The sequence below is a fragment of the Tauraco erythrolophus genome, chromosome Z (genome assembly GCF_009769465.1).
Source record: "Tauraco erythrolophus isolate bTauEry1 chromosome Z, bTauEry1.pri, whole genome shotgun sequence".
NCBI classification, from domain to species: domain Eukaryota; kingdom Metazoa; phylum Chordata; class Aves; order Musophagiformes; family Musophagidae; genus Tauraco; species Tauraco erythrolophus.
Genome location: NC_141496.1, coordinates 24,885,755 through 24,957,843, shown reverse-complemented (window position 1 = coordinate 24,957,843; position 72,089 = coordinate 24,885,755).

Here is a 72,089-nt window from a genome sequence, read left to right as displayed (position 1 = left end):
GCTGCTGGAGCGAGTCCAGAGGAGGGCCACAAAGATGATCCGAGGGCTGGAACACCTCTGCAATGAAGACAGTCTGAGAGAGTTGGGGCTGTTCAGCCTGGAGAAGAGAAGGCTCCCGGGTGATCTTATAGCAGCTTTTCAGTATCTAAAGGGGGCCTACAGGAAAGCTGGAGAGGGACTTTTTGCAAGGGCGTGTAGTGATAGGACAAGGGGCAATGAATTTAAACTGAAAGAGGGCAGATTTAGGTTAGATATAAGAAAGAAATTCTTTACATTGAGGGTGGTGAGGTACTGGAACAGGTTGCCCAGAGAAGTTGTGGATGCCCCATCCCTGGAAGTGTTCAAGGCCAGGTTGGATGAGGCTTTGGGCAACCTGGCGTAGTGGAGGATTTCCCTGCCCATGGCAGGGGGGTTGGAACTAGATGATCTTTGAGGTCCCTTCCAACCCTAACCATTCTATGATTCTATGATTCTATGATCTTAAAGAAGTGAAACCAAAGTACAGGGCAAATTTACCTTATACATAGAGAAAATCTTTAACAAAGGTAACAGCATTGTTTTTCATCAAGGACTGTTTCACATTTCGTGGTGAAATTATTCCTTTAGTCTGTATTGGTTTTGGGGTCAAAGAAACAGTATAACAGATGTGGTTTTATAAGGCCAGAAACCAGACACTGAAATTTTAAAAGCTTTTTACTGACTGATTTTTGATTCATACTATGTATACCAAGACTAAAAATTAAAAATATGCTGGAAATTAAAACAATGATTGACACACTATTTCATCAATTCGTTTATACTGATGGCATGAAGAAAGTCCTCACAACCTGCAGGCATCATTAGAAGCTTTATTAAATACTTCGCCTGATTCTTCAGGAGTTATTTGTCAATCAATACCATACTAATTAATGCTCATATAGATTTCTAGTAACCTTATCATTATTGCTCTTGTCACAGTAAGATTTAACCACTTTACAAAAGACATCATTCATTTCTTCAGAGAGAAAAGGGCCAGGGCAGTGACCATGTTATAGCTGACTTTTGGGAGACAAAACATTCATTGGGAAGTTTGAGGCTCAGCCAGATTTTAGAGGCGTTTTAACCATCAAGGGCTTTATCTGCTATTACTTTTGGAAACAACTAAGATGAAAAGGCATGACATCCAAAAGGGAAAAAAAAAAAAAAAAAAGGAAGAGGCTAGTGCAAGTAATAATAGTTCAGGCTGGTAGTGATGACCAACAGCGAAACACTTTGAAATGCTTCACTGTAGCTGCGGCTCGGTAGGGCTGTGGGACAGAGAGCTCTCAGGAGTTGCAGAGAGACTCTGGGTGACCATTGCAAAACTAAACTGTCTTTTCAAGACTTTTCTGGTCTGTCAGGGCAGGGAGTATCCCCTGGTCGGTGTAGTCCTCACTAGAAGGAGACATGGTAGCACTGTATTTCCCTGTTCAACTAGGTTTTTCTTCCAGGAAAAACCTGTGCACTTGAGCAGACAGCTACAGCATGCCAGGTGCGCTTTGGGGCATGTGATTCTCATAGTGAACACTCAGCTGGAGTGTGTCCCTTCCACACAGCAGATGTAAATCTTCCCTTCTTGGGGAAAAGACATCTCTTGTTACAATTATTTCCCAGCAGGAGGTTGAAAATACTTTCCCCACCACTGCTAACTTTTGCTGCTTGGTGTACGGAAACTTCTTGAGCAGCCTATGTAGAGCACAGAGCGATGATCACAAAACAGTATCCTTAAAACAAAGTGTATGTTGTTTTCCAGGACCCACTGCACACAATTAAAAAAATTAACATAAGAGAGGTCTATCTACATGGTGGTTTATCTCAGCCCGTCTGACTTGGCAATGGCAAATTCCAGGCTCCAGGATGCTCATGGTCAGCCTGCCTGCCCACCACCACTAGCACAACTCACTTCTCTATGCAAGGATTGTTTGTCTTCTTCCCTGTCTTGGCAAAGCAACCTTGTCAAAAGAATCAGGCTACAGGATGACATGTCCTGTCTGGAAGGATGCTGCTTTATCTGTACCACTGTTTTACCTTTCATATATCAATCCCTAAGCATTCAGGAGAGCTGATATCGCATGAACACGTGTAGGAACTTTTAATGTTTATATTTCTTAGATATCTATTTGGAGAAAGAGGAAAGGCTTTTGGCATTCATCAGTTTACCGTTGTTGATACTGAACTGATTCAGCCTCAGACTTGTGCAGAAAACCAAAACAAATCCCATAGTAATTTGTTGCTCCTTTATAAGAGGGCGTTAGTTAACACTGTTTCGTTACACTGGAGTTAATAGGAAATGCTGGTCATAGTGCAGTGTATTTGAATAGCATAACTACCTTGCAGTCACATCAAATGCATTCAAGCTGATTTTCATTTAAGGACTAAGTATTTATATTATGTCCTACTTTATTGTGAAAAGTGAAAATGTCATCGAACCTGCTTTTTAACTTCTCAGAGATGCAGACAAACTGGACTGGATTTTACCAGCCCCTGCCTCTCCCTCTAATCTCTGGCCTGAGGAAAGTATCGACTATACTTAGAACATCTCTGGCAGGGGTCAGTTCAGCCCTTTCTTAAAGACCTGCAGAGAAGGAGATTCATTATGAAAATAAGAGAAGCACTAAAGATTTTAAAATTAGAATAACTGACATCTGTTATTTGCCCTCTGATATAAAAGATTTTTACGTTGTCAAAGTAGAAAATTAGATTGGTTTGGTACTGTTCTAGAGAAAGCTGTCTTGGATGTTGCTTATCTTCCTATTAAATTTTAGTTCCCTGCAAATAAATAGCCTATTTGCTTCAGTATTTTTTCAGGAGCTGAGGCTAAGCCTGCAGTTCAATAACTCCCATGTCCTCCTTTTTTCTTTTCAAAGATAGGCCTGTACTCCATAAGCTCTCAAAGATAAGTATAAACAGGCCTGAGACTTCATTGATCAGTTCTTTAAGCATCTCAGTATTTCATCAAGCCCAGCCAATGTGTAAACATTTCTCTTCATTACTAGAGGGTGAGCTTTTCCCTCTTTTACTGGTTATCAGTGTCTACTGTGCTGCAGCTAACCTATTTACAAGGGACAGATGCAAAAAGTAATCAAACATTTAGCCTCCTCAGTGTTATCTTTCAAAAAGTTGCTCAATTTGCTGAACAGCCGAACAACTCTTTTCTGGCTTTTCCTTTTATTGGTAGCGCCCTTACAGATACTTTTTCCTACACATGACATTCCTTGCAAGTTTTTTCTTATTCTTCATCTCAACCTTCCTGATTTTGCCTCTACAGGCTCATCTTTATATTTTTAATCATCCAGCATAACCTGAATTACTTCCTATTGTAGAATTATCTTGGGTTTGAAGTCGATGAAGAGTGCAAGATTTAACCATGTCAACACCCCTTGCCCCCCTGCAGCTGGGCAGTCAGCACTCACGTCCTCCTCTCTATTCACTGGAGGAACTGCCAGTTCTCTTTTCCCCTCATCTATTTTCCCAGCAAATCTAGAAACTCTCTGTAACTTTGATTCTGGGAGATGCAATAATGTAAATTAATGGTTCAGAGCTGCCAAAGTAAGGAAAGACCATTTCTTCAGTTTTCATCTTTTTGCCTTTCTTCTGACCATAAGTCCTTCTTATGGATCTTGTGCCAGCTCTGGCACTCATTTTGCCCTGAAGTATTGAATAAGCCAGCAAGCAAATTGGGTAGTTTTCTGAGGTTTTACCGAGTTGAATTGACTTGTGAGAATTTTACATTTGCCAGAATGGGCAGATTGCGTAGCCAGGGCTGGAGGGAAGGGAGTGTGGGAAGGAAAGGAACAGGGAAGACAACACACATATGGGGAGGGGAAAATTGTGAGTTGACAGCCATTATACCATTAAACAATGATATGAGTTGACTTAAGTCATTTTTACATTGTTCCTAGTCTTCTTCCCTAAGGGCAACAAAGTAGAGGTTAAGCAGAAGTAGACTAATTTAATTTTTTGAATAAGCCAGGTGTTATAAGTTAACATAAGGCTTGTGTGGGTAATCCGCAGCTCTTTCCTATTTTTGCCTTGTCTGACTAACTAAAAGCGGTTGTACAATTTTTCATTTATTTAGATGAAATTACTCTTCTATGAACCTCAATTCTAACATATAAAATTGTTGCCTGCTCTTCTACAATAGGGTTCATTAATAAGACCAGTGTTACATTCTCCACTTTCCTCAGTAATAGCAAGTACTACTCATAACTGCTGAGAGGAAGCAATCATGAAGAAATGAGATAATCTTTTTATTGTTCCACCTGAAGAAAATTAATTACTGTAATCATTCCAGGGCAGTGGAAGTGACACCGTACAACATTATGTCTTCTTTTCTATCACAAAAAGATTGCAGAATGAAAATACTTAATTATTTGCAAAGATAGCTTTGAATGTGTTTGTACTAAAAGATAATTCTGATTGGGTCATACAAAAAAAAATCAACAAAATTAATCACTTTGAATGTCTGTCATGTTTCTAACAGAATTTATAACTATTGAACACTGTGAAAAATAGTTCAGCACACCACAAAAAATGTGTTCACTTTAAGGTAACCACATCACTGAAATATAAACAGACTCAAGAAAAGAAAGGTGATCCTTTCTTACTCAGAACAGAATGAACAATATAAAGATGAAATACTACTTGCTATCTAGGACAACCTTTATTAATTCAGAAGAACTTCTTATAAAAGCAGTGGTCACACTGTCCTCTGATGTGGTTTTGGGTAGATGCTTTGCATCCGTAGGAAATGTGACACATAACCTGTGTCACTGTTCTAAATTATTTTGAGCTCAGTCTTGTAAGTATACTTTTGAGTACAAACATACTTGACTATATCTTTCAAGGTAGTGAAATGGGGGAGGTTCTGTTTGTATATGAAAAGCAGTGGGAGAAGAACATCCTTTTCACTACCCAGGGACAGAATTTAGGCCTCCTCTGTGGTCATGAATAAAAACCCCACCCAAACAGGCCATCTCAAACTAACTCTAAGTGTAACACTAAGAACAATCCTTGCTTATAAAGGATCCTGTCAAGAATTACAACATTGTGGTGACCAAGATATTAATACATGGAGAGAGCAATCAGATTAAAACATCCTTTTAAGCAGTCTTATGCTTAACAGAAACTAGTTTGCCAGTGTACAACAGTATAATGAGCCCATACTTTGTTAGAAACTTAAAAAAAAAAAAAAAGGCTGGGATTCTTCTTAAACATATGACTAACATTAGAGAGTTGAATATTTTTATGTAAATACAATCCAAAGAAAAGCAATTGAAAAAAACAAACTCCAGACTCCAAACAAAATGTATATGCTAACCCAGTAATTCATGCCACAGTTTCCAAATGTAGATAACACTTGTGTCAATATGTAATATCTACAAAGTATAGCTAGTTTAAGTATTACATGAAAGCAACTGAAGATTCTCAATTTTTTTTTTTCTGTTTAAGGTCAAAAAATTGTTATAATATGGTTCTATCAGTGTTGTGGGTTAGGCTGAAACCCCTCCCCCCCCCCCCCCCACACACACAGCTGGTCACTCACCCTCCCCCACCCCCAGGAATGAGGAAGAGAATTAAAGGATAAACGGGAAACCTGTGGGTTGAGATAAGAACAATTTAATACAGATGATCTAATACACAGTGTAGATGCTCACCACCCCCTCGTATGCGAAGCCCGTCTCGTCCCGAAGCTGCAATCCTGGACGAACGTGAGGCCCTGAAATAGAGAGGGGCAGAGAGAGAGAGATAGTACTCTGAGAATGGGAGTACTGGGAGAGAGAGAAAAAGAAAAACAATAGAGCAAAAGCGCAGCAAGCACGAAAGAGCCAAAGCGCAAAAGCCCTTCTTCCCGGCTGACCCTCGCTTTTATACTGGGCATGACGCTGCATGATATGGAATACTAATTGGCCAGTTTGGCCCTCAATCTTAAGTTCCACCACAAATCACAAGAGGAATTGTGTCCTCCTTGTCCCAGCTATGCTCCCCCCCTTATCCCGCCGTGTTTCTACACTCCTGCACACTGAAAAGTCCTTGGAGTCTCAAACATCAACTTGCTATCAGCATTCTTCTCAGAGCGAGCCTCTGAGTAAAACCAAAACACAGAGCTCTTCTAGCTGCTAAAAAGAAGAGCTAACTCTGTCCCAGCTAAAACTAGGACAATTAGTCTTTCTCCACATACGGACATGGGATGTGTTAGGTGCCATGGAGTAAAATGAAGAAGGTGGTGCTCAGTGCGGCTCCTTAGGAGGCAGCAAAGCCTGGGAACCACCAGGATGCTCATGAAATGAGTAAACCTGAGGACCTGTAAGTGAGACAAAAAAGCCAACAGAGATCCATGCCTGGGATCTCTGCTCTGAGATGAGGCTGAAAGAGGCACTAATTTCTTGTAGATGGCACTTGGACTGGCTTGTTGGAGCCACATTTATCTGAACAACACAGCATTTCCTCTCATTTACAAACACCAAATTCAGACATTGTATCTGTAATATACAAGCAAAAGAAGACTTGAAATGACAAATAAACCCCTCCGATTTGACCTACTTTCACATTCAGAGTGACTTATCTTTAATTATGTCTGTATGTATTCTGCCAAGGTTAAGACATCCCATTCAGTACGAGCTAATTAACTTTGTCTCAGACTTCATAGGATTATTCTTTAAAATGAAGAAAATAATTAAAGCTTAGACAAGTAGGCAATCTATTAATAAAAACATCAAGAGACTTTGTAACAGATTAAATGTGGCAAGATGCAGCCCTGAAACTGTGTTGATAGTCTGTTTACAGTACAAGATAGAGAGTTGGAACGCACAAATTTCATAAAATACTTTCTTGGACCTCTCATTATGGATGTACTTTGCAATTCTGGTTTGTTTGTCATTATTGTACTTTAAAAACAAGATGTGCTTGAAGTGAAGCTTTAAACTTTGAAGTTCAAATAAAGTTTACATAAATGGGTAAGTGACTTTTGTGACAGAAGATACTCATCTGCTGAATCTGAGACGGCATATAAAAGAAAACAATTGGATGCAAACTTTTACTAGTGACTACTTAATCATATTTTGCATAGAAATTTAAACAGTGGTTTGTTTTTATTCTTGTTTTGATGGTAAAACAGTCTAGAGATAATAAAAATACCAAGCATAGTAAGGTTTTTTCCATTTAGTGATTTTTTGTAATAAGGAAAACAGCCAGAAGGATAAAGCCCCATAGCCCCAACAATTCCAGCTCTTTGAGAGAAACATGAAAGAATGATTAAAATGCAGCAAGTATTGCTGTCTAGTGAGAAATTAAGTACAACGTGTACTACATTGCTAACATATGCATCCCTACCACATCAATAAAATAATAAGACAAATAAGGAATATACTGTTCCCTTTGGTATCTTTTAGACTTTCTCTTATGACAGTGCTGCTGATACATATTTTATACACTCTGTCTACCTTAAAGGAGAATTCCATGAAGAATTCATCATTCACCAGTGAACCAAAAATGGTCATGTACTGTTTAAGGAAATAGGCTATTTGTCTCTATTTGTGTGTTAATTCTTCTCTTTACATTTCTTTTTTGCATCTTCAGATCACTGCACTCAATCTTTCTTGCTAACATCTTTTCAAACATAAGGAAGTTTGTAAAACTCAACAGCCTCATTTAGGGGGAAAAATTTCTTTTATTCACCCCATAGACCTAGCAAAAATACTTTTGACTTCTAAAATCTTAACGTATAAAGAATGCTTCATATGCTGTTTTTAGCAGGAATCATCCAGTAACAAAAAATGTCTTCAAGCCATGGCCAAGCAAAGCAATATTCCAAAGCTCAGGGAAAGTTGAGGGTATCGCAGGGCTGAGACAGTTGAATAGAAGAGTCACTGCTATTAGATCTTGAAATCTTGAACTCAAAAAAAACCCTGCAGTTTTGTATAGTTATCTTTTCATCTATGCTACCAAAGTAGATTCAGCTCTACCTAAGAGGAATTTACAGTCACACTATCAGGGCAGCATTGCACGACATGGTACCATGCACATGCACTAACTCTTTTTTATGGAGAGGCTGCAGCCCTTCAGCCCAAGAAGCTTACACCCACACTCAATGTGTTAGAGAACTTAGTATCCTAATTAAATCTGACAGCTGAATGTGATTGATTTCTTGAACACAGAGAAAAGAGGTGGAGCGTCAGAAAAGTAAGGTTACCTGATTGCTATCTTTCAGTCTGTAAACACATGTTGTTTGCACTTCAGGCAGGCTACTGCTAAAAACATTTATTGGGCACAAGCCCTGCAGAAAGGCCAGCTGTTGTGCCACAGCATATCTCAGCAGTTAGTCTAACCATGAAGTAAGTAAAGAAGTAACAGAAACTATTTTGAGGAGGTGGAAATGGTCTCAATTACTTATCAGATTCAATTTGCCATGCTGTTAAAGATGCTGCGTACAGTATGGAGGAGGACAACTCCAGCTATTTCAGGTCAGAATGTCACTTAGCGTTTTTTGTGCCATTTCTTTGTATAGATGTTTGACACCAACTTCAGACTGTCTCACAGGTGACCTGAATTTTGGTATTTGTTTGCCTGCATGTAATCTGACTTTAGATGTTATTCACAAATAATATATTATTCTTTATAATTTATAATATTATAGATTAAAATCTAACTTCATGTGACTCGTAGCCAAAAGAGGTTGATTCCAGAACTCAGAAGGCAGAAGCTGAAGCAAAGAGGAGGTGGTGTGCTCCTGTCTGAAGATCTACTGGAGTGCTCCATGATAGCACGTTTGTTGTGACACACTGGAATTGAGGTGCTTGTCCCAGGTCTTGAAAACTGCTGCCTTCATTTTCTTGAGTTGTGTGAGGTCTGACCTCATTTGTCATCTTGAATCCAGCAGCAGACATGAGGTTAGCAGTTTTATCTTGTCCGACAGGATCTCTCAGCATAGACTAACAAGCAGGCATGTTTCTTCAGGATAACAGGTTGCATCTTGCTGAATTTTATGGGAGGTTGGAAAAAAGTAGTTATCACTGCAGCAGAACAAGTAGCAGATAAAATAAATATCAGGCTCTGCAAGATGGTAGAGCAGAGCTTTCAAACCAGAAGTTTAGATGTGTCTCAGGATGTATTCTTTTTCGTTTCAAGATGTATTCTCTTGTACCTCAAGAGAATATAGAATCATAGAATCATAGAATCGTTAGGACTGGAAGGGACCTTCAAAGGTCATCAAGTCCAACCCCCCTGCAACAAACAGGGATATCTCCAACTAGATCAGGTTGCTCAGGGCCTCATCCAACCGGGCCTTGAACGTCTCCAGGGATGGAGCATCCACCACCTCTCTGGGCAACCTGTTCCAGTGTTCTACAACTCTCATGGTAAAAAATTTTTTCCTAATATCCAACCTGAATCTACCTCCCTCTATTTTAAAACCATTACCCCTTGTCCTATCACAACTGGCCCTCCTGAACAGCCTCTCCCCATCTTTCTTGTAGGCCCCCTTGAGGTACTGGAAGACCGCTATAAGGTCACCCTGGAGCCTCCTCTTCTCCAGGCTGAACAGCCCCAACTCTTTCAGCCTGTCCTCATAGGAAAGGTGCTCCATCCCTCTTATCATCTTCGTGGCCCTCCTCTGGACCCTCTCCAACTTCAGAGGAGAATTACTTTGAATATACTTCAAACAAGCGCATATATCGCTGTCAGCTCCAACACAATGCAAAACAGCATATCCAAAGCCTGCACATGGTCCCCAACTTAAGAAAAACCCCAGAGACATGAGGAGGACTGTTCACCTGGTATCCTTTATCCTCTGTCCTCTGCAGATCCTGGGCCTGGCATCTGGGCACTAGCCACTCAGTGCCTGGCTGTTGGTGGGACGGCTTGAACACCCCAGCCCAAGCACTTGGCAGCAGGGTCTGCTTCATGGACACACACCTCTGGTGCTGATGAACACAATGCCATGACTGACAGGTAGTGAAACCTGTTCTGTTTTAGATTTATTTTAGGTAAAATCACTTTTCCCTCTCGTAAGGTCTTGCACGGGCACTGCTATATGGTGGATATAGTGTTGCGACAGTATTTCCTACACATCCAGTGCCGACCTGGGTGGGAACAGGCTGACTGCTGCTTGTCCTGTAGTCTCATCTCTTGGCTGATTCTCAGATGAGATACAGAAATATTTGCCCTTTTACAAGTATATTCTCTTGAGATACAAAATAAAAGAAAATAGTTTCAAACCATCTTGCTTACCTCTCCCACTTAAACAAAACTGTACTCGGCACTAGTGAGGCCGCACCTGGAATATTGTGTCCAGTTTTGGGCCCCTCGCTTTAAGAGAGATATTGAGCTCCTGGAGCGAGTCCAAAGAAGGGCGACTAAACTGGTCAAGGGGCTGGAAAATAAAACTTACGGGGAGCAGCTAAGGGAGTTGGGGCTGTTTAGCCTGGAGAAGAGGAGGCTGAGGGGAGACCTGATTACAGCCTACAAATACTTGAGAAATGATGATGGGGAGGTAGGGGAAGGGCTCTTTCCATTAGTGATGGGTGATAGAACAAGAGGAAATAGGCATAAGCTTAGTCGGGGGAGATTCAGGTTGGATGTTAGGAAGTATTTCTTCTCTGAAAGGGTTGTCAGCCACTGGAATAGGCTGCCCAGGGAGGTGGTTGAGTCCCCATCCCTGGATGTGTTTAAGAATAGGGTGGATGATCTACTTAGGGATATGGTTTAATGGGGATTAGGGATGGTTGGACTCGATGATCTCTAAGGTCTTTTCCAACCTAGAAATCTATGAAATCTATGAAAACTGTATGAATTTGTGACAAGATGGCCAAATAGCCCCAGACTCATTGATTCAGAATAACCAGCTTTCTTTAGACTATAAACCAAGCTCTCCTTTCAGGGCAGCCAGTATTTCAGAGGAAGTACAAGCAAAAGTTAAAGAGCTCACTTGGGACACACATTGAGGTTTGGGAGAACAAAACAACAGCCACCAAATCCATGCTAGAGATCAGAACCAGGGTGTTTAAGTGGAGGTTGCCACACAAGCTTGTGGTAGTCTTCATTCACACAAGACAGTAACGCACCACTACCACTGCCAGGACCGCTCCATTATTTAGCACAGGAAAGCCTGCGAGGAACATGCAAGGATGTTTTTACCACGCTCTGTTTGACCGTTGCTATGCTATTACCTTGATAAATTACTTCAGTAAATGTAAAAGCAGCATTTACCTTGCAAGTAATTTTCCTGTTGTAATTACGTTCCTGCCTACCATTGTCAGTAGAGAAAGAAATAAGAAAATGTGTACTGCGGATTTAATTAATCTTTTTAAAATCTAAAGATCTGTAAAAGAAAGAAATATCATTCACAAAGGATCATCAGAGTACTGTCCTCAAGTCGATGGAGACACTGAAAGCTTCAAAAGAAAATTGAAACAGAGCTCACACACTAGGAAAGCTAAAAATGATTGTCCAGACTGAGGTAGCAGGAGAAACAAAAGACAGAGCTGTTATCACCTCCTTAAAAACCAAAGTGGTATTGTGGAAAATGAAAATGATCCAAGGAAAGTTAACAATTTTATTAATGTAAATGCATCATGTATTGACAAGAAGGATGACAGAAAGGAAGTTGCCAGAACCTATGGCGTAAATGAAAATGTTCAGTTTCATTACAGTTGATATAAAATTGATCCAAGTACTAAAATTAATTGAAAATAATAATAATTGTGAAATATGGAGTGGCATACCAGGTCAACTCCAACACAGTGGCAGTTCTAAGCAGTCTTTCAAATCTGAGGATCTCAGTGCATGACAGAAAGCAATCTTTCTGGGACAGTATCACAAGCAAAGGATATGCTGTCCCAAATTCACCAACACCCTTTTGATTTTACTCCGATCCATAAAGCTGCCTTCTTAACTTAGATCAGCACCTTCTGTAGTCACTGTAGTCACCTACCTCTTGTCTAGCTAGGAGGTAAAAAATCAGGTTCAAATCCACGTCCTGGTTCAGGCGGAAGAGATTTGATCTCACCCTGGAAGTCACCATCACCAAACAATAAGGCAAAGAACACATCTCTACAGCCGTTATAAATCAAAGGGAAATAAGTGATCAGCAGCCTGGAGACCTCAGGCTGACGTAATCATTGTAGCCATTTTGTTGGTGTAAATGCGTCAGCCTACAAAGCCTAGGAGAGGGAATCCTGAGGAAATAATTCCTTCAACCTGCCTGGGATTGTCTGCCACTTCTGAGAGAAATGCAACTGAGGGTCAAAGCCTATTAAGCCATTTGCCTCTAGCGGGTCTGTCAACAGCAACACTGGTTAATGCCATTTGTGATGATGGTTTTTGTGTGGAAGTTACAGATGAACCTTAAGTGATTAAAATGTTCATTTCAGTTTTAATGAATATCCAGAAGATTGGGTAGTTGTTGAGATTCAAGAGTCTGCAGACTTGGGTTTGGAATATCATGAAAATGATCTCAAAAAATAAAACACACCAAAACGTTTTGTTTTAATTGACAGTCTAGTGGAAAGCATCAGCAGGAACCTAGTTGTGACACTTCAGCATTTTGTCAGTCGGTGCCAGCCAGAGCCAGAAAGTCTAGCTGTGAATGGTAACAAACAGTAACAGAAACAACCAGCCTTTTTCAGATTTCGAAGTGGTCTGTATGACATCTTGGGTCAGATATTATTCTGCGCACCAGTGTTTACCGTCTTTACTTTTCTGTGCAGCTTAACAGTTTTAAAGCAAAAACCTTGAACATTGTATCTTGGCCTTGCTATTGTCCTAAATAAGCATAACTCATTAGATTTAAATGTTCTGCTTTAATTATCAGCAGAGATGCATGCAGCATCTCTCTGTCAGAGACAACTCTCTTCACAGACACCTGTGAAGGTTGTTCTCCTTCTCGTGTTCTCTGCACGGGAGCAGTGTGGCTTTGTAAGGAACTCAAAAGATTCTGTAACGTCATTTGAAATGTCTAATAATGCCAGAAACTATAAGTAATTTTTTTTGCATTTCTACAAGGTAGGTGCAGAACTCCACTTGTAGAGCAATGTATTAGTGTAATGAAAAAGGAATACATGTGTATTTTTAAAACATCATGTTTATTTTTCTTTCATTTGCCTGAGACATTTGGGGGTTTGGTTTCTTCGCTTTGTTTTTCTGATTTGACTGCCAAAAGGCTATACCACTATAGTATATGGTGTTCTCTTTGACCATCTTTCACTGAAGGGTGCAGGAGAATGGAGAGGAGCTCCAGCAGGAATTCTGCCACATTAGCTGATGACAGTACTTAAGTTTGGAGAGAGCCTACAGAAAACACGAGGAGTGCTGTAAGAGCTACACAGACAGAAGGGAAAAGCTAGAATAGTGGAAAGTAAATAAGCAACAAAACAAATAAAAGAGAATAGATATCATAATGGAACATATTTATAGAAAAACATTAGTAAGATCAAGACATCTGAGAAGCACACATGTCATAGCATCATAGTGAGATATATTTAGACGGTCTGTGAAAAAAAAAACAGAACAATTTATCAGGCTAGTTGTACTGTAATAATAACATATTTGTACTGTAATAATATATTTGTAATGAAGTAGAAATTACAGATTATAACTTACTCAAAAAATTTCTTCATGACAAAAAGCAGTTTAATGATTCTGACTCACTTTCCACCAAAAAAAAAAAAACAAACAACAAACCAACAACTACATTCAGGGTAGATGTGGGAAGAAAGATGCAAGGCCACCTCCCAGTTACCATAAGAAGCCCAGTGCAAAGGCAAATGCTTTGCCCATTTGCAGTTGGATTTTATATGCCAAAGACATCAAAGACATCTAAGGTACTTGGGGATCTGCTCATTGATATCCCTGAATTTATCTTAAGCTATTCAGACACCTGGAAAATTACTTTGCAGGCTGCAGGTAATGGACTATGGTGAGACAAAGAAGACACTATTAGAATCTCCCAAAACAGAAATCAAAACATATGTTGTATGACAGAGGCTCAAATGCACTCTGAGTTTTATGTCAGCTAACTTCCCAGCTGATATCTTAGGGCAGGGATAAAGTATTACTACCATAAAATATGGTCTCATGAAAATTCTATTAAACAAAATGGTTCTTTCCTTTCTTCCTCAAAAAGATTTAATTTTAATTATCTTCACATTTCAATTTCCTCCAAATTATTTTTTCGTTGCGCTTTTAAAGTTTAAAAACCAGTTCTGTCAAAGCCAACATGAGTTTTCAACTTTAGTAAACCCAGGATGTGGTCGATAACATTTTTACAAATTCATAACACAGTTCTTTAAAAGCTCACCCATGTAACTAAATGGGCATAATCTGTACATGTCATTGACATCTGGCTGCATCTTAATGGGCATCATTAAAATCAGAGAAGAGAAGCATGTCTTGCCTCACCCCCAGCCCCAACACAGCTTGTGGTGGGACCTGGCTCTGGTCAGGTTGCCGGCACTGGGTTGATCTCCATCTCTCTGTCCTGAGCTAAAAGGGAACAAAATAAGCCTGATAACCTGTTCCTGTTCTTCTAGGAGTAAAACAGACAGATATTTTTAAAAGGCAAAGAAACTAGTTTGAATTCTTTCTCCTCTCCTGTGTTTGCATGAACCAGCTCTCACTTTCCCCAGGCAGCAGTTTGCAACACTGAAAATACCAGCTCTGGTCATTTGACTCTTCCAGTGTTTTTGAGGATTTCTCCTCAGTTCAACAGATCTCCACTAACCTCACTGGTGGGCCTTCCTATTGCTTCTCTCATATTTCTCAGTTTCTTTGTGTTTTCCCTCAAGCTAAAGGTTCAGATTTTGTTGAGCTTCTGTGATGGAGATGCCAAAGCTAAAGCAAATCCTACCACAGCCCCAGTAACGTGATCTGCATGGGAGTGCAACCCTCTCTCCTGATACAGCAAGGCATTCCCTGCTTTCCCTCACATTCTTTTTTTTTTTTTTTGCTTTTCTTTTTTAAAGTGGGACTACAGTGTTGTTCAGTGACTTTGACAGATAACTTCTTCAGTTGATTTAAGTCTTTAGGGAGATAAATTTGCATTGTTAGCACACCTCAGCACCTGAAGCATTGGAAGACACAGATGCCAGGCATCTGTGGCCGGCTACATTTCCACTTAGGGAGAGAGTCTTTTCTGCTCTGGAAACTTATCAAGACTGTTTGACGTATATAAAATTTTTATTGCACACTATCTCTGTGCTTTGCTGTACAAAAAGAGGTGTTTTCTTTTCTTGTCCTTTAGCTGCCTCCATCTGTCCTGGAAATTGTGCCAGCACAGGATGATAGTCAGTGGGACTAAAGCAACTGTTGAATGTGGAGTGTTTAAGACAGCTGGAGAAAGCTGCATACTTGAGCATCCACAGCCGGTAGTCCTGAGGGATCCTTGCAGGAGGAAGAAGGCCAGGATAGTCTCCTGAAGTGGAGATGCCTGCACTTCAGCTATGCCCACATCTATTTATTTTAATGAAGTAAAGATATTGCATATTCTTGTAGTCTGCTTAATGGTATTCAGGCATTCTTCTGAACCGCTAGCATAATTTAGACTCAATATAAGACTGAATAAATCAGTAACAGACTGCATTGTAGAAATGACTGCACCCATTGAATACCTATGTAAATCCTGGGATAATTTGAGACGATTTAAAAAATGTATCCCTTAGGGTGAGATTTCTCTGTGAGATGGTTCCTATTCATCTCCGTGTGGTTTGACTCAACTTGAAGAAATGAGAGCAAGGATGCTTTTATCCAGTCATCCAGTGAGCTGTGTGTGCGCATTTTCCCCCTCCCTAGTAGTTACACATCCCTGCAGTTACACACCCTGAGTAATCAGTATGCGTGCGTTTTTTCACTGAGAGTGTTATAGTACCTTTTATGTAGTGTATGTCAAAAACATGTTCCCTCTACTTGATGAGAAATGCCAAATGCTGTACTCAAATCATGTCAAATTGTCACAGAATATTGAAGTGGCTAATTGTGAAAAATAAAATTGGTCATTTCTCATCTAGTGAGCAACTATACAGTCTTTTCTAGTGCTACTATCTCTTAGAGGAAACGTAGTTCTATACTAGAAATGAGTTTTACTGTATATTTCATGTATGCAAGCATTTGCAGGCAATGGTTTGAACTTAACAGTGTTAGTGAAATCTTGGTTTCTACAAGAACAAATCAGCATTGAAGGGAGAGAAACATAAATATCCCGCTCGCACTAATTGGTATATACCCTGAAAAGCTCAACTGAGCAGATTTCAGTGTTCTCATAATATATTTATATAAGGCTGGAAATCTATTTTCTGGTAGTCTAATGAATTATTCCTCTGAAGAAACAAAAAGCATAAATAAAATAACTTGCCATGGATCTACCTGCATATTCGGATGTAGCCTAACTGAAACAAACTGAAAGCTTGCTTTATTGAGCTCTGAAGGTATTTCATTTTTTTCCTTGAAGTATTATATATCAGTTGTTGGTGACACAGTCCCATAAACTTAGCCTCCAAAACTGGGATGGAAATCAGATGGAACAACCTTAGATTTTCTTCCCTCCCTTCCCTTACGTGCTAGGGGTCTACATGTGAATTTTGCAACAGGTTCCAAATTTTCTGTATACACCAGACCGGATGTAGAGACTTTGGTCACTGAAAAATCATATCTGAATTGTGTGGCTTGCGTAGTTTCACAGTTGAGGTTTGCACATGATAAACTTCCTGAGCTCTTCACTAAGAAGTAATAAAACACTTTGTGGCTTTGTGGTGAGAGAGAGGAGCTCAGCTCCAGCAGAACTTCTTTCCATCCTCCCCACATGCTGGCAGTGCTGGTGCTGCATTGCCGCCCTGCCCCTCAGCTGGGCACTGCTGCATGGAGTGTTGTGCAAGGGAGCAATGCGAGTGTGCTGTAACTCCATTTTGCAACCCCAAGACGTGACGACAGAAAGCTGATAACCATGAAGAGACAGATGCTGGCCCCAAACCTGTTTTGCTAGGGCACAGGCATTGGCTCTAGAGCTAGCAGCTTATAGTCAGCTGCATAGGTTGGGCTACAAGTTCTTTGCTGCCAAAAAAAGAGCAGACTTGCCCCACTTCTGCACAATCCCTGCCTCCCTTGTGCTGACGTTAGCAAACTTACAGTCTTGTGTTCAGCCAGCCAAGGAAAATATTAGTATTTTTATTAGCCCTCTTAACTCATGTAGGGAAAACAGAGCAGTGCAAAGCTGCTGCTATAAATACATCTGAAAGTTATTACTGGATAAATAAATACACTCATTTGCTGCATAAAATGTAAGAAACTGGGACATTATTTTTGAAAATACTTTTTCTCAGAAAATAAGTCACAGCTCTATTACAGAACTGTCAGGGTCAACATTAAAACTCAGGTCAATAGAAATGGACAAGAGCTTAAAACTACAACTCATTTGCAAACATCTAGATTTAGACATTGAAGTCCATGTTTACAAACACAGCTAAGGATGATCTTATTATCAAAATTGTTCCTAAGCTCCTCTGCCCCAAGAAAGTATGACACATTGGTATTTGAAAGCAATCAGTAATAAAAATTAATTTGATATGATAACTGTATCTGAGTACTTAATCATAGGTAAAGAGCTCCTTAGGATCTTCAGGAAGTCTTTTGTCTCATCTCTAACAAATGTTATCCTAAGCTTTTTTAAAAGACCTCCAATGAAAGATATTCCACAACTGTCCCGGCTAGTTGGTCAATCTGGTCTGACTTTTGTAGACTCCTCATTTCATTATGGAGTGTGTGTGCTATAAGAGGGGACTGCATGATAGCCAAATGGCGAACTATCTAACGTCTGACAAAAACCTGCAAGTTTCTTAGCTGGCAAATATCCCATTTCTCTGACATCAGATAGGCTTTCTCACTAGCATCTACTGATGTTTCACACCACTGTGTTTCTCAAAGTTATATATTATTTTCTTCTTAAAAACAAAGACCATTCTCTCAATATCCATGGTATTTGTTACTTTATGCACTTAAAGAAACAACAGTACAGACAAAATGAGATTTTCTTGAGTTTTATTTGAGTTTTCTCTTCAATTGAAACATCATTCCATCTTTTCTAGCAGTTAATTAAAATCTAACAGATTTTTCTGCTATATTTTTGACATACATGTATAAAAGTGTGAGCAAAAGTATTTGCAAACACACTGGGGAGTGTGAACTATAGAATACTGAAACCCAATTTAATAGATCAAAGAATACTCTCTTTCATTATACCTGAGAGCAGAACTGATTAATTGCCTATGAAAATGATGCTAAATTTCATCATAGCATAAATGCCCAATTGTATTCCCTAGCTTGTAGCAAACACTCAGTTTGACTCAATAGTAAATTTATTAACTAATTCAGTCATTGCTATAGAAAACACTTACCAGACTTCTTTAGGAAACAGTAGATTTTAATAGTTTTGTATTCAAATTGTCTTTTTCTTTTTCTACAGGAAATAGTCTCTTTTACTTAACGGTGAAAAATGTGTGGCAATAATTAGCTATTCTGCAAATTGAACTGCTCTATTAACGTATCTTGACACCAAATACTGCAAATCACGTGAGGGAGCAGTCTTGCTGCAAGTGCACATTTAATGAACAAGAGTAAAAAAGAATATATGGAATTTTTGAGCATAGGAATTAAAAGTAAGGCTATTCAGGAAATTTTTCTTTATTGTTAGGACTGAAAAGTCTGCATTATTATGTTTGTAAAAGTATTTAATAATTACATATACTTCAAATTTTAAAGATACTCAGATACTTTAGGTTGAGCTCTCCAAAAACTGAGAAGCTGATCAACTGATGACACAGCTTATTCTGACCTGAAAATAAATTTGCTATTTCTGACATGCATATCATTTTGCCAGAGAATGTTGAGATATTTTGAAAAAAATTCACAAATTCATGAAAAAAAACCTTTACAAAAAGACTTTCCTGCATTTAGAGGTCTGACCCTCCCTGCAATGCTACTTAAAGTTCCTGTTGGAAAGTGCTTCTGCCACTGAAAAAATTTGGTGACCGTGAATTTATTACACATCTGCCAGAACAACTATGTACACAGGGCCTGAACACTTGTCGCCATGTCCACTCGCAGCATTTGTCTTGATGCTGCCTTGGTAGCAGAGGGAGTGACAGATGCAGGAGACCACAGGAAACACAGCAGGGTGGGAGCGGGATGCCCAAGATCTATCAGAAACATGGAAAAGCAGGAAAGGGAAGATATTGGCACATGTAATCTCAGGAGGTCACCTTCAAGCCATTGGGATCTTAGGCAAATTTACATCAGAAGGGGATTTCCTTGGTCAACTCAGTTGCGTTGTTCTTCTTGTTCTTAGAAGAAGTTTTTTATCTCATTGGTGTGTTCTTTTGCAGTGCTGTATCAAGAAAAAATTAAAGAGTATTTCCCTCCTGCAGGAAACACTAATTGGTAGGATGAGGCAAAATTCCCAGTTACTACAAACATTTCTGAAACATGCCTTACAGGAAATATAGAAAAGAACTGACAGAAATGTTTCATGCTAATAATGCTGTGTCTGTTGTAAAATATTATCTGTATAGTCTTATAAAAGATAAGATTGAAATAACATAAAATCATAAAGGTACAAAAACTGAAAGAAAAACGTTAGCCTAAAGTATCTGATTTACATTCAAAGGAATTCAAAATCAAGACTTCCTTAGAAAAAAATAAATTTGCTGACATATCAAACAGCTCTCATTTGAAATTTAATAAGTGAATCTGACTTTACATTTTGGAATGCATTAAATATTACAAAACATACTTTACTAAAAATGCTGTTGCAACACAGCAAATTCACAAGACATGCTCAAAAGAGCAATATTTACAAATGGCAGTGTCAAACAAAAGAAACTTATAAGCCTGCAAAACACACAACCACTGGGCTTTCAGAGAGCAAGCAGATTTTCAAGTCTATGAGCTATATCACAGCAAAAATTTTCCTGCCATTTTCACCATCAAATAGTTCATACATTAATATGTGCAGTAAGATTAGTTTCACCGAGAAGAACCTTCAATGTTCGTTAAAATGACATTAAAAAATAGGATTGCTGGCAAATTAAATTTGATTCTGATAAAATACCATTTTTTATAAATGCCAATTTTAACATAAAAAGCCTTGTTAGTTACAGCACAAATTAATATTTTAAGAACTGGAAGTTCTACGTTCCCTAGCAAAAACTGATCAATTGGTCTTGAGATCCATGAACAACAGTGTTAATACTTCGTCTGCTTAGTTATTACTGTGATGATAAGTTTGCTATCTCTTGGGATCCAGACACAGAAGGTTTATTAAATACTTTGCTCAAGATGTTCATAAATGCCATGCTTCACTGTTTGTCAACAGTGGTATTGCAACACGTAATAAATTGGGAAAGGATGTCTCAGGTCAATGCTTAGGAAAGGATTAGCATGTACCTAACATGAACCATCTATTGAATTGCTGTCAAAACGAGCAAAAAAACTCTTGTATTTTGAAATGTCAGCAAAAAGGTGTCAGCACACATCAAGAAAAATTCCGTTATCCTTGCCAAAAAACCCCCAAAATCTTAAATCCCTACAGCCACAAATAGTTATTAACATGGTTAAAAATATGCCTTTTAAGAAGTGCAATCACATTAGTGTAAGAATTTGCATACTCAAGATTGAGGAAGCAGCAATAAATACAGTGTTTGCTGGTCTGTGGTGCAATGATCTTTGGATGACCTGATGATTGAGTTATTGCTTCAGAGACGAGATGCAAATTTCCCTTACAATCAGTGAAGTATAGGACTAATTAGTCTGGCTGGCCAGCACTCTCCAATAAAGTAGGGACAAACTACACCAAGACTGTCTCTGTCAGTCTTTGCCAAAAGGCATCTCTGGCAAGAGTCTGGCCTCACCCTGCGTCTCTCAAACCTGCACTCTCCTCTCTCCTGCCACACTGCCACACCAAACACCTTCACCAGCCTTGCGCTGACCCTTCTTACATCACGCAAGGCATCGGTGTAAAGAGGCAAAAGTCCAACTTTCCAGACAGAAAATACAGGAAAACAGTTCAGAAATTCAAAGGCCGACGTTGGTCACGCTAATAGTCAAGGGAAGCTTGAGATGAAACATGGGGAAAAAGCAGCCTTACCAGAGGAATGAACACACGGTCATGCCACTGCTGTGTACTCCTTTCCCCAACCAAAACCCAACCGTGCTCTCCAGCGAAGCTAGGCAGGGCTGCCTCTGGGCTTCCTACAGGCTCCAGCGGGAGGATCATGAGAAGGGCACTTCAAGGGAGAATCTTGGGTTTGTCTTCTTCTTTTGTATTTCCCAAATTTCCCTTGAAGTGAGAATATTGAATTTCTGTGAACTTGTTTCTACGCCACCAGTAAGCAGACATTTCCAAAATCCTGTAAACGTGTATTTTTGTAAGATCTAATGGGAGACATCTGGACCCCATTTCAAAGCAGATTTCTAGGGCATTTCTGAGCTGCAGGCAATCAATATGAGGCTGCAGTCTAAGGGCAGATGTCTAACAACTTTACCAAACAGCTTTTATTCTTTCTGTACTAAGCTTGACATACATAATTAGAAAAGCTAATTGAACTCTTCTGACCTCCAGAAAACTGGTTTTGCTGCAGCATTAGAAAGAATAACCCATTTTCTCATGAGAGTTTTTTAATTAAATTAATATTTTATTGAGTGTGGATTTTTCTAAGATATTCTGTATCTTCCAAGATATGCAGAGGAGCAGTACAGATATAGCCCTCTTAATATTCCACCTATTGCTTTCCAAATAACAACACTTCAGTGCTTGTACTCCAATACTTGTAGCATTTTGTTTGTTTCTTCAAAGTGTTAATTTGTCAATGTTATTAAAGTATGACCAAGAAAGAAAAAAAAAATGCATGTGCAATAGATTTTTTTAAAATTGAAAATCTGGAATGTCAGCTACTCAAAAAATCCAGTTTCTAACATTTTTTCAAATGTGGACATTGAGCTCTTATCATTAATGCTTTCTGTACTAAGCTTTATAAGGAGAGGAGAAATCTGCAGGAAAACACAGCAGCAGCCAGATAATTTGAATGAAAGTTTATTTAAAAGTTAACATTAATTTAGAAGTTACCAACTGGCCTTTAAAATGACCTTATGCATAATCATGACTCTTAACTTATGAAATATTCTTACCATATATAAAAGAATATTAAAAGATAATGTCACATACGTAATACCAGTAAAATGCTCTACACTGACTTTCCTGTGCTTTAGTATAAATGTATTTTAGGTCAAATTTAAGCATCAGTACAATGCATAACCTAGTTCCTCTTAGACACATTAAAAAACCCCGAAACTTTTGTAGGTATTTCTCACCATATGAATGGAAGAAAATTCAGAGAAAGGGGTTTGAATAAAATCTGTTGCAAACACTCAAGTTGTAAATGCAGAGACAGGTATTTCTGAGCAAACTTACCCAGCATTGTTTGTATAAAATGAGCCAGTGCAAACATTCACCCTCCATGCCCTTCTCTCAGGTCGATTGCAGCACCAGCAAGGAGATTCCAGACATGGACAACACCATTCAGTGAGGAAGAGGGGCCATACGGATCTCACGTGTAACTTGAACAGTCATCTTTGTTGGGACCACAGTGCTCAGACACCTGCAAGGATGCATGCACAAGCAGCCAGGCTCTGGCAAGATTTGAAGCTCCACTTTGGTGCTGCAACTTTCAGGCCCCAGAACATTATCTGCAAGCACAGTGCTGCACAAGTGTGTTAGAGCAAATGGTTTCTCCAGCAGAGTTGATGTGCTCCCACCAGTGTCCCAGCACCTGGGAGCACGGTCCTGGTGCTAAGTGGACCCATACGTGAACTAGCTTGAGGCTGGTGAGGAGGCAGAGCTAATGGACATGGATGACTAGACGGCAGAGAGCTGCTTCCTCTAACAGGCTCTCGATGTTTTGTATTTCTGCTGCTGAGCAGTTCCAGCTGTGGTACACCATGGGGACTAAGCACACTCTGTGTGAGGAATTTGGGTAGTATCAAACAGTGAGCTAAGCAGAGGACCAAGTTCAAGGCTCAAGCACCGGATGCCAGGATGAACCTGACTGGCAAAGTGCTGATAAACTCTCCCTGTACATGTGTGTCAGATCTGGGGAACAGTTTTTCAAACAGTGAGTCCAGCTCAGCAAAGATCTCTCAATTATCCAAAGTCAATCATTGCAACTCCAATTTTTTCACCTGTGCAGCACTAGTAGTTGAGTCAGGAGTTGTTACTATAACTGTACAGAGAAGTATGAAATCAATAACACACGCTGAGCTGAGGAGCTTTAAACAATAATCAGCATCTCTGAACGTTTCAAACATTTGACTGGTACTTACAATCCATCAAAGACACTCAACAAATTTATGTAAGAGCTTTTTTTCAGTGTTTACTTATTCATGTCCTACTGCAGTGCCAGACACCACTTCTTCAGGGTGGCACTTGTCTCTCCTGTATGCACTTTGGACAATCTCTGGAGCAAGTTTCACCAAATTGTTACAGGACAAACGTCTAAGGAGCAAAGAGTGTGGAATCAGCACTCACATTACCCTTCCTTTCTGATTAATCTCTAGCCCCTAAAGAAAACGGTAGAAGCAGTTTAAGCCACTACAGACACCAGGGTAGATTGTCATCTACTGCAAATTGGCATAGTTGTGCTAATTTTGAAATTTCGGCCTTAGGAAGAGTGCACTGCAGTGATTGACACCAGCAGCCACTGCCCAGGAGTGGGAACCTGCAGTAATTTAAACAGCAGATCACGCTGACGCTCTGCACAGCCCAGACTCGTGCTGGCTTGTGCTGGTATTTTATGCAGTCAATCTTTTCCACACCCACTATACTCCTTTTCTTTTCCCAGAACTGGAGAAGAACTCCTTAAAATTTAAAAGGGAAAGAGCACTACCTCAGTGTTTCACATTGCTCTAAAATACGCCAAGGGCCTTTCCACCGTTCTGACTTCAGCACCCCAGAAAGCTGCGGGTGATGTGCAGCAAGCTCAGTGCTCGGAAAAGCAGAAGCAGAAGTGCAGATGCTCTGGGGATTTCCCAGTCAAACCCCAGGAGTACAGTGGCACCCCTGGGTCACTGGCTACCAAATAGAGATTTTCTAGATTATAATCTTTTACTTTCATATCTACATGCCAGCTCAGAGTTCTAGGTACCAGCAGTCTCTAACACAGATGGAAAAGGAAAAGGATGATGAATATGTAAAAGGAGAATGCTTGTTAGTGGGGATTAGCACGAAGACAGAGTTTTTCTCCAAAACAGGAGAAAAACTCCATTTACATGAGTAAATGTAACCAAAACCATCCTTCTTCAGTCAGATTGTCTGGCCCTAAAAGCCTACCGATATTCAAGATACTCCCAGTATGACATCCCTTCTTAATTTCTTAAGCATTTTGAATAGAAAAACTAACAAAAATAGTGTTACTGTACTTCAGACCAAAACTTATGGAAACAGCTAATACCTCTCACTTCTTTCCTTTCTGAGTTTTTGCAAACACAGACCTTGCTGCATCCATTACGGTTTGAAGACTTTCCTTAGTAATTATAATGGCTTTTTTTTTATTTAATTTTTATTATTATTGCTGTTGTCATTATATTGTCAGTGAGATAAGCTGAAAGCTGGGACTCTTAGGAACAACAGAGAATTATTTCCACGCACTTCTACCAATCATTTTGGATCACTCTGAAAACAATTAAAAATAATAGTACACAACAGAAATTACAATCCATCCATTTGTTATTCTACTCTTGACATACATTTTAAAACCCCTTAAAGACAGAAATCCTTTAAGGCAAATCTGACAAACATGCAACAATTACACGTATACCTTAGGTGGTTCTAATACAGCCACATCAGATCCCTATAGCCAAAAAGTAGCAAGAAATGTGAGATCCTTAAACAATACAGTAATTACTGAGGGGAAAACAGACAATTATAACGTAGCTGAACTTCCTGAGTTATACAATCCATAGGAATACTTATATTGCGGGGATGTGTATAGCACACATACAGCACTTCTGGACAGAAATATTTTTTTTTTACCCTTAATGGTATTCATATACTGTACACACGTGTCATGTCTGACACTGTGGGCCATCATGTCCCATTAGCCCAGAGCCCTAACAGGCATCCTGAGAGTCTCCAATGTAGAGGAAAGAACAGTGGCAGATGAGAAGATCTGGGAAACGACAGGGATTCAAATATCCTTGCCAGAGGAAGACACTTCTCTGAGGAGCAACTGCTGCCCTCCATCGCAGCAGCAGGGAAGAAGAAAGAGGCATTGGTCTTGCCTTCTGTATTGTAAAAAAAAAAAAAAGCAACTGTCTGGAGGAAGACAAAAAATGTCTTTTACTGTGTGTACCAGTAGCATAGGTTAATGTTCATGTGATCACCACTACATCATCACCCCCACATCATCAGTCACCACTACAGAACAAATATACTACTGTGTTTCGGTCGTGGCTATTATTTTTCTGTGGTTTGTTTTTTTTTTACAATGGTGAGACATCTGATTAGTGTCCAGAATTTCACTGTCAACATTTCTTTTTTTTTTTCCCCTATTAAAGATAGTTAAAGTATAAATAATACACTGAAGTCGAGTCACTCTGATCAATAAATCCTAAATTAACCAAACATCTATGGGTGCATTGATGGATTACTCCCCCTCCACCTTATTTTTTTAACATTTTTTTCAGTTATCCTTGCATATTGATGAACATTGTTTGGATTACATGTCAAATTTTCTTTTAAAAAAATCTAAAAAGATCTAAAAAGTTGACATAAGCTTTAGAGGAGGAAGTCTCAGGATGAAACGTTCATCTTTTTCTGTTTTCTTATAGGTAGTATAGAAGATAAAGGTAAATGTGGAATAAAAACAAAGCCAAAATCAACAATTTGCTATGCTATTCCAGGCAGTAGACTGTAAATTATTCAGAACTTAAAAATAAAATGCAAAGTGAAGATCTAAGGCTCATTAATCGTATTAAGGAAGTTCATGTTAATCGTATTAAAGATTGTTCTCATAAGAGGCATCTATTTCCTCCTGCATGACTCTGAGAAATACAATACTTAATGTTCATTTCCCCAGATGATGACCACTCTGCACGATTCCAGAGAGGGTGGACTGACCTGAGAGCTTAGCACAGAGCAAGAAAACAAGTGCTCCAGATGTCTCCTCTTTACTGCTGGTTCCTGCACTTTTGATCTTGCAACACTAGAGTGAACAAAAGCCCCACTTACAGAATTTTCTGGGTGCAAGATGAAGTCCCTCAGTGACTTCTAGCACGTCATTTAACCTTTTTCCTTTCCACACTTACAAAGTTCATATTAAAATCCTATTTACTTGAAGTAGAGGTCGTTGTAATGCCATAGCAATGAATTAATCAAGGCTTAACTATGGCCTGGCTCAGTCTTCAAGAGTGTGCAGGCTGAGGGACTATCAGAAACAACTGCTTTGTCCTTCCACCCTGTCAGGTACCAGGAGAGAGTCAATCCCCAGTTCTCTTGGACGTACAAATAATTTCTGCTCTGTCAGGTGCCATAAATGCAGATTTACATTTCAGCCCTGTGTAACAGCCAACACACTCTGATGAGGATGGGGAGGCACAACATACATGGCACAGTGCAGGTCAAAACGTAGAAACTCCCAAGAGAGATGCAGGTTGCACAGCCTCAGGGAAGCTGCATCTTTACTATGTATGGCCAAAAACGCGGGGTTCATGCAGTTAAAGTCCTAGACTTATGTCTCATAAGAATAATACTTACATTTGGCCTTCCTCAGTTCATTAATAAGGAAATTATCCATGATAGAAACAAGTTTAGATAGTGAAGGTTTGCGGACTAAACTTCAAAGCAAGAAATACACTTCCCACTGTCTCCAGGAGATGGGTCATTATCGTCTTACGAAACAGACTCCTTTCTTGTCTGTGCAGAAACAAATTACTTCAGACTCAGTAGATACTCAGTGTGCTCCCTACGCTTTGCAGATCAGTGATGGTGCTTCCTTTCCTATCATAGTAATACTCAAATAATGTGACTGGCCTGGCTGAATAGCCCATCAGATGTACCCCATCTCATGACAGAATATCTCTGCCTCAGAAACAATAGCCTTGCCATAGGCTGAGATTATAAAACAGAGATTTGAAAACAATTATTTTAGTGACTATATTTCACGTAACTGGCAATCTGGGGGAGATCTACAAAGCCGACTTTATTTGCAATTACAAATTATGCCAATAGGAGGGGGATGTTTTCTTGGATAATAAAAAGTAAATTGTTCTTCCAATCTAGAAAGCTAGGAGAAAAATGACGTTTGTATCCTTTGGGGTTTCTGAGTGCTTACATTATCACATTCTCATTTTTACTGAGCAGGGAAGTAATAAGACTTGAATGTGTCACATCAGGAAAACAGCATTGCAAAATTTCAGAATAACGACATTGTGTTTGGGGCTTTCTGGATATTGTTCAGGATTTCAGAAAATCGTTTTTAAGAAAAGAAAAGTCATAGTAGTACCTTGGTCTTGTGTTTTTGAATGAGATAAGTTCCCTGTTTTTGTACCTACCAGGAGTTCTGCTGTGACACTTACCTGAAGAGGTGGATAATAAAACGATGTTCCCTCTTTCTACAGGACTTTTACTTTGTTTGATGCTGATCTATTATTAGCAATTAGCTAATAACAAAAATAATCTAATGAATGGCTGCTGAACTGTTTAAAAACAAACCTTGTACAAGGCACAGAATATGGTTATACTTAAGATTAATTATATCTCCTATACTTAAGATTAATTATATCTCTTATACTTAAGATTAATTAAATCTCATGGGGAAGATATTTTAAATTGCATTCTCCCAATTTTTCCTCTCTCCTTTTTCAGTGTACAGTCAGTCCCAGAACTCTTATAAAGCACAGCAAGAAAGGGAATTCACACATTCACTGGCCACAATCATTTTCTGAAAATTGGGTGATAATGCAACATGGCATGGTCTTGTAACAAGATGCACAGAAAGAAGTATAAAACTGGTTTAGAAAGGAATGCCTGCTCCCCAGTTTTAGTTTTCATCCAAAAATCTAGATCTCTCATGAATTTCCTTTCCTTTACCAATGTGTAGAGTCTATCTATTTTTTTTTAAGTGAAAAATATCTGTGTACACTGTATGGATCAGAAACGTAGCTCTCTGTGAAAACAGAGATCTGAGGGAATATTAAAAATACAAAAACTGATACAAGAAAACACAGTTTCTGTTTTGAAGTAGCCACTCTCAAAGCACATTGAATGTTTCTGACATACATTAAGGTAAATAAGAAAGGAAAAGGGGAAAGCATGAGATCCAGACCACATCTTGCACTCAAGCCACTAATATTTTTAACTGGATTTGGTTTTTTGCATCTTTATTGTCTTATTGCAGTGCTAGATTACTGGCACCAAGCAGCTTGTCTGTCGTTGCACCCTACTTCTTAATTACTGCTTTTAGCACACATTCAGGGGGTCCACAACGCTACAGAGAGATTACTCTGTTTATTTTATCCCTTCTGTTCTGATTTTCTCCTTTGATTCTTGCCTTTGTACATATTAATGAATCTTGCACAATTGTACCTGCTCAGGCATTTGCACAATAAGCCCATTCCATGTGCTTCAGTCCTGCCTGGTTCCTTTGCACTCCCTTTGTGTCTGAACTAGCTGAGCTAGCAGGAGAGACAAGAAAGCAGAAAAAAAGTCACTCCTCAGTGCTGGAGTCAGCTGGTAGCTGAGATGGATAGCCTCAGGAATAATTTGGAACAGATCAAAATCAAAACGAGATAATAAGAGAGTCATGCGAACACATAAATCAGTACTCTAATGGGTCACTGAAGTCACAGCTTGATCACTGGCAGGCAGCTTGTGAGTGTAAAATGAAATGGCTACAGCAGGAGGTGAAATTTTCAAGTTAGCAACTCTAATGAAGTACAAATCTTGCTAATATTATAGTACCTAGGATGAGATAGGCAGAAAAGAAAATTACATGCAAATAATTCTCCAGATCTTGGAGTGTTTTGATCTACCTGCAGCCCCGGTGGCCAGTAGAAATACGAGTTTCAGCCAACCGTGACTGTGTAACTATCTTTCTGATTAAAAAGCAGCTGAGCACATGCTCTTGTCTGAAGAAAGTGAACAGGAATGAGGCATAACTCCATGCTAAAAGCTTAATCCTGTGAGTTTACAAGTGTAGGTATAGCAAGTTTGACAGCAGTGTGGCATATGGGTGTTTTCCTGAATTAGGATTCAAAACCTGATGACAGTATGAATATGCACACCCTACAGTCTTTGGATATTATTGAGACCAAGGAATAGTAGGATTAGAAAAAAAAGTCAGTTCCAGTACAGATAACAATACACGCAACTATAGCTGACAATTTTAAAAATCTGAGTTGGATAACTGATTCAGTCCAGAAAGTAACTTTCCTAAAAAGCGAGATATTGCACAACTGTGATGGTTCTGGTGGCAGGAGAGGGAATTTGCTCCACCAGATCGGCCTCCCATCCCCCCTCGGGGTTCAGCCAATCGGTGCCTTTTCAAATTGCCCTATTTAAGTCGGAACAAAGGAACCAGAAAGGTGTGCTTTGCCCAGGATCGAGGAGAGAAGGGAGGAGGGCACTGCCCTCGCTCCCCGGCTCCTGGCTGGGTGGCTGCCTGAGCTGGGCTGGCACCACCCACTGAGGATGGCGGTGGCAGAGCCGCTTGGGGAACTCGGGGAGTGCCCCATTCCCAAGGTGCCCACTGGGCCGAGTTCACCAAGAGAGGACTGAGATCTGAGAGAAACGGCTACACAGACACCAGGTCAGTGAAGATGGAACGGGACGAGGTGTGCCGGAGCTGAGTTTCCCCTGCAGGTGGTGGCGAGATGGCAGGTGACCCCCTGCAGCCAGGACAGACTCGGTGGAGCAGAGACCCACTCACAGCCTGTGGAAAAGCCCATGTAGGGGAAGAGACGCCTGGGCCTGAGAGAGGTCATGAAGCATGGGACACATGACATGGTAGAGAGGCAGCTAGAGTCCGTGGGATGACCCACGCCAGAGCGAGTGGCAACGACTCCCTAAGAATCCAAGACTGTGGTAAAGCCCGCACCAGAGCAATCCAATGGGGAAGGATTGCATGCTGCAGGTAGGACTCATGCTGGAGAAGTTTGTGGATTTTCCTTGTGAGAAGGTGTCGTGGTTTTAGGCAGATCCAGCAACTAAAACTCACACAGTTGCTCTTTCTCCAGTAAAGTGGAGAGGAGAAAAATATAATAAAGGACTGAGGGTTGAGACAAGAACAGAGGGAGCACCCACCAACCACGGTCCTGGGCAAAACAGACTTGACTTTCTTAAAGCAAAACAATTTATTAATGGTTACTTAAAAGGACAAAGGGAAACAAAACCGATTAAGTGAGAGGATAAAAAGAAACAAAGCCAGATCTTAAAACCAACACCTTCCTTGTCCCCCCCTCCCCCCCTCGCCTCTTTCCTTTTCCTCCTGACTCTACCTCCTCCCCCCAGCGGCTCAGGGGGCAGGGACTGGGGGAGTGCAGGTCAGTTCATTCCGTGCTATTACTGCTGCTTCTTTCTTAAAGAAGGAGGAGTCCTTACACCCTTTTCCCCTGCTCCAGTGGATCCCCTACTCACGAGGAAAAATCCACAAACTTCTCCAGCTTGAGTCCAGCCCACAGGAAACAATCCTTCCCCATCGAATTGCTCCAGCGTGGGCTTTACCACAGTCTCGGATACTTACAGAGTTGTAGCCACTCGCTCCGGCGTGGGTCGTCACGCAGACTCCAGATGCCTCTCTACCTTGTCATGCACCCCAACACGACCATCCTCTGACTCAGGCATCTTCTCTCCATGGGCTGCGAGTGGGTCTCTACTCCACCAAGGCCGTCCTGGTTGCAGGGGGGCCGCCTGCCATCTCACCATCAGCTGCAGGGGAAACTCAGCTCCGGCACACCTCCTCCCGCTCCATCCTCACTGACCTGCTGTCGATGCGGCTGTTTCTCTCAGATCTCAGTCCTCTCTTGGTGAACTCAGCCCAGTGGGCACCCTGGGAGTGGGGTGCTCCCCAAGCTCCCCAGCTGACTCCGCCGCCGTCGCCATCCTTAGTGGGCGGCGCTGGCCTGACGCAGGCAGCTGCCCAGCTGGGAGGCAGGGAGCGGGGACAGTGCTCTCCTCCCTTCTCTCCTCGCTCCTGGGCAAAGCACCTTTTCCGGTTCTTTTGTCCCAACTTAAATAGGGCAATTCGCAGAGGCGCTGATTGGCTCAACCCGGAGGGGGATGGCAGTCTGATCTGGTGGCCAGAACTAAGTATAACCCGGTTCCAAAACCAGGGAGGTCACAGGGAGCAAAGCCCCTCTCCTGCCACCAGAACGCCCAACCCCACACACATCAAACCATGACAGCAGGGGACCCACTGGAGCAAGGGAAAAGGGTGTAAGGACTCCTCCTCCTTTAAGAAAAGGAGCGGCAGTAGCAACATGGGATGAACTGACCTGCACTCCCCCATTCCCTGTCCCCCTGCACCGCTGGGGGGAAGAGGTAGAGCCAGGAAGAAAAGGAAAGGGGGGGATGTGTGTGTGATATTTTTAAGGTCTCGTCTTGTTTTCTTTTTATCCTGTTTTGTTTCCCTTTGTCTTTTTAAGTAACTGTCAATAAATTTTTTGGTTTTGAGAAAGCCAAGTCTGTTTTGCCCAGGACCATGGTTGGTGGGTACTCCCTCTCTGTTCTTGTCTCGACCCTCAGTCCTTTTATTACATTTTTCTCCTCTCCACTTTACTGGGGAAGGAGTGAGAGAGCGGCTCTGTGGAGTTTAGTTGCCAGATCTGCCTAAACCAAGACAATAACTATTTATGCTTAATGTTTTATACCTTCTTCTAGAGCATCTGGTGCTGTTTATAGTCAGAAAAGCTTATTGGAAATTCTCTATGTGTACTTCAATATAGCTTTTCTTGTTTTGTCAATATTATGATACGTGCCAATTTAAATATCTACTGCTCGAAATTTAAAAGACACTCAGAAGACTGGTAATACCATCACAAATCAGCATGGAGAAGGTGGTTAAGGATAAATCATTTTCAGATTAACATCTACTGTGTAGAAGCAGATAGTATGTCTTAAATTAGTTATGACTGAAAAGTTTGCAGGCAGAGACAAGCAATGGGCACCAAAGCAGAAGTATTTCTAGAGACTCAGTGAAGAAATTACGTTTCATTATTTTAATTTCACGAGAAGAAATTAACCCTTGTGTTAGCCAATGTACCACTGTGATTGCAGGTCTGATGCAAGTGCAATTGCATCTATCTCATTATATTAACATCAAATCATCTATCAGCTGTAAGTTTGAAAATCAGTGTGAAAATAGAGTGATAAAAGCATGAAAAATCCACATTGAAAGACAGATGTCTTTATGTATACATATTTGTGTGTGCTTGTGTATACACAAACAACCCGTGCTAAATGCAGTGTGACAAGTATATCATAGAATCATAGAATCAAAGAATGGTTTGGGTTGGAAGGAACCTCAAAGATCATCTAGTTCCAAACCCCCTGCCACGGGCAGGGACACCCTCCACTACACCAGGTTGCTCAAAGCCTCATCCAACGTGGCCTTGAACACTTCCAGGGATGGGACATCTACAACTCCTCTGGGCAACCTGTTCCAGTGTCTCACCACCCTCAATGTAAAAAATTTCTTCCTTTTATCTAATCTAAATCTCCCCTCTTTCAGCTTAAATCCATTGCCCCTTATCCTATCACTAGACGCCCTTGTAAAACGTCGCTCTCCAGCTTTCCTGTAGGCCCCCTTTAAGTACTGGAAGGCTGCTATAAGATCACCCTGGAGCCTTCTCTTCTCCAGGCTGAACAGTCCCAACTCTCTCAGCTTGTCTTCATAGCAGAGGAGCTCCAGCCCTCGGATCATCTTTGTGGCCCTCCTCTGGACTCACTCCAGCAGCTCCATGTCCTTCTTGTGTTGGGGACTTGGATATGTATATGTACTGGCTGACATTTTACTAACAAAAGTAAACTGAACCCTAGCCAGGACCCTTAATGTGTTATCTCTGCCACGGCTGCTCCTCCCCTGAAGAGTCCCTGGGTTGCTCTCCCCATTGCAGGGTCTCCCACCACCACGGAGGCAGCATGCCCAGGGAGGGCTGCGCAGCCCAGCGAGCTGCTGAGCCGCTGGCCAGGGCCCTCATTGACATGGCTGCATAGGTGGGGAGCACAGGGTGGTGCTCCTGGGGTACAGCCTTCCACTGTACGGGGAACCAGTGAGTCGCTACCCAAGCAGGAATCTGTTCACCTGAGGAGGACCTGCCGCGGATGCTTTTACGTCATTTCTTTGGCCGTGGGTTTCTTCTTTCAAGAGCAGCTGCTTCTTTCAGGCAAAATCCCCATCCGTAAGCTCTCAGATCTCTTTTCATTTCAACAACTGTTCCAAAATTCTGGCTTTCCGCAGTCCAATTTGTAGTCATGAAACTGAAATCACATTTTTCAGCTTATGCCAGCAGAAAAAAGTGCAGACACATGTGAGAAGAAAATGCAGACTTTGAAGGGGGTGTGAACGTGCATCTTCTACAGTTAACTATGCTTTATCTTCGAGAACCCTTCATCCTTCCAATTTACTGGGCTATTACTACCGCTCCACGTCTTTCCAGCTAGTTAGGATCTACAGCAGTGCTTGAAGTCGGTACAAGTTTTCTTACCTTATGTGCAGTGACAAATGACAAAGGTGCTTCTGTGAACAAAACAGAAAATACATTATTCATGGCTTTTTACAGAGATGCAGCTGTTTCTCTTCACGAAGTTTTACATCACATTTCAGTTAAACTGAAAGAGTGTTACCATAGTACAACTTCGTTTAAGAGTTAAGTTTTTGTTTACTTGTCAAAACTGAAGTTTGGAGGGAGCCATATTTCAAAGAGATACCAAAGTTTCAAGGATGATAGAAACAGACCCAGAGGTATGGAAGCAGTTATGTATGCAACACGGGTAACGTGAACCTGGTCTATTGTCTTTTGCTGCTCACGTCTGCACTGGAAGTCAATTGGAAGCTCAATAACCATGTGAGCATTACTTTAATCCCAAATTAATTTACTCTGCCTCTCACAGTGGTTATTAGCTTGCACATTATGCAAGCTCACGTTGTGCACGGTCACAGTGTTTCTGATCAAACAATAATAAATATTTTTGCTGACCTACAGATGGTCCCTGAGTGACTGTAGCTATGTGGTTTGTGTGTTACCCACTGATGATTAAGCAGTCCCTCATTCTGTGCCCTGCTCTGCAGAATGGCCCACTAAAGGTGAAGAAATGTGGGTGTGCTGGATTTCTCCCTTTGACTAATGAATATTTGGAATCAACTCAGCCAAGTAAAAGCTTTAAGCTTCCTGACTTCAGCATATTTTCATGTCCATAGTTTTCCCTTCTACACATTCCATAATTAGGAACAGCATCATCCTTTACTGATTGCTTTAAAAATTCACCAAAACCAAAATGCCCAGTCTTCCCTAGACTAGATGACAATAATCTTGTTTTCCTAATACAGCACAAAACAGTGTAGCTCCAACTATTTTTCTACCAGCCTCGAAGAAAAAACTGCTAAGACTTGTAAACGCCTCACAGGAACAGGATTTAAGGTGAGCTTTCATATACTAGGACCCCTTTGTTAATTCAGACTGCTCTCAGACATCTTTGCGTAAAATTTTACAGTGATGGACAGCAACATAGAACAAGTCAAATAGACTGAGACTGCTAAAAAGGGCAAAATAGGTAAGTATTTGTGTTCATAATCCCATTGGTATGTCAGACAGACAGGGTCAGTTTTGCACATCCTCCCAGTGGGTTTGCCAGGCTGAGGCTGAACCCAGTTCCCTCACCACATGTGAGAAGCAGTGTGTGGTAGAGAATATACTGGTGTGTGCACAGGGCATTTTACTGTGGGCACCAAGTGGAAGACCACGAATCTGCAAGACACTGGAGGATGCAGATGTTGGCAATTCTCCTGGGATGCTAGTAGTTCTGCAACAGGCAGTAACTGTTCCTTCTGCTGGTATGCGGGCAGCCAAAGACAGTTCCACTGTCAGTAGGCCAGGAAAGGAAGAAAATAAACTAATGATATGACAGAAATCACTTTTCTCAGCAAATGAAATGAGAATATGTTATGAAATATTACGGTTAATCAGTTTTTTATCCTTTGTTTTCAGCATTTTGCTGAATTACCAATAGCAGCTTGAGACAGGAGGAACCTGCCAGTGAGCTCCCTAAATATCATCTGCTAATTAAGTGATGATGCAAAACCAGTGCTAGAGAGAAATGCAGGTTTTGCATTTATCACATGACAACAGAGGCTGTTAAAATGGTCCTGGTATGTGGTGGATGACTCTTCATACCAAGCTAGTCTCAAATTCATTTTTGAAAGGAGAGTCTGCAAAACTGACGCAAAAAAAACCCAAAATACTGCTGCAAAATTTTCATTAAAACCTATCTAAAATCTTTAGGTCTTCCAAATGAGTATAATTTTTCGTAAATTTAAGACAATACATGATTTTGCCCAAGAGCACTAGTGAACTGGCAGTGCAAGCATATTTTTGAACCGGTTCCAGTCTGAGATCATGCTATCTATAGGGTTTGCTCTCAAGCTGTTAGTTATGCTTTCCTGTTGCTCAGTCCCCCTCAAAGAAGTTAAGCAGCCTTGCAGTTCCTCTGTTATTTGGTAGAAGATTCCTTTAAAGGATAATATAGAAAAGCAGCTTGCCAGAGCATGCTAGCAAGTGCTAGGACAACACCACTTTCCTCTGTAGTAGGAAGAATTTTAAAGCTGCAAGGGAGGGAGGACAGGGAAGACAAGAATTCAAAATTAAAATATAAAAAAAAAATGCACTGAGCAAGCTCGCACAAACTACTACAAAGTTAAACATTAAGATCTGCTCACTTGAACACCACTGGTCTAATTAGTGCCACCATGAGTTTAGAATTCATGTTTATTAAGTGCTTTCCCACTTTCCCTGGGCACTGCTGATCACCACCGCTCTTTCTGGCTTCACTGTACCAAGGGCACCCCATAGCTCTGGTCTCGCCAGTAGTCAAAGCTGGGGTGTTTTGGGAAATGTGGTTTCCTCTAGCCATGCATAATCATGCTTCTTTCCCACAGGAACCAGGACAGAGAGGAACAGTAAACATGTATGTTTCACTCCAGCTTGGACTCAGAACGTAGCTAGGAAAAGCAGGAATCTGGAAAGTGAAGCCATGTTGGCTTTCGGGTGACTCTACCAATGTAGCCTTCTGTTATTGTAGAATGATAGAATGGTTTGGGTTGGCAGGGACCTTAAAGGTCATCCTAAAGTTCCAAATCCCCTGCCATGGGCAGAAACACCCTCCACTACACCAGGTTGTTCAAAGCCTCATCCAACGTGGCCTTGAACACTTCCAGGGATGAGGCATCCACAGCTTCTCTGAACAAGATGTTCAAGTGCTTCACCACCCTTAGAGAGAAGAACTTCAGATTAAAATCATTACCCCTTGTTGTGTTACTACAAGTCCTTGTAAAAAGTCCCTCTCCAGCTTACCTGTAGGCCCCCTTCAGATACTGGATGACTGCTATAAGATCAACCCGGAACCTTCTCTTCTCCAGGCTGAACAGCCCCAACTCTCTCAGCCTGTTTTCACGGGAGAGGTACTCCAGCCCTTGGATCATCTTCATGGCCCTCCTCTGAATCCACTCCAACAGCTCCATGTCCATCTTCTGTTGGGGACTCCAGAGCTGAACTCAGTACTGCAGGTGGGGTCTCACGAGAGCTGAGTAGAGGGGCAGAATCAGCTCCCTCGACCTGCTGGCCACACTTCTTTGGATGCAGCCCAGGATACGGTTGGCTTTCTGGCCTGCCAGCACACCTTGTCAGCTCATGTTGAGCTTCTCATCAACCAGTATTCCCAAGTCCTTTTCCTCAGGGCTGCTCTCAATCCATTCTCTGCCCAGCCTGTACTTGTGGTTGGGATTGCCCCAACCCACGTGCAGGACCTTGCACTTGGCCTTGTTGAACTTCATGAGGTTCTCACAGGCTCGACTCTCAAGCCTCTCAAGGTCCCTCTAGATGCATCCCTTCCCTCCAACATGTCAACCACACCACTCAGCTTGATGTCATCTACAAACTTGCTGAGGGTGCACTCAATCCCACTGTCCAGGTCGCTGACAAAGATATGAAACAGCATCAGCCCCAGTACTGCCCCCTGAGGAATGCCACTTGTCACTGGCCTCCACTTGGACATCGAGTCAGTGACCACAACTCTTTGAGTGCGACCGTCCAGCCAATTCCTTATCCACCGAGTGGTCCATCCATCAAATCCATGTTTCTCTGACTTAGAGACAAGGATGTCATGCAGGACAGTGTCAAATGCTTTGGACAAGTCCACATAGATGATGTCAGTTGCTCTTCCCTTATCCACCAACACTGTAACCCCATCATAGTAGGCCACCAAACATGTCAGGCATGATTCGCGCTCAGTGAAGCCATGTTGGCTGTCACCAATCACCCACTTATTTTCCATGTGCCTTAGCATACTCACCAGGAGGATCTGCTCCATGATCTTGCCAGGCACAGAAATGAGACTGACTGGCCTGTAGTTCCCCAGGTCTTCCTTTTATCCCTTTTTAAATCTGGGGGCTATGTTTCCCCTTTTCCAGTCGGTGGGAACGTCACTGTACTGCCATGACTTCTCAAATATGATGGATAGTGGTATCAAATATGATAAATAATTTAGCAACTTCCTTCCCACTCGGGGAAGAGTGGCTGGAGAGCTGCCTGGTGGAGAAGGGCCTGGGGGTGTTGGTTGACTACCGGCTTGATATGAGCCAGCAGTGTGCCCAGGTGGCCAAAAAGACCAATGGGATACTGGCGTGTATCAAGAATAGTGTGACCAGCAGGAGCAGGGAAGTGATCCTGCCCCTGTACTCGGCACTGGTGAGGCCGCACCTGGAATATTGTGTCCAGTTTTGGGCCCCTCGCTTTAAGAGACATGTTGAGCTCCTGGAGCGGGTCCAGAGAACGGCAACTAAACTGGTCAAGGGGCTGGAAAATAAAACTTATGGGGAGCGGCTGAGGGAGTTGGGGCTGTTTAGCCTGGAGAAGAGGAGGCTGAGAGGAGACCTGATTATGGCCTATAAATACTTGAGAAGGGATGGTGGGGAGGTGGGGGAAGGGCTCTTTACATTAGTGTTGGGTGATAGGACAAGAGGAAATGGGTATAAGCTTAGTCAGGGGAGATTCAGGTTGGATGTTAGAAAGTATTTCTCCTCTGAAGTGGTTGTCAGCCACTGGAATAGGCTGCCCAGGGAGGTGGTTGAGTCCCCATCCCTAGATGTGTTTAAGAAAAGGGTGGATGAACTACTTAGGGATATGGTTTAATGGGAGATTAGGGACGGTTGGACTGGATGATCTCTAAGGTCTTTTCCAACCTAGAAATCTATGAATCTATGAATCTATGAAACTGGTGACCCTGAAGTGATACGTCTGAGAGACCCTGAAGACCGCAACTCCCTCGCCAGAGCTAGAGTAGCCAGAGCTGGAGCCAGGGCCGGAACTGGCTTTCTTCGTTAAAGAAGGTAAAGCCGCAAGCCCAAAGGAGGAAAGCGTGCTGGAGTCAGAATGAATGGACTGGGTTTCTGCTCACCATAAAGCCTTCACCTTCCTTTAAAAACAAAAACTCGTAAAACAAAAAGGGGGAATTATGGCTATTGCAACTGTGGCTATTGCCCGAATTGCCCAGCTGGGTTGAATTGATTGAATTTCCTAATCAAGGTTTAGACCCTGCCTACAAAAGGCAGGCAATTTCCTCCTGTCTGCGGAAGATGCAATGACATCCTTGGAGCCGCAGCCTAGGCTGGTGAGCAACAAGGTCCCTTCCAACCCTAACCATTCTATGATTCTATGATTCTATGGAACTCTACCAAGCAGATCCTTGAAGATGTTGAAGTCTACTTTCCTTAAGTCCAGAGTAGTGCTTTCTCCTCGCTGCTCTAAGGATCTTGAACTCCACCATTTCATGGTTGCTGAAGCCAAGGCTACCTTTGAGCTTCATGTTCTCCACCAGTTTCTTCTTGTTGATGAGAACAAGGTCCAGCATAGCACCTCTACTCATTGGTTGCTCTATTGCTTGGAAAAGGAAGTTATCATCAGTGCATTCCAGGAACCTCCTGGATTGCTTATGCCCTGTTGTGTTGTCCCTCCAACAGCTATCAGGGTGGTTGAAGTCCCCCACAAGGACCAAGGCTTGTGAACGTGGGGCTTCTCCTATCTGTCTGTAGAGGGCCTCATCTGCTTAGTCTTCCTGATCAGGTGGCCTGTAGCAGACTCCCACTATAGGGTTTCCTGTCCCTGCCATCCCTTTAATCCTGACCCATAAGCTCTCGATTGACTCCTCATCCATCTGCAGACAGAGCTCCATGCACTCCAGCTGGTCTTTGGCATAGAGGACAACCTTTCCTCATCTCTGCTGCCTGCCCTTCCTAAAGAGCCTGTATGCTTCCATTCTGACACTCCAGTCATAGGATTCATCTTGTCATGTCTCCATGATGCCAATAAGATCACAGCCCTGTAGGCGTGCAAACATCCCTGACTCCTCTTGTTTATTCCCCATGCTGTGTGAGTTTGTATAGACACCTTTAAGTTGGGCTCCAAATGAATCTGACTTACTGACTGGAGTGTCTGGAATTCCTTTCTGCTGCTCTTCAGGTGCTCTAAACTTGTCCTGCTTAAGCCTGATGTCGTCCCCCACTGGCCTCAAATCTAGTTTAAAGCCCTGTCATTGAGCCTTGCTAGCTGTTGTGCAAGGACCTTTTCCCCCTTTGAGAAAGGTGAATCCCATCTTATGCCAGCAAGCCTGGTGATCTGTAGGTCACGCAAAATTGTGGTGATCACAGCTGTCACGGAGCCATGTATTAAGCAACTAGGTACATCTGTTTCATGAGATGGTGGAGTTTGAGATCCTAAGGGCAGCTAAGAGGGGGAAGCTCAGCACACTTGAAACACTCGATTTCAGAAGAGCTGACTTTCACCGCTTCAGGAACCTCCTTGGTAGTGTGCCATGGGATAAAGCCCTGGAAGGACTGGGAGCCCAAGATTGCTGATTGACTTTCAAGGATCATCTCCTCCAAGTTCAAAGGCATTGCATCCCTAAAAGGAAGAAATCAGGCAAAAAAAACCCAGAGACCTATATGGATAAACAAAGAACTCCTGGCTAAAATCAAGTATAAAAGGGGATTACACAAAGCATGGAAGCAGGGACTGGTAACCTGGGATGAGTACAAGGAAGTTGCTCGTGTACTCAGAGACCAGGTTAGAAAAGCTAAGGCCCTAACAGAGTCAAACTTGGCCAATGATATTAGAAACAACAGAAAAGGATTTTATAGGTATGTGAGAGAAAAAAGAAAAACAAGAGAAAATGTGGGGCCCCTCCGGAAAGATACAGGTGACCTGATTGCTGAGGACATGGAGAAGGCTGAAATTTTCAACAACATTTTTGCCTCAGTCTTCACTGCAACCACTCGAACCACACCACCCAAATCAAAGAGGATGTTGGCTGGGTCTGGGAGAGTGAAGAACCACCCAGGGTAGGAGTAGATCAGGTCCGGGAACACCTAGAGAACCTGAAGGTGCACAAGTCCATGGGACCTGATGAGATACATCCACGGGTCCTGAAGGAACTGGTGGCTGAAGTTGCTAGGCCACTAGCCATCATATTTGAGAGGTCCTGGCAGTCTGGTGAGGTTCCTACAGATTGGAAAGGGGCAAACGTAACCCCCATCTTTAAAAAAGGGACCAAGGACAACCTGGGAAACTACAGACCAGTCAGCCTTACCTCTGTGCCACGTAAAATCATGGAACAGATTCTCCTAGTAGCTGTACTAAGGCACATAAAAAATAGCCAAGTAGTTGGTGACAGCCAACATGGCTTCACTAGGGGCAAGTCGTGCCTGACTAATTTAGTGGCCTTTTACGACAAAGCTACAGTGCTGGTTGACACAGGTAAAGCAACGGACGTTGTTTTCCTGGACTTATGCAAGGCGCTTGACACTGTCCCACATGACATCCTTGTCTCTAAAATGGTGAGACACGGGTTTGACAGATGGACCACTCAGTGGATAAAGAACTGGCTGGATGGTTGCACTCAAAGAGTTGTGGTCAATGGTGCGATGTCTACACGGAGACCAGTGTCAAGCGGTGTCCCTCAGGGGTCTGTTCTGGGTCCAGTGCTGTTCAACATCTTCGTCAGTGACATGGATGACGGCATTGAGTGCACCCTCTGTAAGTTTGCCGATGACGCCAAGTTGTGTTGATACGGGGATAGGTATAGGAGTAGGCATAAGACTACATAAGACTGTATTAGCTATTATTTCTATGGATAGGTATAAGAATAGGCCTAAGACTCTGGGAAATACATAGCTCTGTGAAATAGCTCTGTGAATTGCTAGAAGTTATCAAATACTAATCCCTGCTTTGAAACACTAACTACCCGAAAAGAAGGCTGGTAAGAGAGACAAAATAAATGATGGCAAGGTTGTAACTCGTGACCCATAGGGAGAAAAACAGACAAAGAGGAGAGATAAGGACTAACGAGAACTAACATTTGTCTTCAAGCAATAACAAGTAGGAGACAACCAGGTGTCCACTCAAGGCCAGGGAAACGGTTTGGCTCTACAGGCCCAGCCAAAACAAGAGTTTTAGAGTTTTTGGGAAGAAGTGAAAACACACAGCGAGGAAGACCTACGGCCTTCATCCCAAAGACCCCAGCCCACGACCACCAGGAGGCGTGTCAAGGAGGAGCCTGAGGTGGATCCTGAGGCGGGGGCTATGGAAATAATCTCCTGGGAGAGACTGCCCTTTTGGGGGAGGGGGTGATGAGTATGTCCGTATAAATACAAGAAAAACTGCTACGGCGGGTGTGCACGTTTGTGGTGGAGCGATCCCCCGTGCACCCAGCGCTGCAATAAACATACCTACTTTACAACTCTCCGAGTTGTGGAGTCTGTTTCCGCACATCAGTGTGGTGCCATGGACTCCCTTGAGGGAAGAGATGCCATCCAGAGGGACCTTGATAGGCTTGAGAATTGGGCCAGTGCAAACTGCATGAGCTTCAACAAGTCAAAATGCAAGGTCCTTCACCTGGGTTGAGCCAATCCTAGGCACAAATACAAACTGGGCACAGAGTGGGTTGAGAGTAGCCCTAAAGAGAAGGATTTGGGGGTGTTTATAGATGAGAAGCTCAACATGAGCCAGCAGTGCGCTCATGCGGCCCAGAAGGCCAGCCGCATCCTGCAATGTATCAAGAGAAGCATAGTCAGCAGGTCAAGAGAGGTGATTCTTCCCCTCTACTCTTTTGTTGTGAGACCCCACCTGGAATACTGGGTCCAGTTCTGGTGTCCCCACCATAAGAGAGACATAGATCTGTTGGAGCATGTTCAGAGCAGGGCCACAAAGATGATCCAGGGGCTGCAGCACCTCTGCTACGAGGACAGGTTACAGGAGCTGGGATTGTTCAGCCTTGAAAAGAGAAGACTTCTGGGGGGACCTAATAGCTGCCTTCCAATACCTGAAGGGAACCTACAGGAAGGCTGGGGAGGGACTTTTTACAAGAGTGTCCACTGATAGGACAAGGGGAAACGGGTTTAAGTTGAAGGAGAACAGATTTAGATTAGATCTTAGGAAGAAATTCTTCAGTATGAGGATGGTAAGACTTTGGAATAAATTGTCCAGAGAAGTTGTGGATGCCCCCTCTCTGGAGGTGTTCAAGGCCAGATTGGACGGAGTCTTGAGTAGCCTGGTCTAGTTGAGAGGCGTCCCTGCCCATGACAGGGAGGTTGGATTAGATGATCTCTGAGGTCGCTTCCAGCCTATGCCATTCTATGATTCTATGATTCTATGAATCTATGTTTCTTCCAGTGCCACTGCCCGCAACTGGAAGGAGAGAATAAAACATGACCTGTGCTCCAGATTCCCTTACCAGCCATCCCAAGGCCCTGAAGTCTCTTTTGACCACACCTGGACTTTGTGTTGTGCCTTCATCACCACCCAAACAGAGGAGAGGTGATAGGTAATAGTCTGAGGGCCGTACCAGGCTTGGAAGTTTCCTAGCGATGTCCTTCACCTGGGTGCCGGGGAGGCAGCAGACTTCTCTAAGAGGAAGGTCTGTCCAGCATGTTGGACTCTCTGTTGCCCTCAGATAGGAGTTGCCTACAACTATAACCGATCTCTTCTTCCTTATGGAGGTGGTCATGATACAGAGGATAGGCCTTTCTGACCCTGGCAACACCTCTGGTGTAGATGGACTGTCATCCACATCATTCATTGACTGCCATTCCACATCCAGAGCTGCATACCTGTTGTACAGAGGCACATGAGAAGGTGAGGTGGGCAAGGAGGGGGTTCACCTGCCACCTCAAGCGCAGACTTTCCTCCATTCACTCCTTCCCATTATGTGTGCCTTCATTCACTCCTTCTGCCTGGTGGAGGGACAATGTGGAGGATCATCCTGCCTGTGGAGGATCTTCATGATATTGTTTTTTTTTTTCTGATGGCTGTTCCTGTCTCAGGTTGGGCAGAGCATGACACCACCAGTCTAGCTCTTTCTCAGGCTCCCTGATGATCCTTAACCTTTCTACTTCCTCTTACAACTCTGCCACAATGCTGAGCAGATCTTTCACCTGGTCACACCTCACACAGCTGTTCTCACTACTGCCATCCCTTACCAGTGAATGGCTCTGGCACACCCTGCAGCCTGAGACCTTGTGTTGTGGTACTCATCAGCCCACCCCTTAGCTCCAACAATTCAGTCATCCCACCTGTACGCAGCCTCCTGAGGCTGTTCACACTATTTGTATCTCTACTGCTAAGCCCTTGTTCAGAAACAGAATGACTTGCTTCCGACTAGTCCCTTCCAGCTCTTCAGGTCTTATCTTGACCTCTGCCAGCTATCTTAAAGATTGTGTTTCTCTTCAATTGCTTGGACAGTCTCCCTACTGATTTAGAAACCTTTGGGGCCTCCATCACTACAGTAACAGGAAGACCTACAGCACCTGATCAGATAGGGAAAAGCATCCTTATTGCAATTTCACAAAGGCACGGATGGAGGAACATCATCTTGTTTGCGTGAAGATATCAATTATTTACTGAACACTAACAACATGGCTAGGGAGTACAAAATGCAAAGCTTCAACTACCTTTGTACCTTTGCTCATCGGCAGCATAGCCTGCTCCATAGATCTAATGAACAAAGTTCCTTGTGAGGTTGAGATTTTGCAGGACAGGTTCTCCATTCACATGTATAGGGTTTCTGGCCACCGCTTCCCAAGGGAGCAACACATGGCCTCCAAGCTGGGAGATGTGCTGGCCCTCAACTGCTGCAGCCCCTCCTTCATGTCAATGGCAGACAGAGGCTTTCAGCTGAACTTGCCAGGAATCTCCAAGAAAATAACACAATAATGAAACCCACATTTTTTTGGAAGCACCATTTCTTGACTTCTTCTTGGTTTTTTCTCCATCATTTTCTTCTAATTCCCAAATTTATTTTGTGATATCCTCATGTTTAGTGGAAGGGCTTGGTTTTCAGCACTGGTAAAAGTCTCTCTCTTGCCAAAAATGGTGCCGGGAGTCTGTCTTAATTCAAAGTGGATATAGCCATGCCAGATCCAATATCTTAGACATTTTGTACTCTGTTCAACCCGTTTATAGCCTGCTCCCATATTGATTTTGATGTAACTGATTTTGCAGAATAGAAAATATTGACAAACTTGAAGAGCTTTCTTGTCATTCTGTGTGGCTTGTTAAATACCACTTACAAGACATTTGCTTTCACAAAAAATAAAAACCCTTGAAGATCATTGAGTCCAGCTGCTGACCTAACACTTCCAAGTCCATTACTAAACTGTGTCCCTAACTGCCACAGTTATGTGTCTTTTAAATATTTCCAGGCATGGTGACTCAATCAAGTCCATGAGCAGTCTGTTCTAGAGCTTGACAACCCTTTTGGTGAAGAAATTTTTCCTAATAACCAATCTAAACCTCCCCTGGTGCAACTTGAGGATATTTCCGTGTGTCCTATTGCTTTTTACTTGGAAGAAGAGACCAACACCCACCCATCCTCCTACCCTCCACCTCCTTCCTCCCTCCTTGTCTAAGATGAGGCAGGGGTTTATGTTTGGAAATAGCAAGATTAGGCAAGGAAGGAAAAGTCAGGAAATTTGAAACCCAAAACCTGGGAGTCGTTCACCCAGTGTGCAATATGCCTCTCCACACACAGAGTGGAGGTATTTTCTTTATTACATATATGCGTATACATGGCTGCCTGTCCCAAGACAGCACACTGAAGTTACAAATCAACAATTATTGATACACAAACCAGTAACATATGCATTATTCTAATACATATACATTGCTGTACTATTAAATGATTGGTTAAAATTTCTTCACTTAGGATACAAATTAGAGAGCATACTCAGTTTCCTACTTCTACTCTTCTGAGTAGGTGGTATAATTTGGGTAGGTGGTCGATGAGTCAGTGGTCGCAAACTCCCCCTGCCAGAATTAGCTTTCTTCTACCTTGGCAGTTCCAGGCTGTTCTTTCTGGTTTGCTGATCACGCTTGGTATTTGTCACTCGGAAACTCTGTGTATCAAACAACTCCCATTGTTTAGTGCAAATCACGTTGCCAGGCGGTCTGCTATTCACTTTTCTATTGTAGGTAAATCATTAACTTGTTCTAAAGGATGAGGCTTTACAGATGTTGATTTAACAGCACTGGTTATTAAGAAAATTTTTAACTATTTTAAGTTCAGTGTAACATGCTGAGTGTCTGGGGTATTTCTACAGCTGGTGGTGGTAGGCAGGAAGATGTAGTTCAAATTTAATCTAGGCTGAGACTGCAGGACATGATGAGCACAGAGGCTACAGAGCAACCTTACTCTCTGCCGTCAGTGATTTTTAATTTATTATTTGTTAAAGACACGAAGCCATTTAGCAAGCTTAGCACAAACCCTCTGGGCCATCTTACGGCCCCGTGGGTGTGGTGGGGGGCTGCTGGCCGCTTTCTGGCCTTCACTGTACCGTGCAATATTTATATTGTACCTGAGTGGAGGGGAATGCAGTGGCTTTGCTGAGTTGTGCTGTCACAGTCTGCTTGCTTTCAGTGTTTCCCTGATATTGGGTGTGTTATTTACACCATCATTCATCTGGGATGGATTAAAGCAAAATGAAATAGATATTCTCAAAAGCACCCAAAACAGCACAAATACAACAAAAACAGAAGGATTTTTAGGAACAGAACAAATGCTATGGGATATCTATCCATATAGTAGGTCAGAATGCTTTTAAACCTGTCTTCATCTGTACTTCGCAATGTTGTGGGTATATTACGTGCTTTTTCCATTTGGTTAATGAACATGTAGACTGAAGTCAATGTCTCTAGCACATGAAGTAGAACATTACTTAAATGTGGGAGGTGAAAGGACTGGACTGAAGCATCCTCTCCTGCCTTAAAATAAGATTAATTTTTATTATTTGCCTTTAGTATAAATCCTGAACAGGACAGGACAGACAATAGTCTTTGGGTGGAAGAAGTGCCCTACCTGCCAGTTATAATGGCAGGTCAACTTGATTGACATCACTTCATTTTCATGGGAAAGGTAAACTTTAACAATGCGGTTGTCACAACTGCTTTTAAATTCCAGTATTTCTCTTGATGGCATGTTCTCAGTTAACTGCTTTACTTTTTACTAATAACCTTCATATCTTTTCTATAAACACTGAGAGAAGATTCCAGGATCCCGCTGTAAAGGAAAATTATGTTCCTGTCATTTTTGGTGCCTAGAGGCCTCACATTAAATATCACTGAGGACTTATTAATTTAAGGATTGAATTATTCTTTTAATGTAGGTTTCACCATTTGAGACATCCCAGGCCTGTCACTCACTTTGAGCTTACAATATAGCTCAGGCTTTTAATGCCACTGCAATATCAGCTGTACTGCAACTGGGTGTGCCTAATGGGGAATTAAAACCTTCCGCTAATGTCTTCATGCCTAGGCCTTCCACAGACTTTCTATGTGACCTCGAGCATAATAAAGAATTCTCCTCCTACTTGGATCAGTAGTTGGTGATGCAACACTGCAAAGGCATTCCTGTGAAGAAATCAATCATATTAGTAAATTATCTGAGTATTTTTTTCAAGCAAAGATAGTGTTTTATGTAGTCTTGAACACAGATGATAACATCATCCAAGAAGAGAGACAACAACATTTGGTCATGGTCTCTCTGAGCCTCAACTACTTAATATGGCAATTTAGGATAACGAATAAAACGGACTTGTTAAATCCATGCTCATAGAAGTTTTGAGATTCTTGAATGGATTGTGGTAAGGGTTGTCAGATATGAAGATTATTGTTTAACTACATTTATTTGTAGGTTTCACTAAAATTTTATACATTTTTATATTTTGAATGTATTCTTTCCATTTCTAAAATAAGTTGATTTTGTCATTCAAAAAAAACCTATTAATAGGAGTATATTCTGTTTTCAAAGCGACTCACGTAATTTATTTTCCATATTTTCATAATAAATATTCAGGATTCTTTCTATCATATTTCCCTGAGCAAAACAGATACGTAGTTTTCACACAAGTAATTTGTTGCTTACGGAAACATTTAGGCCTTTCAAGTTTCTTGATGCATGGGATAGTGCATCTGAATTAGAAGTGGTGCATAGAGGTTGCTCTATAGCTTGCAATTCAGAGTAAAGTTTTAAATGAGAGGTATTGCACAAAATTCTCCGATCTCATTTTCTGTCTCTAAATATATTTTCAACAACTCCCACTAAACTAATAAGCCTCAGACTTTTTCCCACACTGCCAAACATTTGTGTTGTAACTAGCAATACCCTGCAAAACATTTTCCAAACTTTTCATTTTGTGAAAGAAAATGAAGTGAGACCGAGCAAAAGTTGGGACGGAAATCACTTTATCTGAGTGTTCAGATAAGATTAGACAGTCTAAGGCTAGACTGTTCAGGGAAATTAACGAGTTAAAGACATTCAGATATTTAAATGGATATACATAGAAAATAGAAGAATGAGAGACGCAGGCAAAATTGGCCTGTCAAGAGGACTGGCAAGGTCTGCCACTGAGCCCTCCCACTGCCCCTCCATCTTGTCATGTGTCCAACCTGCTATTTTCATTCATCTTTAAGCTGAGCTCTCCAATTTCCCCTGCCTGTGGGCTGGCTCACCAGGCTGCAGCACCGAGCTTGGGCAACTGCATTTCCCAGGCTGGTCTGGCCAGATTTCACTTCTCTCCTAGACATCCCATCAGGAGCTGTGAACATTATGAATGCATAGAGACATCAAGAGTAGATCTTTATGCATAGCATTACAGTCACTAGAAATACTATTATAACACAGGTCTGCACACATATCTTGTCATACCGTAAGCTTATTACTTTCAACCATCCACAAACTTTCCTAATGATCCTCTGTCTCCTAGAAGATAGGCTTCTCTAGTCCTTTTTTTTCACTTTTTCCATGTTTGACTTTCTTCCACTGCTACAGGATGATTTAGCTGCTAGCTGGTCATGGCAATGCTAGGGGTTAACGTTGAAGAAAGTGTTACTTGCATGGGTTGACAAAACTTGAGGAGTGGGATAACTACAACCATTAGCTTCTGTTACAGCAGATCTGTGAAAAGAAACCAGGACTGAATTCAGTAGCCACGTCTATAGAAACAATATGGCCTTAATTACTCAGTCAGGGCTACATATTATATTTGTAAAATATTAGCTACAGAAGACAGACATATAACATTATTTTCCATTATTTCTCATCTTCTTGAGGGAAAAATGTTGTAAAAACAATACCTGGAATCATATTTGCAATGTATCAGTTTTTTTCAGCAGTAGTTTTCTGTCCTTTTTTGGCTCTCGAAAAATCCGTGCATACATATACACATATATATATATATATATATATATAAACACACATAGATGAGGCACAAATCTGTTATCATAGTTGCAGCTGCCATCCTCCAATACATGTATTGGCAGCTCTGTGATCTCAAAGACCTGAGAGGTGGCATATCTGCTCTCCAGAACTTCCAGCACTAAGGTCCTCTCATGACACATGACCACACATTCACCTTGTCAAGAGCCTAGTCTGCAAGACAGGCTCTAACACGTTTGTTTCAACAAAGTGTTAACAGAAGAAAGCCTATGAAGAGGCTTGGTCCAAAATTCATGTCTCTTTGGCAAATAGAGAATTAACACAGTTTGATTTCCCTGTTACATATATGCAGTCTGATACAGATGTTCATAGAATCACAGAATCGTCTGGTTGGAAAACACCTTCAAGATCATCAAGTCCAGCCATTCACCCTGCACTGTCAGGGTCCCTCAACCATGTTGCTCAACACCAAATATACACGGTTTTTAAACACTTCCAGGGATGGGGACTCCACCACCTCCCTGGGCAGCCTGTTCCAATACTTCACAACCCTCTCTGTAAAGAAATTCTTCCTGACATCTAACCTAAATTTCCCCTGGCACAACTTGAGGCCATTCCCTCTCATCCTGTCATTCATGACGTGGGAGAAGAGACCAACTCCCATCTCCCTACAACTTCCTTTCAGGTAGTTGTAGAGAGTGATAAGGTCCCCCTCTTCTCCAGACAAAACAGTCCCAGCTCCCTCAGCTGCTCCTCACAGGACAAGTTCTCTAAACCCTTCACTAGTTTTGTTGCCCTTCTCTGAACCCGCTCCAGCACCTCAATGTCCTTCTTGAAGTGAGGGGCCCAAAACTGGACACAGTACTCCAGGTGTGGCCTCACCAGTGCTGAGTATAGGGGGACAATCACTTCCCTGCTCCTGCTGGCCACACTGTTTCTGACACATGCCAGGATTCCGTTGGCTTTCTTGGTCGCTTGAGTACACTGCTGGCTCATGTTCAATCGGCTGTCGACCAGCACCCCCAGGTCCTTCTCTGCTGTGCAGCTTTCCAGCCACACTTCCCCAAGCCTGTAACGCTGCAGGGGGTTGTTGTGGCCCAAGTGCAGGACCCGGCACTTGGTCTTGTTGAATTTCATACAGTTGGCCTCAGCCCATCGGTCCAGTCTGTCCAGGTCCCTCTGTAGAGCCTCCTGACCCTCAGGCAGATCAACACTACCTCCCAATTTAGTGTCATCTGCAAACTTGGTGAGGGTGCACTCGATCCCCTCATCCAAATCATTGATAAAGATGTTAAAGAGAACAGGCCCCAACACTGAGCCCTGTGGAACACCACTGGTGACCAGCCACCAGCTAGATTTAACTCCATTCACCACCACTCTCTGGGCCCAGCCGTCCAGCCCGTTTTTGATCCAGCAAAGCGTACACTCGCCCAAGCCATAGGCAGTCAGCTTCTGCAGAAGAATGTTATGGGAAACAGTGTCAAAGGCTTTGCTGAAATCGAGGTAAACAACATCCACAGTTCTTCCCTCATCCACTAAATGGGTCATTTTATCACAGAAGGAGATCAGATTTGTCAAATGGGTCATATCCCATCCCTGTCAGAGGCCACCCTATATTCATTAAGTGTTATCTTCCTTACCCCCTTTTCACAGGACTTTTTATCTCATACCATTCTCCCAACCCCACTAGCACATTCTTACATAGACTTTTATGAAGCCGCACTTAGTTAATGCTTTAAGAGACTCTTAGATGATTATATCTACCAATCAATGCTCCAGTGAGTCCCATGGTACCCACATGTGTGAAAGATGTATAGAGAGCTATAAAAAGATATTGTTGATACTGTTTGAATAGGACATGGAAATAAGCAGGTCTCCTGTACACAGTGTTAGTACAGCTGTAGCACTTTATTGAACCAGTGGATCATAGGCTCTGAAAGCTGTTGAGCGTTGGGTAGGATCCAGCTCCATCCTGAACTTGATGGTAACATCGCTGAACTTCAGATCAGCTCATTGTTGAGTACTAGACAAATCCAATGAGACCAATGGAAATTGTTCATGTTTAGCACCTACCGAAGCTTGACCCAAAGGAAATAATACGAAACAGAAAACGAGACATGAGTGAATGAAAGAGAGAGATGTAGAGGAACCATCTATGGCTGAAAAACAAATACGTGAAGCAAAGAAAATGAAGAAAAATGTTTATACTATTGCAGTGAGCAAGGTATTAGAGATTCGAAAGTAGTAATCTTTTTCATGTGTCCCTGCCCATGGCTGGGAGGTTGGAACTAGATGATCTTTGAGGTTCTTTCCAACCCAAACCATTCTGTGATTCTATGACTCTATGATCTTGTCTTGTATATTTCCCTGCCATTGCACCAGTTGCTTTACAGCTGATATTACATTTATTTACCTTTTGATCCTCACACAATTACTCTGAGATTTCTTTTGTTTCTCTTCTGCTTACTTCAGAATCGATTTCCTGCCAACTTTACTTAGACCACTTCTTGTGATTACAGAAAGATGCCCTGAGACTATGCCTCTGAGGCCAAAGTCAACAGGTTAGAAGCTCTCCCTGGGTTTTACAATGTTTCAGTATTCTTCAACTGGTTGTAACTTAGTGTTGATCCATCTAAAAACCAAACAGCGATATAAAAGAGTGAGAAATTAGTGTGACAATTTCAGCACACGAGGCACTTGATTTCCCCCCTTCTATGGTTGCACTGGCAGATGCGCGTAGTTTAACTTCACTGCTTACTCAGGTGAGCCATGAAGCATTATGGGCTCACAACAAGCAGAGAGGATGGAGAAAAACGATGAGACAAAGACCCAAGATGACAAGAAGTGCTAATCCTCTGGCCTTCATCAGCCGAAGAAGTTTGATATATTTAGTTTCTCGATAAAGGGTCTTGGCAATCATCACCATGTGATCAACATTGTCAACTCTCTATCTGACACTGGCTGGAAAAGAGCCATTCTTTTATTTTCTGGCACAATGGCAATAGTGGCCAGATTAACTTCCAATCAGAAGGAAGAAAAAGAGGAAAATTAGGTAAGCAGTGTAAAACACATGTAGCTCTCAGGCAACTTAAAAAATCATGCCAGCAACTGGCCTTGAAATCACCTGCTCAGCCTGGTTTAGTGTGAAATGAGGAGCATCTCTCTTTGACTCAGCTTCATTTTAATTTTGTATAGAGTTAAGCTATTCTGGAGTACTGCATTCAGCTCTGGGGCCTCCCAACACAAGAAGGGCATGGAGCTGTCGGAGTGAGTTCAGAGGAGGGCCACAAAGATGATCCAAGGGCTGGAGAGAGCACCTCTCCTACGAATACAGGCTGAGGGAGCTGGAACTATTTAATCTGAAGAAGAGGAAGCTCAGGATGGACCTTGTAGCTCTCTACAATTACCTGAAAGGAAGTCATAGGGAGATGGGGGTCAGTCTCTTCTCCCACTTTATGAATGACAGGACAAGAGGGAATGGCCTCAAGTTGTGCCAGGGGAAATTTAGGTTAGATATCAGGAAGAATTTCTTTACAGAGAGGGTTGTGAAGCATTGGAACAGGCTGCCCAGGAAGGTGGTGGAGTCCCCATCCCTGGAGGTGTTTAAAAACCATGTAGATTTGGTGTTGAGCAACATGGTTTAGGACCCTGACAGTGCAGGGTGAATGGTTGGACTTGATGATCTTGAAGGTCTTTTCCAACCAGATGATTCTATGATTCAATGATATTATAAAGGCATGTAGCAGTAGGACAAGAGGTAATGGCTTTAAACTGAAAGAGGGTAGATTTAGTTTAGCTATAAGGAAGAAATTTTTCACTCTGAGGGTGATGAGGTACTGGAACAGGTTGCCCAGAGAAAATGTGGATGCCCCATCCCTGGATGTGTTCAAGACAAGGTTGGATGTGGCCTTGAGCAACCACTGCTGTCCCGAAACCTGGAGTTTTTTCACTCCGGGTGTGCAATACACCAATCCACACAGATTGGAGGTACTTTTTTTTATTATGTATATGCATATACATGGCTGCCTGTCCCAAGACAGCACATCGAGGTTCCAAATCAACAATTATTGATGCAGAAAACATTAACACATGAATTATTCTAACACAAATACATTGTTATTCTGTTGAATGATTGGTTAAAATTCCTTTGCTTAGGATGCAAATTAGAGAGCATGCTCAGTTTCCTACTTCTACTCTTCTGAGTAGGTGGTATAATTTGGGTAGGTGGTCGATGAGTCAGTGCTTACAATCTCCCCCTGCCAGAATTATCTTTCCTTTACCTTGGCAGTTCCAGGCTGTTCTTTCTGGTTTGCTGATCACACTTGGTATTTGTCATTCAGGGAAACTCTGTGTATCAAACAACTCCCATTGTTTAGTGCAAACCACGTTGCCAGGCGGTCTGCTATTCACTTTTCTATTGTAGGTAAATCATTAACTTGTTCTAAAGGATGAGGCTTTACAGATGTTGATTTAACAGCACTGATTATTAAGAAAATTTTTAACTATTTTAAGTTCAGCATAGTATCTGGACTAGTGGCAGGTGTCCCTGTCCATGGCAGGGGGTTTGGAACTAGATGATCCTGAAGGTTTCTTCCAATCCAAACCATTCTATGATTCTCTTCTGATCCTCAGCAGATGCCAGGTACAACGTGAGGTGACACTGTGACAGATCACTTTACATGTCAGCATAAGAAGAACGAGGAATTTACACCAAGTGATGGTGAACCATTACAGAGGTTGAAGGTTTCTTTTGCAAGATGGGTGTTCGGTTTGCAAACAGGTGTCAAAAACACTTCTCAGCCATGAATTGGTTTATCATTTTAGACAGAACTCTGATTTATCACACAGTAACATGCACAAATTTGCCCTTTATCACAACTTGCTTGTAGATTACAGTGAGACTGTGATAGTCCTCACTAACACAATGAAATACAGCTTGCACCATTTCCACAGGCTTAATAACGTTTTATGTAACACTTCTGGGTTTTTTCACAGTTTGTGAAACAATCTATCATACCTTGTTGTACTGCCACAGTACTGCAGGTATCTCCAGAGTTTATGCTGAAAATTAGATAATTAATTAGGTAAGTATAGCAAAGAATACAGAAGGAATTCAGGGCTGTATTAAACACTTGGCATTCATGGTAGTGAAAGCTGGGATCTTACAATTTTCTAAAATGCTGACCTTATAGTCTCAACTGTTTATTTTGTGGATATAGACTTCAGCTGTGAGAGATGAACATCTGTTTAGAGTTAATACTCGGTATCTACAGATTATATAGTTTGCAATACAATATACATTGTGGTTTTCTAAGATAAGACCCATGACAAGAGCAGTGAATCCATCTATAATAGATATTATAGAGCAATTATCTACAATGTTTTTCAGGCAGAATGAGTTGAATTCATGAAACTTAAAAAAAAAAAAGTATGGTCAGTTCATCCCTGACTGTGTAAAGACCTACCAACATGAGCTATATCCGTACAGTTAAGCTTAATAATCTCTATTTCAGAAGACGTCACAATTAACAGAACAGCTGCAAACAAAGCTGTTCTTTCCACTTGTTCTAAAATGGAAGTATTTAAAACTCATATGTCAGCTTTAAATCACCAATAATTTAGTTTAGTAATTCTTTTCTATGGTGATTGAAAAGACAGAAAATGTGTAAAAGTAAGAATAGTTGCTGGCTCTACCAGGCTAGCTTTCTACTTGCTAAGTAAAAACTTGGTTTAATTTAGAATAGAATGGTTCTGTTGGAAGGGACTTAAGACAAACGTTTAGTCCAACTGCCTGACCACTTCCATATTTCATATGGAAATATGTAAGACACTAGGTAATATCAACAGCCCCTTTTAAATTGGAAAAAAAATATCCCCATCATCTTGAATTTCATGAAAAGAAACACACCAGATTAAATCTCATTGAAAATCATTGCGTTGAAAATGTAACTTTTAGGATGTAACCCTTCAAAAAGTCTTGCAGGCCACCAATACATTTCATATATACCTTTTAAAAGAAAATAGAAGTGAAACAGTTTAGTGGGCCACTGTGTATCAGCCACAAGCAACTTGCCCTGGGCCTGCAGCCTACCCAGCGCCCTGACCCTGGCTGGAGGAGGACAGTGTCACACTTTCAGCAGTCAGACAAGAAGCTATACCCAGCTTCTGGCAGGCATTTAACTCCTCAGTTACCACTGATATAAATTTATGTGTTAGCAACTTTGAATTTTATTTAATTAGTTTCTCTGAGGATTAAAAAAAATAAATGAAAGCTCAGTTCTCTGGCCATTTGTCCTGGCTATGAGTCATAAGAAAGTATTAATTATTTAAAGCAAAAACCTTTGCTGTTATGGCAAATAACACTCAGATTTTTTGCCACATCTTTAATTCTTGAAAAATTAATGAAAATAGATTACTGATTATTCAAAATATGAGCACAGAAGTGCTGCTGCTTTGGTGAGTCAGCTGCATATAAAGAAGCTAATACATTTTGGTTTGAAAATGAAGAAAGTAAGATTAGAGACCAAAATAGTATCTTCAATCTCATTTTTCACTGCAAGAATGTATATATTTGAAGTGTTAGGTATCATCTTTTTATTTTAATTAAAAGTTACCCTAAAACACTTTAAAACCTGAACTGAGCATATGAAATTCACAAACATGCAGAATTTCTAGTGAATTAAAAGTTTAAAAGCTCCGAAATTCGAAAACCTTGTTCACAGATTGGCAGAGAAATACATAGGCTAAGCGTACATCAGAAAGGTTAAAGATCTCTCTGATTTGTCTTCCCTTTGAATACCTACCCAGGAAAATGTTCAGCAATGATGTCTGATTTCCAGGTGTGTTTCTGGCAAGCAGGAACAAGTGAAGGATTTTAGGGTCTAAAACAAAGCAGAGAAGAAAAAAAGTGAATGCGGTATGAACATGGCAGTGAAGAACAAAACTGGTTATCAGCATATACTTTTCTAAAATACCCTTGGATGATATTATAATTTAAATGTCAAATTTGATTTCTCTACATTAGTACCTTTCTAAGACTGTAAATATAGTGGAATATGTTCTTTATATTTAAATAGTTATTACATTACAATCTGTAAAGAAGTAAGATTTAATGCCATAGGCATTTAGATTCAAATAATGTACATGCAGATTTTTACTAAAAATTTGCAATCAACATTAGAAAAAGTAGTCTGGATACTACATAACCATCCAAAATGCACTCCTTTTTCACTGCAGACCTCTCTCATTCCCACACCAGTAGGGAAACCTTCAGTACAAAACATGAGGCAGATAAGTAGACGGCAAAATGGATACAAAATAACATACAAAAAGATATTGAGGCGATGATTAAATTTCCTGGGCCTGATTTAGTACATCTGTATTCTAGCTATCTCTTGGATTGGAGAATATCTTGACAGATTTCCAACTTTATTTTCCCAAAGTTCAAGCTTTTAAACTTGATATCCTTACATAATAAAGATATCTATGGTAGAGTCTCAGCTGCAAATATGACCTAAGTATGAAAAATAGCATAACTGAATGGCATATAACTCTAAGTGCTGCAAACTGTCTTCATAGATTTTTCTCTCTAAAACTTTATTACTAGAGTAATTTAAAGGAACAACTACTAATTGAGTGTTTCAGGCTTTTATGGCCTCTTGACATGTCTTTAATAACCTCTAATATGCTTCAAAGTGAGTGTCTTTAAACATTGACCTTGATCACTCTATATTAGCTATGAGGAATGTTTTCTCTCTGGAGGCTGTTTATGAATTTGTTGGCTGTTACAATAACACACATCTTAGCACTACCTGATAGTAATGTGAAAAAAATACTTGAGATTCATCTTTAATGCATGAACATGATGGACCCTTCTCAATGGGCATACCAGATTAAAATAACACTTCAAATTAATTTGGGAGAAAAAGGACACATTTTGACTAAGTCTGCTCTAGACATAGGTTAACTACGTCTAGATGTCTCCAGGACTACTCCAGCATTATATTACCTTCTTTCCCCTGGATACAGTTATTCAGCCAGTGTAGCCACTTACTTGTCACAAAGTGTGAGCCTCAAAATTAGGAATTCTCTCTCCTCAGTGGCCCATGATGACAGTGGATTATCTCCTAGCACAGCCCCAGTACCCATACGTAAAGCCTCAATTCTGTCAAAAGACTGGTTAAAGTGTCCTCCACTTTTTGTTACTATCTACTAATTATATGCTCGACTGTGAAAGTTTAATGATACCCTTTCATTCCCCAAGGACAACTGAATTTGTAATGGGCTTTATCTTCAAATAGAGAAGGTTCTCAACATTAGTTGCATCTCGTGTTGCAGTTGATGTATTTGGAGAATCAGCTTCCCAAAGTCATACTGGATTTCAGGCAGATCTCAACAAATTATTCTAAGGGCAGGAAACCAGACACCGTTAAAATTATTCTCTCCAGCTCTGGTGGCTGGCTCTGATGGTGACAGGAGACATCTGTCATGTCCAAATGGTGCTGAAAGGATGTTAAAAGACAAGTTGATTTGCATTCTTGTATACCGTTGCTTTTATTGGGAATAATCCTGTTAATTTTAAGTTGCACTACAAAGATTTAATTTATTTAGGTTGAGGAACAGGACAATTTAATTGGAGGCCACGTTACGATAAAGCGAAACAGTAGTTAGCTTGGACTGGAGCTACGATGGCTATTAATCCCCAATGACTATATTCTCTAGTAAGCACTTCATCCAACAGTGGTTTAGAATCTTTCTATCATAATAACTTGGCAATCGAAATGCAGTTTTTTTAAAACACAAATGCCTTTAAGGGTAAAAACTTTATTTTGCAAAACATTTTGATATATTTCTTAGGAAGAAGGTGTCGTGGTTTGATGGGGGGGGGGGGGTGGTTCTGGTGGCAGGAGAGGGGTTTTGGTCCCTGTGACCTCCCCGGTTTTGGAACCGGGTTAGGCTTAATTCTGGCCACCAGATCAGACTGCCATCCCCCTTGGGATTGAGCCAATAGGGCGCCTCTGTGAATTGCCCTATTTAAGTCAGGACAAAGGGACCGGAAAAGTGTGCTTTGCCCAGGATCGAGCAGAGAAGGGAGGAGGGCACTGCCCCCGCTCCCTGGCTCCCGGCCGGGCAGCTGCCTGTGTCGGGCCGGCGCCACCCGCGGAGAATGGCGGTGGCGGAGTCGGCTGGGGAACTCGGGGGCACCCCACTCCCGGGGTGCCCACTGGGCTGAGTTCACCAAGAGAGGACTGAGATCTGAGAGAAACAGCCGCATCGACAGCAGGTCAGTGAGGATGGAGCGGGAGGAGGTGTGCCGGAGCCGAGTTTCCCCTGCGGCTGATGGTGAGATGGCAGGCGGCCCCCCTGCAACCAGGACGGCCTCGGTGGAGTAGAGACCCACTCGCAGCCCGTGGGGAGAAGATGCCTGAGCCTGAGGATGGTCGTGTTGGGGTGCACGGCAAGGCAGAGAGGCATCTGGAGTCTGCGTGACGACCCACACCGGAGCGAGTGGCTACAGCTCCCTAAGTACTCGAGACTGTGGTAAAGCCCACATCGGAGCAATCTGTGGGGAAGGATTGTTTCCAGTGGGCTGGACTCACACTGGAGAAGTTTGTGGATTTTTCCTCGTGGGTAGGGGATCCATTGGAGCAGGGGAAAAGGGTGTAAGGACTCCTCCTTTAAGAAAGAAGCAGCAGTAACAGCACGGAATGAACTGACCTGCACTCCCCCAGTCCCTGCCCCCTGTGCTGCTGGGGGGAGGAGATAGAGCCGGGAGGAAAAGGAAAGGGGGGGGGAAGGTGTCGGTTTTGAGATCTGGTTCTGTTTCTTTCTGTCCTCTCAAGTAATCGGTTTCTCTGTTTCCCTTTGTCCTTCTAAGTAATCATTAATAAACTGTTTTGCTTTGAGAAAAGCCCCGTCTGTTTTGCCCAGGACCATGGTTGGTGGGTGCTCCCTCTGTTCTTGTCTCAACCCTCAGCCCCTTTGGGTTTTTTTTTTTTCTCTCCTCTCTACTTTACTGGAGAAGGAGAGACTGTGTGAGTTTTAGTTGCTGGATCAGCCTAAAATCACGACAGAAGGTAAAACAAATTTGGTTCTGCACAATTCTTAAAGATTTTGTTCTAGTTACAGTTAGTTCTAGGTTCAGTCTGTAGATATCTAAAAGCAGGCAGGATGGATCTTACCTTCTTGTTTTCATGGATACAGAAGAAATCTCAAATGAGTTCTGAAGAATACTCTGTTGAGTTCCCCTCCTGATGTACCTCCCACAGGTTTTGCCACAAGGATGGGCAATTCAGCTTTGATTTATACTGTGAGATCAAATAAACGTTTCAGAATTGCAACACTAGCTATAATCTGAAATTAACAGCTCTAAACAGCATATAAAACAGCAACTATATACTGGCATGAATGTAGTAGTAACTGGTGATATCACAACAAAGAAATGGCAACATTTTAAAAAAATGGCAAGACTTATTTTCTCACATAAAACTGTTTTAGTGAGATTGCATAAGGTACCATCAGCTCACAGGTTGATTCTTAGCAACAGAGTTGTGCTGATGTGCTTGATGTGCTTGAAGAGATACAGATTTTCAAACAGTGTTTTAAAAAGAAAGAACAAAGAAAAGAAAAGAAAAGAAAAGAAAAGAAAAGAAAAGAAAGAAAAGAAAAGAAAAGAAAAGAAAAGAAAAGAAAAGAAAAGAAAAGAAAAGAAAAGAAAAGAAAAGAAAAGAAAAGAAAAGAAAAGAGAAAAGAGAAGAAAAGAGAAAAAAGAAAAGAGAAAAAAGAAAAGAAAAGGAGCAGTCATCAGACAATCCCCAGAAAATAAGAACACTGAACTGGGCACAGAAATGAATAAGCACTCTCCAATATTAAAATATCCATTAACTAATATCAAGATGTCAGTAACTCCATTTATATATTATGAATAGATGTAGCTGAGCTAGCTCTTAACTGTCCATTCTGAGAGAGAGAGAGATAGGATGGGATTCTGGCAATGAGTTTCAAAAAAAAAGCTTTATTTTTATTCGCTGCATGTCAATAAGAATTCAAATCAAGCCTCACACAATTAAAGCAGTATAACACTGCACTAGTTATTGAATTTGTGCGGAACTACTTAATAGTCTGTATATTACAGTGTAGAAAGGATGTAACGTATCCTACCATTCTAAAGGCATTATTTCTGCAAACAGAAAGTGTAACAATTTTTTTTAACAACAGAGAGAAAAATAATTCTACCAAAGTTACAAAGTGTCTTTTCTATGAATACAAACGCATAATATTTGTGTGCCCAATTTCTCATAAACTAGATCCACACACATGGTTCTGCTTTAGGAAATCCCTGTGAATTTCCCTGAATAGTCATGATTGTCTCTGTACATAAGAAATTCCTCAATACAGAAACCTTCTCTCCTCTCTATAAAAGAGTAGAGACTGAAACATTTATCTCAAGTTTAAAGATAAGATTCATGAATATTATACTGAAGTTGATTCAGAGAGGGAAGGGGCAAGTAGATCAATTAGAAGGATTTATGAAACTAATGATGTTCAGCACTTCCAGTTTAAATTGTATTGTGCTGCAGATTAATGCAGAAAATCTCTGGTATATATTGAAATTAACTTCCTAGAATAGAATGAATTATAAGGTGACTGTTACTGTGATGTGGAGTTTTTAAAAGAGCCTTAAGAAACAACGTAGAAAGGTTAAACTAGTAAGTTAAATTTTAAACAATGAAGACATAGGTGTAGAAAACATTCACTTTACCTTATTTTCAGTCTGCTATTCTCCACGCAGTGAAGAACAGTACAAGACCAGCTGCAGAAGGGCTACAGAGTACTATGGTAGGAATATTAAAGTATCATCTTGCAGTTATATAAATCAGAACAAAATTCCACTGTTCAAGGAGAACTCAGGAGATGCATTTTTCTGTTCAAGCCTTAAGGTAAATCAGATCCCTGACTGTAACTGAGAATTTGAAATGATAGATTTCTGAAGTGCTAAACTTTATCTGATAAGAAGATACAGATGCAGAAAAGTTTTAGAAATGTGTTGTCAAGTCACTGGAAGTGCTTACTGTGTAATGACCTTTTGCACATGAGACAGCATATGTGCTTGTCCATTGAGACCTTTTGCACCAGCATTAGTATCCCTCCACCACTTGATACACAGGCTAGAACCAAATCATCACTTTCTCTTCTTCTCTGTCTAAGGCTCTGGGAGAAATTGGCTGCCTTTCTTAGGGAAGAGAAAGTAGGAGATTGTGCTATAGGTGGTCCATCCCACAGAGCCTTCAGGTCAAGCTGTGGGGATGGCACAAGGTTTCCTTCCAAACAGCTCAGTCAGAGAGGCTTAGGTCTCTCCTAGGGATCTCAGTACTAAGCCCAGAATCCTTCTGAGTCAAGTCTAGAGTGAAGCTTCTGTACAGCTTCTGTAGCAGAGATGGGAACAGCATTGACCCTGTCATGGTTTCATGGGGCAAGGAGGGGGGGTTGGTTCTGGTGGCAGGAGAGGGGTTTTGCTCCCTGTGACCTCCCTGGTTTTGGAACCAGGTCAGACCTGGTTCTGGCCACCAGATTGGACTCCCATCCCCCTCCGGGTTGAGCCAATCAGCGCCTCTGCGAATTGCCCTATTTAAATCGGGACAAAAGAACCAGAAAAGGTGCTTTGCCCAGGATCGAGCAGAGAAGGGAGGAGGGCACTGCCCCCGCTCCCTGCCTCCCGGCCGGGCAGCTGCCTGCGTTGGGCCAGCACCACCCACTGAGGATGGCTGCGGCGGCGGAGTCGGCTGGGGAGCTTGGGGAGCACCCCACTCCCAGGGTGCCCACTGGGCTGAGTTCACCCGGAGAGGACTGAGATCTGAGAAAAACAGCTGCATCAACACCAGGTCAGTGAGGATGGAGTGGGAGGAGGTGTGCTGGAGCCGAGTTTCCCCTGCAGCTGATGGTGAGATGGCAGGCAGGCCCCTGCAGCCAGGACGGCCTTGGTGGAGTAGAGACCCACTCGCAGCCCATGGAGAGAAGATGCCTGAGCCAGAGGACGGTCATGTTGGGATGCATGACAAGGCAAAGAGGCATCTGGAGTCCGCGTGACGACCCACGCTGGAGCGAGTGGCTACAACTCCATAAGAATCCGAGACTGTGGTAAAGCCCACACTGGGGCAATCCATGGGGAAGGATTGTTTCCTGTGGGCTGGACTCACGCTGGAAAAGTTTGTGGATTTTTCCTCGTGAGTAGGGGATCCACTGGAGCAAGGGAAAAAGGGTGTAAGGACTCCTCCTTTTTTAAGAAAGAAGCAGCATTAACAGCACGGAATGAACTGACCTGCACTCCCCCAGTCCCTGCCCCCTGTGCTGCTGGGGGGAGGAGGTAGAACCGGGAGGAAAAGGAAAGGGGGAGAGGTGGGAAGGAAGGTGTCTGTTTTAAGATCTGGCTTTGTTTCTTTTTATGCTTTCATGTAACCAGTTTTGTTTCCCTTTGTCGTTTTAAGTAACCATCAATAAATTGGTTTGCTTTTAAGGAAGCCAAGTCTGTTTTGCCCGGGACCATGGTTGGTGGGTGCTCCCTCTCTGTTCTTGTCTCAACCCTCGGTCCTTTTATTATATTTTTCTCCTCTCCACTTTACTGGAGAAGGAAAGACTGTGTGAGTTTTAGTTGCTGGATCAGCCTAAAACCACAACAGACCCATATGAGACATGAGAAAGAGTGCCACCATCACAGGAATGAATCCCAGGCTCATCAAGGGGCTCACACAGACAGAAACTGTCTTTTGGTTGTAAAGGAGCAACTCCACACCAAGCTGGGCGTGAGAATGATGTGCTCTGCTATTTATACCTTCTGTACCTGGTAGGAAAGTACATGAACAAATCCCCTCCAGGCAGAAAATTTTTCCCTTTGTGTGTATGTGCACTCACAGGGCAACATATAAGTTGCTTTATTTGAACTAGGTCACCAGAGAATGAGAACACTGGAAAGCTACTGCCTCACTTCACTTTTGACTAAAAATGTGGAAAACAGAGAAATCTCATGATTTAAAATACAAATCTGAAGAGCATGGTGACCATGAGCAGTCAGTAATATTTGCCAACTAACTACAGGTGCAATTTTTATTTAATATGCCTACTAGTTTCATGTGCAACTTTCATTTTGACAAACTCACCTTTTTCTTTCTGTATCATATGTAAGCTATTTTAAGGTTCTTAGAATTATTTTAAAACATTGTTTTCAGAGTATTTTAACTGATCTCCAACATCCATCCAAATGTAGGCAGGCGAATAATCACCAAGAAAAACACCAATAATCTGAAAAGAAAACTTAATTTCTCATTTTTCAACATAAATAAAGTATGAAATTTTAAAATCTTAATAAATATTTGCTTAATTAAATATGTAACAACTCTGTGTAACCTTATGGTTAACAAAAATTATTGCAGTTATTATAAAGGCAGTATTTAAATGGAAATCAATACATCTCAATAGCTATCAATCAACGCAAAACAACTTTTGTAAGCAAACAATTAAACAACAAAATGCAAAGCAAGATTAAAATTGATGTTGCTGATGTAAATCAGTCAAAGACTGACAAAATCCTTTTGGCAGTGTTATGGAGCAATCACCTATGTAACTCCCTCTGAATCTTTCTACAAGCTGGAGCATCTGGTGCTGATTTTCAGAGCTTGGCCGTCTCTCCAGAAGGTGCTTAGGAGAAGCAATTGGCTTTGCAGTTATTTCCATCACTGTCTTTCAAAGCGATCTTAATGCACCATGTGTTCCCAGTAAAGGGTTTATTTCCCTACTGAATTCCTCTGCATACGAGGAAGGATTATCCTGTCACATCACTGGGAAGTATAACACAGTTTCAAAGGCAATCAAAACACAGGTGCCTCCAATATTTTCTTCCCAACACAAGAGACAAGGCCATGTCTGCCAGATTACTCGAAAGGGGCTTAAGCACTCATCTGCAGCAGGGCAACATTGCTCCTGGAGTCCCTTGGTCCCAGGTGCAGCTCAGTGCTGCAGTTAGAGCTCTTCTACCTGGTAAGTCTACCCTGCAGGACTTATGTGGCCAGTTCAGTGACAGCTGTCCCCTTTTCAATAAGAAGCCACATGTTCCTCACCAATACCCGATTTATTTTTTCTTGACACAAAATGCATTCACTTTTCACATAGGCTCCTTCTTACTTGTCTTGGTCTTAGACATGGCTTGGCAGCTTCCCTCTTCTCCCAAACCTGCAAACAAGAAACAAGAGCCTACCCTAACCACAGGGAGGAATCTGGCTACGGACATCCTGTCTGCAAAATATTATGTCGTTTCCGATGGCTGTAGAACATCTCAATAGGAAACAGTGGAAATGTGCAGTGGAAACCTCTATTACTGTCTTGTTTTCTAACAACTTCAGCCTGTCAGTAACTCAACTCCCCTCCAGAGTTTATAGAGGAAATGCACGTTTTTAATTTAAAGTTCTGTGTACTCAGATGATAATTTCCTGGTATATGATAATTTTGAATATTTTAATGACAGTTGTAACTTGCATAACGTGCCTGGATTAAGAAATTCCATTTACATATCATTACATTGCATGAATACTACTCCCCAAAAGCAGGAACACTGGTCTCATGCAAAATATCCCTCAGGGAAGTGATTGGCATATTTGATTATGCTTTTGCTTTTTTTTTTTTTTTTTTAAAGATAGAGGCTTTTCTTAAGCAATCTGCCTAAAATATCACATTACTCTCAGTGTGCTAAAAATTTGATTACAAAACACATTAAATCTGTATCACCAGATGCATGCACGTTAGAGTCAGTGTCTTGGCTGCAGTGTTTTGGAAACCCTGGGGACTAGATCCTTACAGGTTGCACCACTCAGGGTTGTGACACGCAAACTTCTGTCCTACTAATGCCAAAGGGCAATTTCCACCCTGGGGAGGCTTTCAGTCCCCACTGTGCAACAAGGAGAGGGAGGCAGGGGCTGAAGCAAATCTGCTCGAGGGAAGCTGCACAAGCAAAGCCTAAAGGAAATATTGAGAAAAGCACTAGGGCGTGGGTAGCACACACTGGATTTCTAGAGAGGAAGATACACTGCAGATAGATTTTGGAAGGCCGGCGCGGCCCTGGATTTGGATGTCTGTCCTCCAGGCATCCCGAGGGAAGCCTCCTCCAGAGCAGTCAGAGCCTGGAGCTGTGCGGGAAAAGCCAAAACACCCTCCTGACAGGAGCTCTGCTGCCCTTGGTAGTGTCAGGGCAACAGAAAAATACTTGGCTATTTCATGGGGAATGGAAGAAAATTCCTGCTGGGCTTGACAAAGTGTTTGGTTTTTTAATTGACTTGAAAGGAAATATTTTGTTGCATGTTTCAAGCTTTGTAACCAAAAGGTTTCATTTTTTCCCTACTTTTTTTTTTTTGTGTGTCTGTATGTAAAAACGTGGTAATTTTTACAGAAATTTGGAAAGAATTTCAGAATCTGTCTACTTCAAATTTGGTAAGCAAGCTGTTAAAAATCAATTGCCCAGCCCAAGTTGTAACAAGCGAGAAAAAAATACTAAATATTCTTCAGTGACAGCAGGAATATTAACAGCAATAGCCCAAGAAACTGTTATATACACGTGATGATATGCTCCTTTGTGAGGATATGTACGTATAGCAAAATACAGCTGCAGCATTGACTAACTTAAGTTAGTATAGGCACCGATGGCAGTGAAGAGGGGGCTTACAAAAATGCGGGAAAGGGGCTTTTTACTAGGGCATGTAGTGATAGGACAAGGGCTAACGTCTTTAAATGGAAAGAGGGTAGATTTAGATTAGATATGAGGAAGAAATTCTTCACTCTGAGAGTGGTGAAGCACTGGAACAGGTTGCCCAGAGAAGTTGTGGATGCCGCATCCCTGGAAGAGTTCAAGGCCAGGTTGCATGAGGCTTTGAGCAACCTGATCTAGTGGAAGGTGTCCCTGCCTATGGCAGGGGCATTGGAACTAGATGATCTTGAAGGTCTCCTCTGATTCAAACCATTCTATGATTTGCACAAGCCTTTGCATCTGTCAGCAGCCATTCCTACCTTTCCCTGAGTGTTCACTCTCCACTTGCATGGCTTTATGTGCTACTACTGTCCCCACATTGCTGTTTCTTCGGGGATTTTATCCAATCTAAAGAGAATAAATTTGCACAATTTGGCTTTTATGTGAAACAGATAATTTCATGACGTGCCATTGATCTATCCCGCCTCACTATAAGGCCTTCTGGAGTCACTTACCTGACTTATTCCTCCTGTCCTCCAAGCATACGTTGACAATTACTGAGAAATTGCAAACATTTCCATTCTCTATTTTATATCATGGTAGAGTTCCACGTGTATCTGAGAATGATGTGATGCATTCAGAACTCTATCAATCCTCTGATTTTGTGTGAATTACTCAATAACATGTTTACCCTGCAGGTATCATGAACCCAATTTTCTGAAGCACAGGACTACTGTTGCAAGGCCAAAGCAGGACTTCACAAAACATTCCCTTAACTTAACTTGTCACATCATTTAAACAGCTGTTGACTATGCCTTTAGCTACATAGCTTTCAACAGACGTGTTCTTTGGCAAGCAAACTCCACAAGTCAGAGACCTGCACATTCTTTCCCTTTCAGCAGCAGGAAACTACGTGGTCTCATGCTGCAGCACCAGTAAGCTCACTTTGTGTTTCCTCAACAAAATACATCCCATTCAGGTTGAGATCCAACAGCACTTACCTCTTTGGAGTACTAGGTTGCATTCATTGAGTCATCTGACTTCTAAACCCTTCAAATGGTCTGCTGGGCAAGGTGTGAGATGTAAAGCCCATCTGTCAGCAGTGCCAGTTGTCTGGAACCACAAAAGAACATTTCTGAACATCATTTTGCAGAAGAGGCAAAATTACTGACATTGTGCTTATAGAATTACTCCAGCTCCCCTCTGTTGCTTACAAACCACTTCCATGAAAGAGGATAACAGGGGAACATCGAAGAATAATACAGAAAAACTAAATGTATCAGATACTTAACACTTATAATTAATCATCATTTAGTACACTTTTATATCATGTCAACAATCTGAAGCCTTTGTTAGGAACGACTGTTCATTGCACTAATTGGTATGCCGCCAAAGCAGGTCTGGAAGGAGTCACAATTTGAATGAGGATTGGAGTGCTGATGGGGAAAAGGAAACTGTAGTGGAAAATGGTGATAGCCTCAAGGGTGGCGAAGAGTTGCCACAGTCCATTTTGTATGCGATATTTGAAAAAGTGAAGTATAAGGAATATGCAGCCATAAGTAAATAACACATTCTGACATTGTAAACAACACATCCCAGCACAGTCCTCCTCACCTACTCTGGTAGTTCCCCTTCACCAGAAGGCACTGAAGTCAGAGTTTGAAAAAGGCGTTTCAGATGCTATTTTTCTTTCTTGTTTGCTGTCATTTTTTCGTATGTTTTTCAGGAAGATCAGAATAGGTTTACAGTAGACAGTAATATATATTTCTTGCAAAGAAAAGAAAGGCATTCTTGGTTTGGTTGCAAAGCCCAGCTTTGTGATTCTCAGTCGTTTCTGCTTGTGTAACAACAGTTACCTCATTTCCCTTAGCACGCTAGTGTTCTCCCTTATCAGCTAAATGCTTTGAAAATATAGAAAACCACTCAAAAAATAATTACTTTTTTCCCCCATTAAGTTATTTGAATGTACAGTGCTAAATCACAGCCTTTCGTCAATCCTATTGAATATTAGTTCTTCAGTATCTGTTGTCATTGAAGGCAGACGTAATATTACTAGCGTCTTCTGGGAACAACTGTATTCACTGCTTCTCATAAAGGCACAAAAATCTCTTTCTGAAGGATAGGTCCCCAGCCAAAAGTTCTTGAAAACACTGGGTGATCTTCCTGGAACTGCCGGCACATATACATAATTACGGAGATTTGATGTTTCCACCTTTATCCAACATCCCTTAAAAGGCCTGTATTTCACAAAAGGTAGAGTTATGAGTGCCAAGGCATTATCATTCATTTAGGCTTTCCCATCCACAAAAAGTGCTTTATGGAGGACAGGTGAATTACTACAACAGTACAAGGAATATTTTTCAGGAATCCTCTGTGGCATTCCAACTCAAAATGTGCCCATGGAAGTCACAATTCCTAGTTAATGGAGCCACAGACACACTTCGTATGTCTCTGGTAACTACGAAAAGAAGCAGAATTTCAGTGTTCTGTATTTCTGACAATGCAGAACTAAAAAGAATAACTCCAAAGAGCTTTTGTGTTTTCTTAGTGCCATAGATGTTACAATAATTAGGTTACTCCCAAAAAAATAACTCTAGCCAACCCATAATTTTCTATGCTTTTTGGCATTTTGCTCATAACATAGATTCATGTGAAGTGCAGGAAAATCCCATGCCTTTCATTGCCACACTGCAATGCTCTCAGCATAGAAAGGGAGGCCTGTATTGTGACAGGGAATTTAAACGTGTTGGATGCCTAGTTCACAAATCTGAGGCATAATGTGCTCAGTTTGTCGAATTATTTCAGATCTAGTGCCTTGCTTCCTTTCATAATGTCCTATAAAATTATAACCAAATTAAAAAATATATAAATTATTCCTTAACAGTGATGTAAAAATAACTTTAGGAGGGTAAAAAATCATTATCATACTATTAAAGTTGAGATATGTTGCCTATGGGAAGCTTCTGGACCAAACATTCAATTTAAAATCACTATAGGCAGCTCTTTAACCACCTGAGAGTCATCTGTCCAGACTGCGGACGTACGCCCAGTGTAAATACATCAGATCCAGGCAAACTGGAGCCAGGAGAGACATCAGTTCAAATACTCTGCAAATCAGCTGCCTTCCCTTCAGAGCCAGCTCCTGAAATCCCAAAAGGCAAAGAGGTGCAGGCAGGTTTAAAGAAGGGGGCCGGAGCATGTTTGGTATAAGCTAGGTCGGGCTCAGGGTCCAAAGGGGAGCTTAGCTCATAAATGAGTGGAGAGAGTGAGACGGTCAGTCACAGCCTGGTAGAGAGGACAGCAAGAAGTGTCAGACTCAACGGGGAAAAGATGCCAGACAGGCTACAAGTGCTGCAGAGCACCAGCCCAAAACTTAACCCAGCTCAAGACCTGAGGTCCAAGTTGCAGTATAGAGGCTGCTACAATGAAGCGCTAAAGATTTCACACCTTTTTCCAGTGTAATTCTACATGACTGAATCCAAGGAGAGTTTACCTCACTTTTAAAAAACAAAGTAGTAAATGAAAAGAAAAATATTCCCTCATTAACAGAATAGTAATAAAGCTGAATCCCTGCAGAGGGGCTTGGTTAGATACACTCATCAATAATCAAACATCTTAAACCATCCACCCCAGTGTGCACAACCTTTAATTTAACCCATTGAGATTGACTGAATTTGTGTTAATGCCCTTGCCAAGAGATTGGAAACCAAGTGCTGCAAGAAAAGTATTTAGTAAGAGAACATAAAGCCCAGCCTTTCATTTTCTAGACAGTAATGTAGATTAATGCACAGTGGAAAAGAATCACAAGTGGAATAATTCTGTTGTCACTGACAGCAGAAGTAAAAATGCAAGACCAGAAAAAACGGTATTTATGGAAAATTAGAAAAAAACTCTCACTAAAAGGACAAAAACTACCTCACTAAAAGGCAAAACCCAATTGCAATAAAGAAATGCTTATAAACACTTGTTTGCACCTTTCAGATGCCATCCTGATCTCATCTTTAGCAATAACTGGTTTTACACTGGCATTCAGAACTTCCTGTGAGCCTGTCTACAAACAAGCAGTTCTTCTGCCCTCAGCTCCGCAACTCTTCCTGCTTGATTACTTACATTGGGATAATCCCATACTCTCTTTCTCCATTCCTTCTGCAGTGACTTGTTGTTCTTATTCTGAAAAGGAAAATGAGGCAGAATTAGTATGAAATAGAAAGAAGAGTTTAGGTGACAAAATTGTAAGGAATATAGGATAAGGGAAAGCTAAAGTATTTTAAAGTATCCTAAGCTTTCTGCAGCTCATTGGCAGATGCTTTAAAAAAAACAAAACAAAACAAAACAAAACAACAAAACCCCCCCAAATCCTAAAAACAAAAACAAAATCAAACCCACCAAAAAAAACCAAAACACAACAACAAAAGCACACGATTACTCTGTTGCTTAAATAATGTTTTAAACCGTAACATAAACTGAATATAACTTGTTTTCACCTTATCCAGTGCAAACAAGATTATGATCCCCAGGGTACATCAGCTATAAATAAAACAGCCTCAACTCTTGTTCACCAACAACCGCGGACATCATCTCTCAGCAGGCAAAAACCTTCCGGGTATTACCAGTTAAACCGCAAAACTCTTGAAAGTGAAGATGATCACTGGGTCACATCACAAAAGAAGTGGGTTTTTCTGGAAAAACTGAGGCTTCGCATAGATTTTTCACAGGAAAGTTTTCTCAAACTGAGGGAGCGGTCATGCCAAAAGAGCTAATCACTCAGTAGCAGGGGAGAGCAGATAAGCCATCTCTTTCCATACAGAAGAAAGCCTTAGTTTAAAGTGTGATGATGTGTCATAAAATGGGGCTCTTGTGTTTCAGCTAACCTTTCTCCCAAGGAAAGTAGGGAGTGAGAGATGTCATGTTACCTTTTCTGAGACTACTGTTTCTTTGAGATCAAAATCAGAGTGTCACTCGAAAACATTTCCGAAGATTAAAATTAAATTAAAGACCTTTGAGAGCAGTCAGAAGTGTTCTGGGTTGTAGGAATAATTTGAATTATTTTATTGAAACAAAGCCTGGAAATACCATGCCCTGTATGAAGAGGACAAAAGGTGGAGTTTTTTAGTTCCTATTTTAAACATGGGCTCCAGGTAGCAGGTGGATCTCAGGGAAAATGATTTCAGAAAAATACCTATTTGACTTTGGAAAGCTTCCTCTTCTTTAATCTTAAATTTAATGATTACCTAGATGTTTCTAGGTGTACTGGAGCTAAAGACCACAGTAAACTGCACAGTGCTACCTAGTTTCAACAGGCAGAAAGTGAGCAGAGAATTTTTTTGTTTCATTCATCACTTATAGCTTGCTTCGGAGATTCCATGAAGAAATGTGCTTTGGTCATCCATGTTGATACTCAGAAGAGCTGCTTCTGTTTGCCAGACACTGTCTCTGTTATTGACTTTTCAATCCAGGATCACAAGCTCCAATGACTTTTGGCCTTGGCAGAAAATGATAAGAACGAAGACTTAGGTCTCGGTTGTTAGCTGCTCTCTCCTTACAATTTGCGAGCATATTTTATTCAACTTCACCGCTGCTGCCATGACAGCCTTGTCCTTGCTCTCATCACTCTTTGTATGCAGAGCTGAACACCCCTCTACAGCTGACACTGCTGCGTTGATCCGAACCACAGCAAAGCTCAGCAGGTCAGAGCAGAAAAAAATAATATCAAGCCCCGAAAGCAGTCTCCTCCAGAACAGAAGCGGCAGGACCTGGTCTCTTCTGCAGTGTCCAGCCCCAGGGGCTCGGCAGCTGCTCTGGCACACAGTGGAAGAGCTGTTCAGTCGCAGGAACAGGAGCGGGAAAACCTCTTCCTTCCCTCTAAGCAGTGTCAAACAGTCCCCTACAGACATTTTCTGCAGCATTTCCTACAGACATTTTCTGCAGCATTTCCAATGGGGACAGCAGCCACAGGATTTCCACTGGTTGATTACTCTACTTTTTAGGTGAAAATCTAGCTCTGCTAGGATAAAAAGTGGGGCAGGGGGCAGGGCAGACTTCCAAGCCCTCCTGTATTTCACTGGCAGGAAACTTTCTCTTGTCACCAGTGTTCACGTGCTGCCCACTTTTTGTCATCTTTTCACCAAAGCAGTCTGTCAGATCTCTGGTTTCTGACTTGTCTCAGGTAAGTCACTTTCTGCAATACAATGAAGGAAAAGTAATAAAAATGCAGGACTAGAAGGGACTTTAAGTTCTATCTTGTCTATCCCTCTGCAAGAGTAAACTACTATAACCAAGGCACCTCTGAGAAATGCTTGTTTCTATAATTTCTCTGCATATCTTATTCTAGTGCATCATTTCCTG